The sequence below is a fragment of the Coregonus lavaretus genome, assembly GCF_964263955.1.
Source record: "Coregonus lavaretus genome assembly, chromosome: 8".
NCBI lineage: Eukaryota > Metazoa > Chordata > Actinopteri > Salmoniformes > Salmonidae > Coregonus > Coregonus lavaretus.
The window spans coordinates 29,917,335-29,989,423 of NC_139995.1; the positions used below are offsets into that span (position 1 = coordinate 29,917,335).

General features: G+C 44.6%; 2 protein-coding genes across 2 annotated transcripts; both read right to left on the bottom strand.

Moving 5' to 3' along the window:
- Window positions 1-6,283: 6,283 nt before the first annotated feature.
- On the bottom strand, window positions 6,284-18,583 carry LOC311133901 (integrin beta-7-like; the record flags this gene model as incomplete). The annotated part of the gene is made up of 15 exons (XM_084167514.1): window positions 6,284-6,747; window positions 7,082-7,242; window positions 7,905-8,098; window positions 8,272-8,479; window positions 8,610-8,836; window positions 9,924-10,126; window positions 10,340-10,486; window positions 11,606-11,695; window positions 11,844-11,939; window positions 12,029-12,184; window positions 15,047-15,288; window positions 15,425-15,595; window positions 15,794-15,989; window positions 18,181-18,260; window positions 18,520-18,583. The coding sequence occupies 15 exons, from the start codon at window positions 18,581-18,583 to the stop codon at window positions 6,679-6,681; spliced, it is 2,304 nt and encodes a 767-aa protein (XP_084023640.1). The 3' UTR covers window positions 6,284-6,678.
- Window positions 18,584-26,632: 8,049 nt separating this feature from the next.
- Window positions 26,633-47,895, bottom strand: LOC311133670 (ATP-dependent 6-phosphofructokinase, muscle type-like; the record flags this gene model as incomplete). Its single annotated transcript, XM_084167203.1, has 22 exons — window positions 26,633-26,786; window positions 28,818-28,923; window positions 29,260-29,359; window positions 34,238-34,349; window positions 34,484-34,545; window positions 34,661-34,825; window positions 35,246-35,398; window positions 35,626-35,713; window positions 35,911-35,981; window positions 37,878-38,024; window positions 38,189-38,252; window positions 38,354-38,418; window positions 38,726-38,851; window positions 39,037-39,129; window positions 39,731-39,826; window positions 39,996-40,104; window positions 40,213-40,257; window positions 40,358-40,523; window positions 40,952-41,141; window positions 43,797-43,874; window positions 44,793-44,866; window positions 47,805-47,895. 22 exons carry the CDS (start codon window positions 47,893-47,895, stop codon window positions 26,633-26,635), a joined length of 2,355 nt encoding a protein of 784 aa, XP_084023329.1.
- Window positions 47,896-72,089: the final 24,194 nt, after the last annotated feature.

Genomic DNA, 72,089 nt, shown 5'->3' on the forward strand with positions numbered 1-72,089 from the left:
AGTCAACCTGTCTCATCACCCAATTAACTTATTTTTTAAACCCTCTACTATATCTATCATACTCTACCGCTAATTTCCCTCATAACGGTACCTCAACAGATGACAAATTATTTTATATTTATAATAAAAACCAATAAAACATCCAATTCACCAATATGCAATTTCAATTACTATGTTATCCTATTCGACATGGATTGGTAGGACATCTTTCCTATAATGTTATCAATGAAACCAGTAATTCACATCAATAACATCAATGTAAAAGATTTGCTTTCTGTCCCCTACTGGATTCGAACCAGGGACCCTCTGCACACATTGACAACATTCACCATCGAAGCACTGTTACCCGTCGCTCCACCAGTGCCACACAAAGCATCTACTTCCAGTTCATAGAGCAAGTGACGTCACCCAACAAAAACCGCACTAGCTCTCACCGCTAACTAGCTAGCAATCTCCTGCCGATAACAATAATAATAATAATATGCCATTTAGCAGACGCCTTTATCCAAAGTGACCCACAGTCATAATATTCAATCTCCTATGACTTCCTACAAAATACGCGATCCTTGTACACTTAACGTAACCCATAATATCCCTTATAGCGCTCTCACGTTTCAGCAAGCCCCAATGTCCAACATCCACAGACAAAAATGGAAATTCTTCAATTTTTCCTAGCAGACCTAATAAACCACTTTCAAACAGCGTTCTGCATTTACCTCTATCATAGGGTTTAAAAACGAACTTAACAACATTAACAATCCTAAATTGCCGTAGTAACGTCATGTTTGGTTCAGTTGATCTATTACCATATAAGACATTCACTTCTCCATGCGTAGTAAACTATATCCTATTTCTCCTGTAATCAACTAAAATCATAGCCACGCAATTAAACCATCACTCCGCCATTATCAGAATGAATGAATCTATTAATATATCCTTTCTAAGTAAGCTACAAGTAACACCAAACACTTGCTGTAGTATACCATTATATATTGAAATCATCCATTTATCACAATCCAATTTATCTATAGACATATTTCACCATTGTCACTCGTTTAATCTAGCAAAACCTCATTCGATGACTAAAAATTATTACCACGTAGTCTCCTCTCCGTTAACATTTTAGTCCTTTAGCAGATGCTCTTATTCCAAGCGACTCACAATTAGTGTGCTCATACATTATTATACTTATACTAGCCCCCCTTGGGAATCGAACACCCAACCCTGGCGTTGTAAGCACCGTGCTCTACCAACTGAGCTACATAGGACCACAGATGAGCGTATAGTGCCTTTTTCTGATAATATTATAATTGTAAGCTATTGCTAATTACTGTAGGCTAAAGTAATTACTAATTACTTTAGTTTAAAATATAAGTTTGTTTACTCAACAAATCTAGAACCCACTATAGCATAATAGCCAAAGCTTCTTGCATCCCCTAATTCACATAACGAAAATACATTATCATTCTAGAATTCAACTATTCGCATACATTACTGATGTCACGCAAACCATAGAATAAAGTAATAACAATTAGAATTTTGTCAAATAAATGTTTTCCATCCAACTATTCAAACTTTCTTTAAATAACTCTTTCAGCTCGATACTGTCAAACAAGTATGACTCTCTTTTTACCGGAAACTAATTCATGGCATTAGTAAAATCTATTCACATCTCAACAATAACTAATAATATATGTATATTCATAATATTAAAATACCTTACTTTCATTCCTGTCTACCTAAACAATTCAAATTATGGCCATAACTTTATCGCAATTGACAGTACGCTTATTTAGACTATAGTCTCTCCTCACTCCTTCCCGTTGAATAAGTGAGTCCTTCAGTCTGAAAAGACGCAGGCTACTAGATCTTCCAATCTTATCCTGACTGTTCCTTCAATCTAAACAACCCACAACTATAGCTAAACTATACTTAGAAAACCTAGACTCTGTTCAGCGATGCAGAATCTATGCTTTATTGAAATGACAAGTTAATCCTCCTTTATTCCAATGATAATGGTCAGTAGTATTAGTATCTGGCACATACCACACTTTATCAGAAAATAGCTTTGAAGGACACAGATCTCACACGCTCAACGTAATCAACTTAGCAGTCAACAAGTCAAACCCCACATTCATTGATTTGGAAAAAGATCTAACGACCAACCAAATGAATTATATATCTGCTTCTGAATTATAGATAGTTTATTACAATGCTTAATTCTACCACGTCCTATGTACTCTCTCCCATTTCCACATCCGTCTACGTGTTTGAGCAAGTCAACACCTATAATTTTATCCAATCCCTCGTATTTACCACACTCACATAAAATTCATAATATTCCAATTTATTCATATCTACCAAACCATTCATGTTTCTAATTATTCTTTATTGTCACAAATCAGTTAATCACCATCTAGTCTCAGCGGAACAAACAACAAATTACCCAAATCCTTTCCCTCAGTCATAGAATCCTCCTAGAATCATATATGCTGGTCACTATACCCTAATCTTACAAAATTCTATGACAGGCATTGTTGTACGAAACTCCAAGATATAATTTACAAGAAAAACTTATTATTTCAATGTATTTATAATTATCAAACACACCTCTATATCTCATCATTCAAACTTCAGAGTGCGACTAATTTACATCATTATACCACTTTTATTCCATATTTATACAATGTTGTTCTTAAACGCCCTTAATTACTTTGTATAACCTACAGGAATATTTTATTCTATCAAAAGGCCCAAATTTGGAATGTTAACCCTATCCTAGTCATTATTTTACTGTAGTCAATTTATCATAATACTGCATCACCTCTAAAGTTTCTAAATATAATGTCAGAAACATACCCTAACAGATTTATCAAAATACAATGCATAAACGTCATATGACCACACCGATACACGTGACCTGTTCCTCCAACAGGATTTATTCTACCCCTCCTGGTAACGTGAATTTTCTACACTCAGTTGGTCAATGAATATCCACGCTCCATTCACTCTTCCTCTCTTGGTGTGAGACCGGGTGCGTCCTTCCTACCAGGTTATACTCAAACAGCGGTCCAGGACAGGTGCGCCAACCTTTCTCCACCAAACACCGACACTTCAACCGACCTCAAACACAGCTTCTCTCCTCAACACAGAAAATAAGCTGTTATCTGCAGGATTTCTTATTATTCAATCAATCAATCAATTTTATTTTATATAGCCCTTCTTACATCAGCTAATATCTCGAAGTGCTGTACAGAAACCCAGCCTAAAACCCCAAACAGCTAGTAATGCAGGTGTAGAAGCACGGTGGCTAGGAAAAACTCCCTAGAAAGGCAAAACCTAGGAAGAAACCTAGAGAGGAACCAGGCTATGAGGGGTGGCCAGTCCTCTTCTGGCTGTGCCGGGTGGAGATTATAACAGAACCATGCCAAGATGTTCAAAAATGTTCATAAGTGACAAGCATGGTCAAATAATAATCAGGAATAAATCTCAGTTGGCTTTTCATAGCCGATCATTAGAGTTTAAAACAGCAGGTCTGGGACAGGTAGGGGTTCCATAACCGCAGGCAGAACAGTTTAAACTGGAATAGCAGCAAGGCCAGGCGGACTGGGGATAGCAAGGAGTCACCACGGCCGGTAGTCCCGACGTATGGTCCTAGGGCTCAGGTCTCTCAGTTGGCTTTTCATAGCCGATCATTTAGAGTTGAAAACAGCAGGTCTGGGACAGGTAGGGGTTTCGTAGCCGCAGGCAGAACAGTTGAAACTGGAATAGCAGCAAGGCCAGGCGGACTGGGGGCAGCAGGGTGTCATCATGCCCGGTAGTCCTGACGTATGGTCCTAGGGCTCAGGTTCTCAGAGAGAAAGAGAGAACGAGAGAATTAGAGAGAGCATACTTAAATTCACACAGGACACTGGATAAGACAGGAGAAGTACTCCAGGTATAACCAACTAACCCCAGCCCCCCGACACATAAACTACTGCAGCATAAATACTGGAGGCTGAGACAGGAGCGGTCCGGAGACACTGTGGCCCCATCCGAAGAAACCCCCGGACAGGGCCAAACAGGAAGGATATAACCCCACCCACTCCGCCAAAGCACAGCCCCCGCACCACTAGAGGGATATCCCCAACCACCAACTTACAATTATTCTCATTCATATAGATGAGCAGCCACTTGTGCCCAAATGAATCAGACAGTTGAATGACTCACAGCCGCCCAAGCAACCCATTCCCCATATGAGATGAGCAGACCTACTCTTAGTTAACACTTTGTCAAAATGTTTAAGCCCTTGTGACTATTTAACCCGTTCACCTACTCAGGATGACCTAACTTTTTTACCTGATCAACCCTACCTAATATTGGCATCATCACAACCCAGGATGATTCCCTACCTACCTGTGCAGACCTCCAACAAAGAATTCCTCATCAGAGCGGTATCCGTAAGTAGCCACCTGCCCGTTCAGTCCCCTGGAATGCTAATTTTAGCTCTCCAAAGCGGTATCCACAGGATTTCTATTTATTTAGCCCCCTAGGTATTACACTTCCTCAACACACCTGGACTTCTACTACGCTTTCCTAAGCGACCTGTCAATTCTGCCCTATTTTTTCTGTTACACTTTCTCAACACAGAAAAAGAAGCGATATTACCCAGGATTTCTGCCTACCTAAGCAGTCCTCAAGACGATTCACTTCCCCCAACACGTCTAAAGCGGTATCTGCAGGACTTAACATGTTATTGTCTGATCGCTCAACCAGCTGTACAACCACCCGTGTCGAAATGACCCAGACAAAGCGATCAGCAAGATGAATCAAATGAATCAAATGAATCAAATCAATTGAACAGATGGTTCAGACAAACAACAGCGACATGTATTCTTAAATTCAAAAGTCCCTAGTCTCTAATTTTCTGGTTCTTAAATTTGGAGAGACCTACTTGGTATTTCTTTAGATGTTGCAGAGCCCCAGATCGGACCACACAAACGTTATACTATTTAAGTAAGAACTTGGCTTACCTTTTAAAAGCGGCCGCTTTTGTTTGTATGGTCCGTCCAAGCCGTTTCACAACTGCAAATGTATACCGTCACTGATCCCTATCAAGTCCCATCTGGGGTGCCAATTATGTCGTAGAAACATTGGACTAGATAATCAACTCAAAAATATCTCTCAAGACATCGGAGCCTGTGAATTCAAGAATTAGACTTTATTGCAGAACAAAGCCAGAGTTTGCTCCATGGAACAAACTATTCCTTTCTGGCTTAAAGATCTCTTATATCCACACAAATGAAAAAAACATTCGTACATTCCTAACTTTTTTAAGTTCTGTACCACCCCTCTCATTCTATCATTCTATTGGCTGCGTGCTTAGGCCCCTTCTTAAAAGCCCCTTCTTAAAAAAACTAATATAATGCATACCATATGTCTATAACAAACCCATGGCCACAGTTTAAGAGCCCCTGTGAAAGAACACATGCATTCATTTAAAACACAGCATATACTCCATGTCTATATTACTTATTTAAACATGTATCTGGATTATAAAATATCAAACATGTTCATTCTGTTTCACCATTATCATTTCATAACACATTATAAAACATTTATCATTCATCATCCTCCCCGGCCCCTGAGATTATGTGCATGTGGCCATGTGTCAGGTCATAAGGTCATAAGCATAAAGAAATGCTAACACTAGTTCCATTGTTACTTCAATCTCCACACAGCCATCACGTCATTGACATTCCCAGACCAGCTGCAGGGAGTTTTTATGAAAAACACATAAATGTCTCTGCTCTGTATTCACCCTTCAACTGGTTCTCAATCCATAAACATTTTAAGGCATATAGGTTTTTAATTTTACAACATATCCATGCTTATTACTAATATTATTATTTTACCTTTAACCTCTCCCTACATTTGCCTTAATGATACATAAAATAATACCATAATACCAGATGCATATTCGTTTTGTTTTGCCGGATGTCTAACACACATGCTTTGTTTTTCAACTAGCTAAAAGCTAGCTAGTTGGAGTCTGTGTGTGTAGGCCTACTTCCATTTGTATCGCCATACGGTAACGCAACGCACAAGTTGCAGCACCCCCGACGTAGCGTTGCTCCATTGACAATTAATTACTTCCGCCGGAATGCAAAGAGTTTGCTGCATCTGGTGTTTGCTGCATAATAATAATACAATTAAAAATCCCTTATTTTTTTGTTTCCCCTAACCCTACCACCCCTCCCCTAATTGGAGTAAACTAATGGAGAGAGAGCTAGCTATATTTCATTGTATTTTATTCACTTTCACTTACTTAGCTAGCTAATGCAGCTAGCTAATTTAGCCTACTCAAACACCTGGCTCAAACAGAGAGGGATGCTAGGTTAGCTAGCTGGCTCAGGCTATCCAACACTGGAGCTCTTCCAAGGCAAGGTAAGCTTCCAGTTTTATGAATTTATTGCCACCGGGATCTGCCAATGTAACTGCTAAACTGCTTGCTGTACACTGTACTGCATGATTGTAGCGGGTTTACTAACGCATTAGTTCTAGTAGCTATGTTGACTATGACATTAGCTAATATGGTGACAACGACGTAGGCTGTTGTCCCGCTTTCATTTATTACAGTAGATAACAGGTTTTCCTGAAGTAAAGTGTTGGTTGGCTTCAGAGTCGAATGGGTTTGGATCAGTCCTCTTGAATGTGTATGGGGTTCATAACTGTGGTCGTGGCATCCTGGAACAAGGGATTGTTGGTCTGAAACAAACACAAAAGGACCAACAAGAGATACGTTTAGTACAGAGCGAGCATCATGTTATCAACAACCAATGTCAACACTTAACATTACAAATCTTGCATAAAAGACTCATTAAGTTGATTATTTGCTTTAAAAATCAATGGCAAAACAACAATAAGAAGACCAAACACATTCACAAATAATGATAAAATCCACTATTCATACAATAAACTATGAGACTGAGAACAATAGACAGTTATTTGGTTATGAGAAGCGACCAGTTAACGCAGGGACATCTAGCCTATTTGACATGTCATGGTGATTAATTGTCGTGTGTACTGTTCTTTCTCTCACATCTTTCCAGACTTCGGTCTCCGTTGCTTTGAGGAAGCTGGCGTACTCTCTCCGGTAGTGGAGCTCCAGCATCAGCCTGCTGATGAGGATCACTGCGATGCTGATGAAGATGATGCTGGACACCGAGCTGCCAATGATCACGTAAGTCTTGTCAACAGAGCCTGCCAGGGATGTGGAGAGGAAGAGTTTGTAGTAGAACATGTGTCCTGACTGGGCCCCAGTTTTCCTGCTCAGGTCACGTGGTAAGGAAAACTAGCCCAAATGATAATACATTTACATTTTAGTAATTTAGCAGACACTCTTATCCAGAGGGACTTACAGTTAGTGAGTGCATACATTATTTGTTTTATTTGTCATACTGGCCCCCCGTGGGAATCGAACCCACAACCCTGGCGTTGCAAACGCCATGCTCTACCAACTGAGCTACATCCCTGCCGGCCATTCCCTCCCCTATCCTGGACGACGCTGGGCCAATTGTGCGCCGCCCCATGGGTCTCCCGGTCGCGGCCGGCTACGACAGAGCCTGGATTCGAACCAGGATCTCTAGTGACCACTGCGCCACTCGGGAGGTGGCTTTAAATATTTAACAAACTTTTTGTCTAATTCAAAACATCTTTGATCAAACAACTATAGCAGAATAGGTCAGAATAAGTATGTCATAGGAGTGATCTTTTTTAGGTGTGACTAAGAGCTAGCAATGTTATGAATTGCTCCAATGAGCAGTGAGAATATAAATGGTAAAAACAGTAAGCCAGTTGGATACATAGCCATGTAAAATCTTGATAATAAAGGATAATGATTAGAGATTAATTTAAGGTCTCACGGGGCAGATCTGCGTAGAGGACCAGGATGTTGCCGTCAGGGAACAGCTCCACTTTGTAGGAGATGGTGTCTTCTCTGCAGGGGAACTCCTGTGGTCCCTCCACCCAAGTCGGCTTGACTGAGCCACATGGTCGGCTGCAGTTACTCTTTAGGCCGTCACTTTCCTTAATGGCCAATTCACACGTCACACAGGCCCTGGAAATGTTACATAAAGACAGGTTAACAGGCATACTGAAGATACACAAGCACACACACAGACACTGCATTATTGTAATGTTAAGTGTTCCTGTAAGGTCACAATGGTAGTACTAAACTTTGGCAACCTGGAAACTCAATCCAAAATGACTAAGTTATTTTCTTGTACTCACAGGAATTTTGGGCATGCATTAGCAATCTTTGAGCAGTTCATGCCAAATAAGTCTTTGTTGCACTGGCACTGGTTACACAGGCATGTTCCCTGGCCATTGCACAGCTTCCCAGCAGTCCTGCACTGGTCGGTTCGGGTGGAGCAGTCACACGCAGAGCCTGTGTAGTTGGTATGACACTTACATGTTCCGCAGTCACACTGCCCATTACCTGCAGGAGACAGGCGGCAAAAGTTGTCAAACACGGCTGAAAAATGGGCTGCAATAAGGTTCAGCTTTAAGGAACACATTCTTAACCAATCAAAATGCATGGCCCGAACTAACTGTTTTAGTTTACTCACCACCGCAGAGCATGTTGTTGTGGCGGGCACAGCTGTTGTCATCACATTGGCAGAAATCACCGCGGTGGGTGCCCTGGCACACACATATGCCACACTCACAGCTCCCGTGCCTGCTGCATAGCAGCGAGGAGTTGTCTTGGCGACATGTTGCGTCCATAGAGTCGGCAGAGATCATGTCCTTAGGTTGCTCACACTCACACCTCTGACCCAGGTGACCCTCGTCACAGCTAAAGGGCACATCATTTTACAAAAACTATTAAAAAACTGGGAAAAACAAAAGGACTTATGGCCTATAATTTGGGCCAGGAGTTTTTTCTGGTCAGGTCACGTAGTCAGGGAAGTGTCGTGGAAATTCTAATCAATAATGAGGAAGGACAAGGTCAATCACCAATCAGGATATTACTTTACTCAAAACGTATTAATAAGGCAGCAGGTCACACCACCCACACACATGAATAGAGTGAGTGCTCTGTAATATTGAGGTTGGTCGACCCCACACTCTGAAGTGTGATGCCGAGAGCTCTGACATACAAAGAATACAAATATATTTTATAGCAAAGATACACCCTCTTAGTCTACATGACAAACAGCAGATGTGTTAGGTTAGGATTTGTATGAAATAAATGAATAATAATTCACAGCAGACAGTATCTGCTGTGAAGACTGTTCTCATTGTATGGAAACAAGGATTTGGCCTCCAAGACGAGGTTCCTCTCATTATTATCCATACCCGAGCCATCTCCCCCTGGTACCTTACATTACACAAACACCAACTCATTCTATGGAATGCATGCTGTAGGTTTTATCACCAAACCATTCATAAATCAATTGTCAGCTCCAGATACCCCTATCTCGAGTAAAACCCATGTCCTTGACCACACGCCTAGACTAGCTGCAGGGAGCTGGAGTAGAAACCATCCCTTTACAAAAACACAGCATTAGTAGAACAGAAATATATATACTATTTGTTAAGTATATATTTGTTAACTGTTAATATTAAACAAAGCAGGTAAACATGTTACATGTTAATTTGTCTTTCACAGAAGACTCCTAGCCCTACTCATCAGTATCTCAAAAACACTTTAATCACTGTAACAATTGATAACTATTAGCCTGAATCCCCTGAAGTTTTGATTGTGAGAACTTTAATATTTTATACATTCATTTAACTATAGAAATTAGCTTACTGCTATGTGGTAACAGTCAAACTGCAGTCTGCAGCTGTTTCCCTTACTGTTTACCATTTGTAAGCACAGTTCTCTATCTCACCAACCAGGAGGTGCTGTGAGTTCTAGTCATAATTTGAGGACTTGCCTGCAGATTCCGCAGGTGATCATTCCCTTTTCATTGCAGTGTGTGGACTGCTGTTCTCTATCATGGCAGTCACAGTCACACAGGGTTTCCACAGAGACCTTCAGGGTCTCGCTGATGCCCTGCAGTTTGAGGAAAAACTGCTTCTTCTCCTTCAGACATTCTCCGTCAGACGTTGAAATATTCAGACTCACTGTGAAGTCAACCTGGGAGCAAGGGAGAGGTTAATACACGACAAATTGGTATGTAACACAAGTCCTATACAGTATACCATTAAATAAAGCCAGTGTGTGCAGTTTTTTTGTTGTTTTCAGCCATTGATATCAAGTGAACTTCTATTACATGACAAAATCCATTAAAGACATGAGGCTCCTTGTTCACATCTTGTTTTCACCCCCCACCCCTGCTTTGTGCCAGACCTGCTGGTTGAGCTTGATGTTCATGCACTCGCCCCTCCTCTGCCACGGGGTGTTGTCCCCTTCTCCAGGGGTGCAGTGGGATCTGTAGGTCACGTCCAGACCTGAAGGAGCTCCATGGTGCTCCAGTAACATAGTGGAGGACAGGTTCTGTGAACAGATATGCATTACTATAGATAGAAGAGTTGATGATATTACATTTTTGTCCATGTGTCCAATAAATGGAATTTCATTGCAAAGCCACAGTAATACGTTTGTTTGTAAGTAATACATTTGCAAAAGTAGTTAATATTTCTCTAGGCCTAAATGTCTCTATTCCTAGAGACATTTAGGCCTATCATGTATGAAACCTTAAAGTTACCACTAGGAAGATTTTACACATAATTTGTCAGTATGTTTTTCTACCTGTGAGAGCACAGCACACACTATATTCGTCAGTAGCTAACCATGAGGCCAGGGATTCTAGTGAAAATACGTATGAGAGCTAGTTCTACATTTACATTTACGTCATTTAGCAGACGCTCTTATCCAGAGCGACTTACAAATTGGTGTATTCAACTTATGATAGCCAGTGGGACAACCCCTTTTTTTGTATGGGTGGGTGGGGGGGGGGGTAGAAGGATTACTTTTATACTATTCCAGGTATTCCTTAAAGAGGTAGGGTTTCAAGTGTCTCCGGAAGGTGGTCAGTGACTCCACTGTCCTGGCGTCGTGGGGGAGCTTGTTCCACCATTGGGGTGCCAGAGCAGCGAATAGCTTTGACTGGGCTGAGCGGGAACTGTGCTTCCGTAGAGGTAGGGGGGCTAGCAGGCCAGAGGTGGATGAACGTAGTGCCCTCGTTTGGGTGTAGGGTCTGAGCAGAGCCTGAAGGTAAGGAGGTGCCGTTCCCCTCACAGCTCCGTAGGCAAGCACCATGGTCTTGTAGGAGATGCGAGGCACCAGACGGGCTGCAGCGTTCTGGATAAGTTGTAGGGGTTTAATGGCACAGGCAGGGAGCCCAGCCAATAGCGAGTTGCAGTAATCCAGACGGGAGATGACAAGTGCCTGGATTAGGACCTGTGCCGCTTTCTGTGTAAGGTAGGGTCTACCCTTTTAGTCTGCTGTGTGACTCATGGCCATAACCACAGACATGCTTTTATGTTCTCTTTTGAATATATATATTTTTGGTCATTGCAGCCTTTTGCCATTGAACTATTTCACAATTTTGCAGTAGCTTGGCACTAATTATTGTTAACTGTGTTCTAGGCTTGAGACCGTTTAGATACTCACATTGTAGGCCTCTGAGATGAGCTGGACCACGTTGCTGGAGTCGTTCTTCAGGACTCCCAGCACTGACTGAGGGATTAGTTTACTCAATGCCTAGAGAAGTGTGTGTGTGTGTGTGTGTGTGTGTGTTTAGGTATGGGCACAACAGAGAGAGATGGGCGGAGGTAGAAATACAGAGGTTAAACATTTTGTGAACTTTTGTAATCTGCTTTTACAAACTATCTCTCCTGTCATTCCTGACCTTGTAGGCAGCAACACTGTCCTCGGTGACAGCAAAGATGAGCTGGATGTTATTGTCTGCCAGGACCCTGGTGAGCTGGCCAACCGAAGGGTAGTCCTTAGACACAACAAATGTCAGCCCCTATCACTGAAACAAGTGATCTATCACTAAGTGTTGATCATCCCATCCCTCTGTTGATAACTCACATATTTAGTGCCTTCATAAAAGCCGCTGCCATTGAGATGGCACTTCCCATCATGAGGCTCGAATATCCCAGCCAGCCTGCCGTCCCCGGCAATGTGGAAGGTGTCATCTGACGTGTAGACCAGGATCCGGGTGACATTGTTCCAACCAATCACACCCTGGAGGGAGGGAGGGAAGGAGGGAGGGAGGGAGGGAGGGAGAGAGAGAAAGAGAGAGAGATAAATAGAAATGGACGTTGTAGACATCCGTGGAGCAGACTGGTCTCCTAGACTAGACGTAACATAATAAATGTAAATCCGGGACACTCAAATTAGTAATATATTTTATGTTTTGGTATGGTTTCATAAGACAGAAGGTTACTTAAGGCAAAAACTAAAGGAGGGCGGTTGGTCGGGGTGGATGGGTGGGCGTATATAACATCCAGCAACCCAAAAGTTGCGTATTTAAACCTCATCACGGACAACTTTAGCATTTGAGCTAATTAGCAACTTTGCAACTACTTCCTACTTTTTAGCTACTTTGCAACTACTTAGCATGTTAGCTAACCCTTCCCCTAACCCTAACCTTAACCATTTAACCTAAACCCTAACCTTAACCCTAACCCCTAGCCTAGCTAACGTTAGCCAGCTAGCTAATGTTAGCGTTAGTCACCTAGCCACCCCTAGCTAACATTAGACACAACAAAATGGAATTCGTAACATATGATACAGTGCCTTGCAAAAGTATTCATCCCCCTTGGCGTTTTTCCTATTTTGTTGCATTACAACCTGTAATTTAAATGGATTTTTATTTGGATTTCATGTAATGGACATACACAAAATAGTCCAAACTGGTGAAGTGAAATGAAGAAAATAACTTGTTTCAAAAAATTCTAAATAATAAATAACGGAAAAGTGGTGTGTGCATATGTATTCACCCCCTTTGCTATGAATCCCCTAAATAAGATCTGGTGCAACCAATTACTGTCAAGGGGTGCTGAAGGTGGGTGTGGTGCATGAATCAAGCGCAGGACGCAGAAGCTCAGTCCAAAAGACTTTAGTGCAATATTCACGTAGAAAATAAGCACAATAAGCCCGAAGGCGAAAATACGGCGCACACAGGCGTCAAACAAACGGCGCACTAACATGTGCGAAAAACCTCTCCAAAACACTGGAGGGAAGTACGTAGCTCCAACACAAAACAGAAGAGCAATCACACACAAAGACAAACACACACAACGAGAACTAAATAGGACACTAACGAGGACTAACAAGACACAGGTGTACAACATCAAGACAAAACCAAACGAACATGAAACATAGATCGGTGGCAGCTAGTACTCCGGGGACGACGACCGCCGAAGCCTGCCCGAACCAGGAGGAGGAGCAGCCTCGGCCGAAACCGTGACAATTACCGTCAGAAGTCACATAATTAGTTAAATAAAGTCCACCTGTGTGCAATCTAAGTGTCACATGATCTGTCACATGATCTCAGTACATATTCACCTGTTCTGAAAGTCCCTAGAGTCTGCAACACCACTAAGCAAGGGGCACCACCATGAAGACCAAGGAGCTCTCCAAACAGGTCAGGGACAAAGTTGTGGAGAAGTACAGATCAGGGTTGGGTTATAAAAAAATATATGAAACTTTGAACATCCCATGGCGCACCATTAAATCCATTATAAAAAAATGGAAAGAATATGGCACCACAACAAACCTGCCAAGAGAGGGCCGCCCACCAAAACTCACATACCAGGCAAGGAGGGCATTAATCAGAGAGGCAACAAAGAGACCAAAGATAACCCTTAAGGAGCTGCAAAGCTTCACAGCGGAGATTGGAGTATCTGTCCATAGGACCACTTTAAGCCGTACACTACACAGAGCTGGGCTTTACGGAAGAGTGGCCAGAAAAAAGCCATTGCTTAAAGAAAAAAATATTCAAACACGTTTGGTGTTCGCCAAAAGGCATGTGGGAGACTCCCCAAACATATGGAAGAAGGTACTCTGGTCAGATGAGACAAAAATTGAGCTTTTTGTCCATCAAGGAAAACGCTATGTCTGGCGCAAACCCAACACCTCTCATCACCCCGAGAACACCATCCCCACGGTGAAGCATGGTGGTGACAGCATCATGCTGTGGGGATGTTTTTCATCGGCAGGGACTGGGAAACTGGTCAGAATTGAAGGAATGATGGATGGCGCTAAATACAGGGAAATTCTTGAGGGAAACCTATTTCAGTCTTCCAGAGATGGCCTCCAAGACGAGGTTCCTCTCATTGGGACGAAGGTTCACCTTCCAGCAGGACAATGACCCTAAGCATACTGCTAAAGCAACACTCGAGTGGTTTAAGGGGAAACATTTACATGTCTTGGAATGGCCTAGTCAAAGCCCAGACCTCAATCCAATTGAGAATCTGTGGTATGACTTACAGATTCCTGTACACCAGCAGAACCCATCCAACTTGAAGGAGCTGGAGCAGATTTGCCTTGAAGAATGGGCAAAAATCCCAGTGGCTAGATGTGCCAAGCTTATAGAGACATACCCCAAGAGACATGCAGCTGTAATTGCTGCAAAAGGTTGCTCTACAAAGTATTGACTTTGGGGGGGTGAATAATTATGCACGCTCAAGTTCAGTTTTTTTGTCTTGTTTCTTGTTTGTTTCACAAAAAAAAGTATTTTGCATCTTCAAAGTGGTAAGCATGTTGTGTAAATCAAATTATACAAACCCCCTAAAAATCAATTTTAATTCCAGGTTGTAAGGCAACAAAATAGGAAAAATGCCAAGGGGGTGAACACTTTCGCAAGCCACTGTACGTTTTCAAATTCGTAACATATTGTAAATTTTGCAAATTCGTAACATATTGTATGAATTGCAATTCGTAACATATCATACAAAATGTATGATGGACATCCACAAATTAATACATACCATACGAAAGGTAACATATCATAGCCTCTATACAGGCTATGACATCCTAGCCTCTAGACATCCTAGCCTCTATACAGAGGTAATTGTGTTTGGTCATGTATGACAGTTCTACCTGGCAGACAGCTGCCTGCACGATGGCGTCAAAGCCAGCCTCGGGGGAGTCCAGGTTTCCAGAGATTATCTGGTTGCTGACCCTGGCCTTGAACTCTGCCACATCTTGGGTTAATCCCAGAATGTTCTGGAAGCTGAAGGCAGGTTGACAGGTGTTCAAGCGGCTGGGGCAGGGGTTGTTCTTCTTGTCCTTAACCTGGCTGACGTACGGCAGAGCCACCTTGTCCACAAATGAGCCAAAGCCTGATACCGGAGAGAGGAGAGGAATAGAGATGGACAGGATGAGGAGAGATGGCATAGTCAGATGACTACACACAGTTGACTGAAATCCTAACTTGAAATCCTTACTTCTGCAAAAGTCTGTCTCCTCAGCACTCACCTATGCGGACCTTCTTGGTTACGTTTTTCAGAGTAGAGAGGATGTCCTGGCCCAGATTCTTGATGGTTTCCAGGTCGTCCCTCATGGAGAAGGACAGGTCCATCAGGTAGTACAGGTCTATGGGGTAGCCCTCGGCTCTCTTGAATGACACACTGAAGGTCTGAGGGACTCCTGAAACCAGACGGGTCAGTTAGTACAGTTATGGCAAGCATGCATCAATAGGATCCTTAATACTGTTATTTCTAGTACTTCACACTTCTCAACAAATGATCAATAAAGCACCACCATGAATTTCTGATTTGGACCTGTCCTTGCTTGTTTACTGAGAAATACTGAGCAGCTGCTGTGTAGGAGTCATATAATTCTCACCGACTCTGAGTTTGAAGAGGAGGTTTTGTGGCTTAAGCTGGACCACGTTGTCTGGGTTGCTGCTGAGCTCATTGTTCTTCAGGAAGACCAGTTCTGATTGGGGATTGATGATGTCTGTCTGCTCACAGCGCCTGGTCCTAAGAGACTCAACAGTGTCACACCTCCGCTCAGTGGACTCCCCAGACTTCAGGAAGTCCTGTCAGGAGGATAGGTATTATGGTCTTAGTTCAGTGTGTCGGACTAATGATATAGACAATAAAACTCCTACCAGTGGGGTGCCAGGTAATCATGTGGGCCTGCCTCCTGTCAGTCATACAGATTGGGGTACATCTCCGTTTAAGGCTTAGAATTCTTACACAAAAACATTGTTATTATCTTTAAATATACATAGGACATGCCATTATGATACAGGGGACCTATAGATTAGACTGTTGCTTTGGAGAAGGGGGTTAGATTGCAAGGAGAAATGACAGAGAAGTTAAAGTCAAAAGCCAACAAACATTTGAATGTAGGCTACCACCAATATCTTGACTCATGGTAGAAAGAAAAAAAGCAGTCAACAACATAAATGACACAGAGAAATAAATACAGCTAGTTTAAAGTATTCAAAGTAAAAGTCTAACACCAGTAGCATGACCCGTCACAAGAAACCACAGGGAGCTGCAGCAGCACAATACACAATTCAAATATCAACTGCAAACCGAGAGCAGGTTAGAGAATGAGCACCCAAGGTAAGACATGAGCACCCAAGCGAGACAGTGTGTTTACTGATTCTGATGAAGGCAATTGATGGCCGAAACATCATGTTTTTAACTTGAAATAATACAACCGTTTTTAATGTGAGCAAGAGTCACACCGTGTAGCGGGTGATTTGGACGGAGTCAGGCGCAGGAGGGTAAATCACAGAATAAATGGTTTATTCGGCAATACAGCGGTACGCAGCAATGCGTAAAACACTCCAGTACGGTATTACGGCGCACTGGAGAAAACAAGGCACACTGGTGAATATCCCGGCGACACACAATACAATATAGCTCCACCGAGCTGTAGTAACCTCCACAATAAACAATCACACACAAAGACATGGTGGGCAGAACACTTATACAGGTACTGATGATGGGATATGAACCAGGTGTGTGTAATAAACAAGACAAAACAAATGGAATGATGAGATGAAGAGCGGCAGTGGCTAGAAGACTGGGGACGACGAAGGAGAGGAGGCAGCTTCGGAGGATGTCGTGACACACCGATTCTCTTTAAATATCCAAGCGAGATAAGCATGAGATAAGATTTGTCCTAAAAAAAGGCTTCCAAAAGGGTTTTGGACTTTCCCCATAGGAGAACACTTTTTGGTTCCAGGTAGAACCCTTTTTGGTTCCAGGTAAAACTATCTATTTTGGGTTCCATGTAGAACCCTCTGTGGAAACGGTTCTAAACAGAACCCAAAGGGGTTTTACCTGGAACCAAAAGGGTTCTAAAGTGCCATCCCACTGGTCAAAAACTGGTTGAATGAACATTGTGCCATGTCATTTCAACCCAAGAAATCAATGTGATGACGTTGAATCAACGTGGAAAACTAATTGGATTTGCAAAGTCGTCAACGTAAGGGCATTTCATATTTTTTTCACCCAACTTTTTACCTAAATCCAATGACATGGTAAAATGTTTTGTTGATTTCACGTTGAATTCATGTTAGTTGACAACTCAACCAAATGTAAATCAAAACAATCCGTTGAACTGACGTCTGCGCCCAGTGGGATGATACGCTCAGTAATTTGATACTAGTATAAATGGCTGAGGATCTAGAGAAAGAGGATACTCTGACAGTTATAACCTTTTTCTTTAAATGTATAACAATGTGAAGGAGGAATTGAAACATTCACTTGACCTAACTGGCTAATCTCTCACACCTCTTATCACCAGGAGGTCAAGAGTTGTTAGTGTTTGACACGTCACGTGACCTCTTCCACCACTAAATATAAAAGGTCCTGTATAATTCAACCCATACCTGTAAGTAAAATGTCTGCCAAACCGTAGAAGCTGTTGAAAACATTTGATGGGAAAACGCTTGATGGGACTTCATTGTCTAAGATCTCACCAAAAATGCACAAGTATATCACCATTCAGACCGCAATGAAGACCTATAGTATGTTGGCTCCTATTGTAAGTAGCTCCTACAGTGGCCCTAATGTCGTTGTCCCTACATGTTGTCTACAGAGATGGGGCCCATCAGAGAGACATAAATCAACTCACAAAGCACTCAAAGGCCCTTGAGTCCAAGAACTAAAAGTAGAGAAAGTATAGCAACACTCAAGGATAAAACATGATACAGTTTTAAACAAATACAGGCAGCAGCAGCAAGTTAGTGGATACATGATAAGGCTGACCTTGTGTTTGCACCAGGCACATCCCGGGCTCCTCAGGCAGGCTGAACATGAGGGCTGGGACACACATACTTGGGGGACCCCTGACACACCAGACACAACAGTGACATATTTAATGACCGCTGACTCTCTCAGACACAAACACACAGCAGAGATTGAGGAGAATGTGTTTGCTCTCATAACAGACCTGCCATTACCCATGTATGCCTTGTCAATTCAGAAAGTGAATTCTAATTCACTAATTCAACAATTGCAAAATCCTAATTTGGAATTAAATGACACTTCAATTCAATTTAAATGGGATACCCCCAACCCTGACTAGTAGTTGTAGATGAGACTTACCTTGAATTTGGTTCTGTCCGACACAGTACAAGAGAAAGGTTCCTAATAGAAAGACGCCAACCATTGCCTGAGGATAGAGATCGAATGAGTAAGAGACAGACAGAGAGGATTAGGACGTTCTTCTGGATAGAAAAAGTCAAGAGAGAGTTGTGAGAAGACAGGAAGCAGGAGGCAGAGACAGAACACAGCAGACAAGTCACTTCCCCTTGAGTTCTTACAAATTGTCAACCACATACCCCACAAACTTTATTTTCTGAAGTTTCTGTAGTCGGTGCTCTTGGAAACAAGAAAAATAATCCACAACCAATTTTGAGCCACTAGTTTGAAACCAGAGGCTTTCTTCAATCTCCTTCATGTGAGAAATGAATCTCAAATGTCACGCTCTGGCTCCGGGACTTTGTTTGTTGAGCCAGGGTGTGTTCGTTTTGTTGTGTTTTGGTTGTAGTGTCTTGTTTGGTCAATGACTCCCAATCGGAGGTAACGAGTGTCAGCTGTCGGCTCGTTATCTCTGATTGGGAGCCATATTTAAACTGTGTGTTTTCACCTTGTGGTTGTGGGTTTTTGTTCCATGTTCAGTCATTGTCACTGTGGACTTCACTATCGTCATTTGTTTTGTTGTTTTCGTGGTTGCTTTAATTTAATAAAGTCAACATGTTCGCTAAACACGCTGCGCCTTGGTCCGCTTCCTTAGACGATCGTGACAGAAAAACCCACCAAAAAAGGACCAAGCAGCGTGTCCAGGAGCAAGGAGACTGGACATGGGAGGAAGCGCCGGGTAAGGAGATCGAGAGGCTGGCGATGGCCCAGGTGGGCAAATCGTGGTCCTGGGAGGACATGCTCGGGGGCAAGGGACCTTGGGGGAGGATCAAGGCCCTGGCGAGAGAGGAGCAACGGCGTCAGCAGGGCCATCGTCGGAGGGACGAGAGGCAACCCCAAAAAGTTTTTTGGGGGGGGCACATGGCTTGGGCGGCTGGGCAGCAGGAGGCTGCCACAGGGAGAAGTGGAGAGAAGGCTACCGGATTACGGGAGCCATTGGCGAGTAGAGGGAGGGAAGTAGTTGAGGCACGGCGTAAGAGACTGAGGTGTGTTACCAGTCCGGTCCGGCCCGTTCCTGATCCCCGGTTAAGGCCAGTGGTGTGTGTTCCCAGTACGGACCGGCCTGTTCCTACTCCACGCATCAAGCCCACGGTGTGCGTCGCCAGTCCAGCCCGGCCGGTTCCTGTTCCACGTACAAAGCCTACGGTGTGCGTGGCCAGCCCAGCCCGACCTGTTCCTGCTCCACGTACTAAGCCGAAGGTGTGCGTCGCCAGCCCAGCCCGGCCTGTTCCTGCTCCACGTACGAAGCCTACGGTGTGCGTGGCCAGCCCAGCCCGACCTGTTCCTGCTCCACGTACTAAGCTGAAGGTGTGCGTCGCCAGCCCAGCCCGGCCTGTTCCTGCTCCACGTACGAAGCCTACGGTGTGCGTGGCCAGCCCAGCCCGGCCTGTTCCTGCTCCACGTACGAAGCCTACGGTGTGCGTCGCCAGCCCAGCCCGGCCTGTTCCTGCCACCCGCACCAAGTCTACGGTGCGCGTCGCCAGCCCGACCCGGCCTGTTCCTGCCACTCGCACCAAACCTACGGTGCGCGTCGCCAGCCCGGTCCGGCCTGTTCCTGCCACCCGCACCAAGTGTACGGTGCGCGTCGCCAGCCCGACCCGGCCTGTTCCTGCCACTCGCACCAAACCTACGGTGCGCGTCGCCAGCCCAGTCCGGCCTGTTCCTGCCACCCGCACCAAGTCTACGGTGCGCGTCGCCAGCCCGACCCGGCCTGTTCCGGCCACTCGCACCAAACCTACGGTGCGCGTCGCCAGCCCGGTCCGGCCTGTTCCTGCCACTCGCACCAAGCCAAGGGTGCGAGTCGTCAGCCTGGTCCAGCCCGTTCCTGCTACTCGCACCAAGCCAGGGGTACGAGTCGTCGGCCTGGTCCAGCCCGTTCCTGCTACTCGCACCAAGCCAAGGGTGCGAGTCGTCAGCCTGGTTCAGCTCGTCCCTGCTACTCGCACCAAGCCAAGGGTGCGAGCCGTCAGTCTGATCCAGCCCATTCCTGCTACTCGCACCAAGCCAGGGATGCGAGTCTTCAGCCTGGTGAGGCCTGTTCCGGCTCCACGCACCAGGCAAAGGGTGCGTATCGTCTGCCAGTTCCGGTCCATTCCTACCTCACGCGCCAAGCCAGGGGTGCGCGTCGGAGGTCCTGATCCAGCAAGCTGGGTCAGATCGGACTGGGGGCACTACGGGGGGATTGAAGAGGGGTGGTGGTCAAGCCCGGAGCCGGAGCCGCCTCCGAGGAACAACACCCACCCAGCCCTCCCCTGTTTGGGGTTTTTGAGGCGCGGTCGCAGTCCGCGCCTTTAGGGGGGGGTACTGTCACGCTCTGGCTCCGGGACTTTGTTTGTTGAGCCAGGGTGTGTTCGTTTTGTTGTGTTTTGGTTGTAGTGTCTTGTTTGGTCAATGACTCCCAATCGGAGGTAACGAGTGTCAGCTGTCGGCTCGTTATCTCTGATTGGGAGCCATATTTAAACTGTGTGTTTTCACCTTGTGGTTGTGGGTTTTTGTTCCATGTTCAGTCATTGTCACTGTGGACTTCACTATCGTCATTTGTTTTGTTGTTTTCGTGGTTGCTTTAATTTAATAAAGTCAACATGTTCGCTAAACACGCTGCGCCTTGGTCCGCTTCCTTAGACGATCGTGACATCAAAGCTAAACCAAACCTTATTTATACTTCAGAAACATTCCCCTGAAGTTCCTATATTGGTATAATCACACGATAGGATGAAAGAATTATAGTGATTTGAATATCACTCTTACGTTTACAAACACATACTGAACAAAAATATAAATGCAACATGCAAAGTGTTGGTCCCATGTTTCATGAGCTGAAATAAAAGATCCCAGAAATTGTCCATACACACAAAAAGCTTATTTCTCTCAAATGTATAGCAAAAATGTGTCCATCCCTGTTCATGTGTCCATCCCTGTTCGTGAGCATTTCTCCTTTGCCAAGATAATCCATCCGCCTGACAGGTGTGGCATATCAAGAAGCTGATTAAACAGCATGATCATTACACAGGTGCACCTTGTGCTGGGGATAATAAAAGGCCACTCTAAAATGTGCAGTTTAGTCACACAACACAATGCCACAGATCTCTTGAGGGAGCATGCAATTGGCATGCTGACTGCAGGAATGTCCACCAGAGCTGTTACCAGAGAATTTAATGTCCATTGCTCTACCATAAAACGCCTCCAACGTTGTTTTAGAGAATGTGGCAATATTTCCAACCGGCTTCACAACCGCAGACCACATGTAACCATGCCAACCCAGGACCTCCACATCCATCTGTTTCCCCTGTGGGATCGTCTGAGACCAGCGACCCGGACAGCTGATAAAACTGTGGGTTTGCACAACCGAAGAACTTCTGCACAAACTGTCAGAAACTGTCTCAGGGAAGCTCATCTGCGTGCTCGTCGTCTTCACCAGAGTTTTGACCTGACTGCAGTTCGACATCGAAAACAACTTCAGTGGGCAAATGCTCACTTTCAATGGCAACTGGCATGCTGGTGAACTGTGCTCTTCATGGATGAATCCCAGTTTCAACTGTACCGGGTAGATGGCAGACAGCAGGTATGGCGTTGTGTGGGCGAGCGGTTTGCTGATGTCAACGTTGGGAACAGAGTGCCCCATGGTGGTGGTGGGGTTCTGGTATGGGCAGACATAAGCTACGGACAACGAACACAATTCGATTTTATTGATGGCAATTTGAATGCACAGAGATGCCGTGACGAGATCCTGAGACCCATTGTCGTGCCATTCATCCACCGCCATCATCTCAAGTTTGATAATGATAATGCATGGCCCCATGTCGCAAGGATCTGTACACAATTCCTGGAAGCTGAAAATGTCCCAGTTCTTCCATGGCCTGCATACTCACCAGACATGTCACCCATTGAACATGTTTGGGATGCTCTGGATCGACGTGTACGACAGCGTGTTTCAGTTCCCGCCAATATCCAGCAACTTCGAACAACATTGAAGAGGAGTGGCACAACATTCCACAGGCCACAATCAACAGCCTGATCAACTCTATGCGAAGGAGATGTGTTGCATTGCATGAGGCAAATGGTGGTCACACCAGATACTGACTGGTTTTCTGATCCACACCCCTACTCCCCCCCCACCCCCCCCTTTTTTTTCTCCCTTTTTCTCCCCAATTTCAATCTTGTCTCATCGCTGCAACTCAACCCAACGGGCTTGGGAGACAAATATCGAGTCATGCGTCCTCCGAAACGTGACCCGCCAAACCGCGCTTCTTAACACCCGCTTAACCCGGAAGCCAGCTGCACCAATGTGTCGGAGGAAACACCGTTCAACTGACGACCGAGGTCAGCCTGCAGGCGCCTGGCCTGCCACAAGGAGTCGCTAGAGCGCGATGAGCCAAGTAAAGCCCCCCGGCCAAACCCTCCCCTAACCCAGACGACGCTGGGCCAATTGTGCGCTGCCCTATGGGACTCCCGATCATGGCCGGTTTTGATACAGCCTGGGCTTGAACCCAGGTCTGTAATGATGCCTCTAGCACTGAGATGCAGTGCCTTAGAACGCTGCGCCACTCGGGAGGCCCCCTACCTTTTTTTTAAAGGTATCTGTGACCAACAGATGCATATCTGTATTCCCAGTCATGTGAAATCCATAGATTAGGGCCTAATGAATTTATTTCAATTGACTGATTTCCTTATCTGAACTGTAACTCAGTAAAATCTTTGAAATTGTTGCATGTTGCTTTTATATTTTTGTTCAGTATACTTTCTCATCCACAACTATACCCAACGTTTAAAAAAAAGCTGCTCATCCACCTACTTTACATACATTACACTTATACATTTCAAGGCCTGCTTTTGGACATTGCAGCCCCACATCTATGGGCCTCATCAAAGATATGCTCTCTCTCTCTCTCTCTCTCTCTCTCTCTCTCTCTCTCTCTCTCTCTCTCTCTCTCTCTCTCTCTCTCTCTCTCTCTCTCTCACACATGCACACATAGCAGATGTTCTGGGAAGGAAGTTGATCTGTCTGACTATGAAATGGGGCAGACATTGACTAGCACAAACCACAGACTGCAGATTACTTAGTGCAACTTTTCTGACTGGCTGACTGCCTGCAGTCACATAGAGGTCATCATATTGTGTACACACACACGCGTTTGGTACACTTTATAACATTTGTAACTGAAGGAGAAAGAGTAAAGAGGGAAATGGTCATGGTTAAGCCTTCATGACTCATAGAAACCAGGAGAACTTGCACTAGCAGGTGCCACGGTCTTCATCTCTTCCGTTAGTCTTCATCATCTCTGTGGACTCGAACCAGGATCTCTAGTTGCACAGCTAGCACTGCGATGCAGTGCCTTAGACCACTGCGCCACATATATACATATACACACATACACACCCACATACATACATACATACATACATACATACATACATACATACATACATATCCTTTAAAAATATATATATGTTCCCCTTTATTACTTTCCAACCCCGCCACCCTTACCCCACTTGGAGTAAACTAGTGAACAACAACGCCTAGGCCTCTACTTCCAGCCCATACCCACTATCTACATTTTATGGACACAGTCAATTTTACAATAATTACATTTTGTTTGTTCTTTCTCCTGATCTTCTTCTACTCTCAACCTCTCCGATCATTTTCATGATGTCCATCCGGTTTGCTTCTATATGCCACATCTTTCTAACTGTGCTCCTTCACAAAAGCTCCCAACCTACACACATACACTTATTATGGACACAGCGTGCCTACATTATTAGTTATCTTGTTATTGTTTGTTGTTAGTTGTTATTATTAGGCATCTTTTAATAACAGATTGTAGTAAAAAGACCCACAAAATGAGTCACATTTTCTTTGCAATGCATTGTTACCCTTTTATCACTAAACATTCAATATTCGATATTCATTAAACATAGTAAATTTAACATTATCTTTCATCATGTCATGCGTGTTACAAAAAATCTAAAAAAACATCCAGAAAACGAAGCAGAGCCTTTTATTACATATCCTAGTTCAGTTTCAATGCAAAAAAATAAGTCTTCATTTTGTAAACTGTTCTGCCATACAAACAGGGGAGAAAGCAGTGAGCCAGACACAGGAAACAGCCCACCGATAGTGTTTTTGTGGTACTGAGATAAAAGTGTTAGACTGACATGACTGAGAGCTCTGCACAGTATTGTTGCAGGGTTTTTGCAGAATGGTGTAGAATGACTTCTGTGATGTAGAACAGTTCAAAGCTCCACACAACAAACTGTATGTACAGTCTCTTCCTCATAACCACTAGGACTACACTGAGATGCTACACACATCTGTTGACTGAATGGTTGACTGTCACCATCCCTTTCTCTTCATAGGAGTGGGTGGGCCGAGGTGCAATACTAAGGATCGGTATGTACAGTACCAGTCAAAAGTTTGGACACACTTACTCATTCAAGGGTTTTTCTTTATTTTTACGATTTTCTACATTGTAGAATAATAGTGAAGACATCAAAACTATGAAATAACACATATGGAATCATGTAGTAACCAAAAAAGTGTTTTAATATATTCAAAAAAATATATTTTATATTTGAGATTCTTCAAATAGCCACCCTTTGCCTTGATGACAGCTTTGCACACTCTTGGCATTCTCTCAACCAGCTTCACCTGGAATGCTTTTCCAACAGGCTTGAAGGAGTTCCCACATATGCTTAGCACTTGTTGGCTGCTTTTCCTTCACTCTGCCGTCCGACTCATCCCAAACCATCTCAATTGGGTTGAGGTTGGGTGATTGTGGAGACCAGGTCATCTGATGCAGCACTCCATCACTCTCCTTCTTGGTAAAATAGCCCTTACACAGCCTGGAGGTGTGTTGGGTCATTGTCCTGTTGAAAAACAAATTATATTCCCACTAAGCCCAAACCAGATGGGATGGCGTATCACTGCAGAATGCTGTAGTAGCCATGCTGGTTAAGTGTGCCTTGAATTCTAAATAAATCACAGACAGTGTCACCAGCAAAGCACCCCCACACCATAACACCTCCTCCTCCATGCTTTACAGTGGGAACTACACATGCAGAGATCATAAGTTCACCCACACCGCATCTCACAAAGACACGGCGGTTGGAACCAAAAATCTCCAATTTGGACTTCAGACCAAAGGACACATTTCCACCTGTCTAATGTCCATTGCTCGTGTTTCTGGACCCAAGCAAGTCTCTTCTTATTATTGGTGTCCTTTAGTAGTGGTTTCTTTGCAGCAATTCGACCATGAAGGCCTGATTCAAACAGTCCCCTCTGAACAGTTGAGATGTGTCTGTGACTTGAACTCTGTGAAGCATTTATTTGAGCTGCAATTTCTGAGGCTGGTAACTCTAATGAACTTATCCTCTGCAGCAGAGGTAACTCTGGGTCTTCCATTCCTGTGGTGGTCCTCATGAGAGCCAGTTTCATCATAGCACTTGATGGTTTTTGCGACTGCACTTGAAGAAACTTTAAAAGTTCTTGAAATGTTCCGTATTGACTGACCTTCATGTCTTAAAGTAATGACGGACTGTTGTTTCTCTTTGCTAATTTGAGCTGTTCTTGCCATAATATGGAGATGGTCTTTTACCAAATAGGGCTATCTCATGTATACCACCCCTACCTTGTCACAACACAACTGATTTGCTCAAACGCATTAAGAAGGAAATAAATTCCACGAATTAACTTTTAAGAAGGCACACCTGTTAATTGAAATGAATTGCAGGTGACTACCTCATGAAGCTGGTTGAGAGAATGCCAACAGTGTGCAAAGCTGTCATCAAGGCAACGGGTGGCTATTTGAAGAATCTCAAATATAAAATATATATTTTTTGGTTACTACATGATTCCATATGTGTTATTTCATAGTTTTGATGTCTTCACTGTTATTCTACAATGTAAAAAATAGTAAAAATAAAGAAAATCCCTTGAATGAGTAGGTGTGTCCAAACATTTGACTGGTAGAGTATGTGTTTATGTGAGGTTGTGTTTATATGTGTGTGCTTATTTGTTTGTTTACATTTTGCCCCACTTGACTTGGCCTGTCTTCTTGATGACGTGCTCCATGGCAGCCATCTCAGAGGTGTCGATTTCAACAGTGTCATATTTGGCCAGGATTTTCAGGATGGGCCTTAGCCTCAGCCACCACTCCGTCTTTGGGATACGGTGCCTATGGAGGGAGGAGGGAAGGGTGGGGTAAGGGAGAAGAGGGGGAGGAGAGAGAGGACAGGGTGGTGGAAGAGGGGAGTGAGGAGGAGGAGGACAAAGGATCAGAGGAAGAAAACAGGAAATAGAGGAAAAATAATAAGGGAAATGCTAGAAGGAACATGGGCTGGCTTTCTGTGAGCAATCTGTTCAAAGAAACACTCAATGGTTCTAATTGGATTGGCACAGACTTCCAAACAACAGCACTTTCAACTTAACTACCATTGCTTGTCAGTAAAACCCAATTGAACTCAATGTGGAACATTGACGGGGATTTGGGCCTTGTCGGGTGTCTGTAGGATATCCTTTGCGGCCGCCTCGTTGAAGAAAAAATCTTCGTCCAAAACGAGGTGAGTAATCGCTGTCCTGATATCCAGAAGCTCTTTTTGGTTATAAGAGACGATGGCAGATGCATTATGTACAAAAAAAATTACAAATAACGTGGAAAAACACACATAATAGTACAATTGGTTAGAGGGCTGTAAAATGGCAGCCATCTTCTCTGGCGCCATTAGCACTCCACACTGCCCTTTCCCACCTGGACAAGAGGAACACCTACGTGAGAATGCTATTCATTGACTACAGCTCAGCATTCAACACCATAGTGCCCTCAAAGCTCATCACTAAGCTAAGGATCCTGGGACTAAACACCTCCCTCTGCAACTGGATCGTGGACTTCCTGACGGGCCGCCCCCAGGTGGTAAGGGTAGGTAACAACACATCTGCCACACTGATCCTCAACACAGGGGCCCCTCAGGGGTGCGTGCTCGGTCCCCTCCTGTACTCCCTGTTCACCCATGACTGCATGGCCAGGCACGACTCCAACACCATCATTAAGTTTGCCGACTACACAACAGTGGTAGGCCTGATCACCGACAACGATGAGACAACCTATAGGGAGGAGGTCAGAGACCTGGCCGTATGGTGCGAGGATAACAACCTCTCCCTCAACGTGACCAAGACAAAGGAGATGATTGTGGACTACAGGAAAAAAAAGAGGACTGAGCACGCCCCCATTCTCATCAACGGGGCTGTAGTGGAACAGGTTGAGAGCTTCAAGTTCCTTGGTGTCCACATCACCAACGAACTATCATGGTCCAAACACACCAAGACAGTCGTGAAGAGGGCATGACAAAGCCTATTCCCCCTCAGGAGACTGAAAAGATTTGGCATGGGTCCTCAGATCCTCAAAAAATTCTACAGCTGCACCATCGAGAGCATCCTGACTGGTTGCATCACCGCCTGGTATGGCAACTGTTCGGCCTCCGACCGCAAGGCACTACAGAGGGTAGTGCGTACGGCCCAGTACATCACTGGGGCCAAGCTTCCTGCCATCCAGGACGTCTATACCAGGCGGTGTCAGAGGAAGGCCCTCAAAATTGTCAAAGAATCCAGCCACCCTAGTCATAGACTGTTCTCTCTGCTACCGCACGGCAAGCGGTACCGGAGTGCCAAGTCTAGGTCCAAAAGACTTCTCAACAGCTTCTACCCCCAAGCCATAAGACTCCTGAACAGCTAATCATGGCTACCCGTACTATTTGCACTGCCCCCCCAACCCCACCCCCCACCCCATCTTTTTACGCTGCTGCTACTCTGTTAATTATTTATGCATAGTCACTTTAACTCTAACCACATGTACATATTACTTCAACTACCTCAACTAGCCGGTGCCCCCGCACATTGACTCTGCACCGGTACCCCCCTGTATATATAGCCTCCCTACTGTTATTTTATTTTATTTTACTTCTGCTCTTTTTTTCTCAACACTTTTTTGTTGTTGTTTTATTTTACTTTTTTATTAAAAATAAATGCACTGTTGGTTAAGGGCTGTAAGTAAGCATTTCACTGTAATGTCTGCACCTGTTGTATTCGGCGCATGTGGCCAATACAATTTGATTTGATTAGATTTTTGATTTGATGAATAGTCACAAACAGGAGGGAGAAGGAGGAGAGAAAGAGAAGGAGGTGTGGAAACAGAGGGAGGACTAGGACTTACTCAAAGTCAGTGTCGTCCTTGAGGGAAGCCAGGGGCTGGAAGACCAGGGATCTCTTTTTCATGCCCAGCACACAGGCAGAGTCTGGCATGTTGGCAAAGATACGACCTGGGACACAAAGAGAGCCAGCATCAGCGAAGGAGGGCAGTAGCCTGGCTGATCCCAGACCTGTCTGTATGGGATTTATCCAGCTCCTCTCTCATGGCAGGACAACAGTAGTCAGAGGAGTTGGATTAAACCCCTATCTAGGACCAGGCTGGGGGTAGTGGGCACAGAAGGTTATGAATCCATGTAAATGCATTATAGAGAGCAAGTTATGAAGACATTGTGCTTGTTGATGAAAAAAAAGGAAGAGTTATTTGCTCTAAGTATTGAGGTGATCGAAGAAATGAAGTGAATTCCATCTGCTTGAAGACATTTGGTCCAGTGTGTCAATATCCTCACCGTGTCTGTAGCACTCCTTCAGCTTGTCAGTCAGCCACAGGACAGACTTGGATCCCATCTTGGTACCGAAATTCCTGTCGAAGGGAGTGGGGGTTCCACCCTGGTGGTAAGACATAGAGAAAGAGAGAGAGACATTGAGAGCGAGAGAGCGAGAGAGAGCGAGAGAGAGATGGTGAGAGATAGGTATTCCCATATGAGCATATACATAAATTGATTCCAGGGATTTTTCTGACATTGTAATCCTTGGGCGGGCCGCATAAGCGTTTCTTCGGGTCGCCTAAGTACAGAAAGTGTAGAGAAAAATATATATACACTACCAGTCAAAAGTTTGGACACACCTACTCATTCAAGGGTTTTTCTTTATTTTTACAATTTTTTACATAGTAGAATAGTAGTGAAGACATCAAAACTATGAAATAACACATATGGAATCATGTAGTAAGCAAAAAAGTGTTAAACAAATCAAAATAATTTTTATATTTGAGATTCTTCAAATAGCCACCCTTTGAGGCTGGTAACTGTAATTAACTTATCCTCTGCAGCAGAGGTAACTCTGGGTCTTCCATTCCTGTGGTGGTCCTCATGAGAGCCAGTTTCATCATAGCGCTTGATGTTTTTTGCGACTGCACTTGAAGAAACTTTAAAAGTTCTTTAAATTTTCCGTACTGACTGACCTTCATGTCTTAAAGTAATGATGGACTGTCGTTTCTCTTTGCTTTTTTGAGCTGTTCTTGCCATAATATGGACTTGGTATTTTACCAAATAGGACTATCTTCTATATACCCCCCACTACCTTGTCACAACACAACTGATTGGCTCAAACGCATTAAGAAGGAAAGAAATTCCACAAATTAACTTTTAAGAAGGCACACCTGTTAATTGAAATGCATTCCAGGTGACTAACTCATGAAGCTGGTTGAGAGAATGCCAAGAGTGTGCAACGCTGTCACACCCTGGCCTTAGTTATCTTTGTTTTCATTAATATTTTAGTTAGGTCAGGGTGTGACATGGTGAAGTATGTGTTTTGGTTTGTCTAGGGGTTTGTAGGTTTATGGGGTTATGTCTTGTCTAGGTGTTTGTATGTTGATGGCTGCCTAGATTGGTTCTCAATTGGAGACAGCTGTGGTTTATTGTCTCTAATTGGGAGCCATATTTAAGGCAGCCATGGGCATCATGTGTTTGTGGGTAATTGTCTATGTTGAACGTTTGTTGCTTGTCAGTGCACTTACGTAATTTAGCTTCACGGTCGTTTGTTGTTTTGTTAGTTTTGGATAGTGTTCGGTTTCGTGTTTTTCTCTCTTCCATAATAAAGAGATGTATTTTGCAAACGCTGCGCCTTGGTCTCCTGTTCTAGACGATCGTGACAGAATTACCCACCATCAAAGGACCAAGCGGCGTGTCCAGGAGCCAAGGGTCTGGACATGGGAGGAGATTTTGGAAGGTAAAGGGTCTTGGACTTGGGAGGAAATCCTGGATGGGATGGATCGACGGCCATGGTGTGAAACAGTGGAGAGGCGACTGAGAGAGGAGCAACGGCGTCAGCAGGGCCTTCGTCGGAGGGACGAGAGGCAACCCCAAAAAGTTTTTTTGGGGGGGCACATGGCTTGGGCGGCTGGGCAGCAGGAGGCTGCCACAAGGAGACGTGGAGAGAAGGCTACCGGTTTACGGGAGCCATTGGCGAGTAGAGGGAGGGAAGCAGTTGAGGCACGGCGTAAGAGACTGAGGTGTGTTACCAGTCCGGTCCGGCCCGTTCCTGATCCCCGGTTAAGGCCAGTGGTGTGTGTTCCCAGTACGGACCGGCCTGTTCCTACTCCACGCATCAAGCCCACGGTGTGCGTCGCCAGTCCAGCCCGGCCGGTTCCTGCTCCACGTACTAAGCCCACGGTGTGCGTCGCCAGTCCAGCCCGACCTGTTCCTGCTCCACGTACCAGACCCACGGTGTGCGTCGCCAGTCCAGCCCGGCCGGTTCCTGCTCCACGTACTAAGCCTACGGTGTACGTCGCCAGCCCGACCCGGCCTGTTCCGGCCACTCGCACCAAACCTACGGTGCGCGTCGCCAGCCCGGTCCGGCCTGTTCCTGCCACCCGCACCAAGTTTACGGTGCGCGTCGCCAGCCCGACCCGGCCTGTTCCTGCCACTCGCACCAAACCTACGGTGCGCGTCGCCAGCCCGGTCCGGCCTGTTCCTGCTCCCCGCACTAGCCCTGAGATGCGTGTCCTCAGCCCGGGACCACCAGTTCCGGCACCACGCACTAGGCCTTATGTGCGTCCCCAGGGTCCAGCATGCCCTGTTCCTTCTCCCCGCACTAGACCTGAGATGCGTGTCCTCAGCCCGGTACCTCCAGTTCCGGCACCACGCACCAGGCCTCTAGGGCGTCTCGGCCGGCCAGAGTCTGCCGTCTGCCTAACGGCGCCTGAACTGCCCGTCTGCCCAACGCCGTCTGAACTGTCCGTCTGCCAAGCGCTGCATAAGCCGCCCGTCTGCCCTGAGCCTTCAGAGCCGTCCGCCAGACCGGAGCCGCTAAAGCCTTCCGCCAGACAGGAGCCGCTAGAGCCTTCCGCCAGACAGGATCAGCCAGAGCCTTCCGCCAGACAGGATCAGCCAGAGCCTTCCGCCAGACAGGATCAGCCAGAGCCTTCCGCCAGCCATGAGCAGCCAGATCCGTCAGCCAGCCATGAACAGCCAGATCCGTCAGCCAGCCATGAGCCGTCCAGCCAGGATCCGCCAGAGCCGTCCAGCCAGGATCCGCCAGAGCCGTCCAGCCAGGATCCGCCAGAGCCGTCCAGCCGGGATCCGCCAGAGCCGTCCAGCCAGGATCCGCCAGCCAGCCAGGATCCGCCAGAGCCAGCCAGCCAGGATCCGCCATTCAGTCCGGTGCTGCCCCTTAGTCCGGTGCTGCCCCTTAGCCCGGTGCTGCCCCTTAGCCCGGTGCTGCCCCTTATCCTGGTGCTGCTCCTTATCCTGGTGCTGCTCCTTATCCTGGTGCTGCCCCTTAGTCCGGTGCTGCCCCGTAGTCCGGTGCTGCCCCTTAGTCCGGTGCTGCCCCTTAGTCCGGTGCTGCCTCTTAGTCCGGTGCTGCCCCTTAATCCAGTGGGGTTAAGTTGGAGGGTGGTCATTTGGAGGAGGCTACGAAAGCGGGTAGTGACTATGGTGGGGTGGGGACCACGACCAGTGCCAGAGCCGCCACCGTGGACAGACGCCCACCCAGACCCTCCCCTAGACTTTATGCAGGTGCGCCCGGAGTTCGCACCTTAAGGGGGGGGGTTATGTCACACCCTGGCCTTAGTTATCTTTGTTTTCATTAATATTTTAGTTAGGTCAGGGTGTGACATGGTGAAGTATGTGTTTTGGTTTGTCTAGGGGTTTGTAGGTTTATGGGGTTATGTCTTGTCTAGGTGTTTGTATGTTGATGGCTGCCTAGATTGGTTCTCAATTGGAGACAGCTGTGGTTTATTGTCTCTAATTGGGAGCCATATTTAAGGCAGCCATGGGCATCATGTGTTTGTGGGTAATTGTCTATGTTGAACGTTTGTTGCTTGTCAGTGCACTTACGTAATTTAGCTTCACGGTCGTTTGTTGTTTTGTTAGTTTTGGATAGTGTTCGGTTTCGTGTTTTTCTCTCTTCCATAATAAAGAGATGTATTTTGCAAACGCTGCGCCTTGGTCTCCTGTTCTAGACGATCGTGACAAACGCTGTCATCAAGGCTATTTGAAGAATCTGTTTAACACTTTTTTAGTTACTACATGATTCCATATGTGTTATTTCATAGTTTTGATATCTTCACTATTATTCTACAATGTAGAAAATAGTAAAAATAAAGAAAAACCCTTAAATGAGTAGATGTGTCCAAACTTTTGACTGGTAGTGTATATATACACTGAGTGTACAAAACATTAGGAACACCTGAGTGTACAAAACATTAGGATTTTTAAGCCTTGACACAATTGAGACATGGATTGTGTATATGTGCCATTCAAAGGGTGAATGGGCAAGACAAAATATTTATGTGCCTTTGAACAGGGTATGGTAGTAGGTGCCAGGCGCACCGGTTTGAGTGTGTCAAGAATTGTAACGCTGCTGGGTTTTTCATGCTAAACAGTTTCCTGTGTGTATCAAGAATGGTCCACCACCCAAAGGACATCCAGCCAACTTGACATAACTGTGGGAAGCATTGGAGCCAACATGGGCCAGTATCCCTGTGGAATGCTTTCGACACCTTGTAGAGTCCATGCCCCGACGAAATGAAGCTGTTCTGAGGGCAAAAGGGGGTGCAACTCAATATTAGGAAGGCTTTCCTAGTGTACAAACCTTTTAGGGATGGAAAAACGCTTTCGGTGTAAACTTTAATGACTAAAACCAGATATAAAGTATGTAGAAAAGATAATGGACCTATATATATTTTGTTAGAATCTTTGAGAACTAACAATTACCAAAATAAAAATTTGACAGTCAGGGAGAATATAAAAAAAAAAATTAAAAAATGAATTTAGCAGTAGATATTTTGTTATTATGTTTGAGCAAAAATCTACAGCATTAGCCATGGCAAAATGCATAGAACTGCAGGAAATTAGCTTTAAAACTGTAAAATTTTCTCTCAGCTCCATATGTAGAATTACAGGAAATGTGCTTTAAAATTGCATAATTTTCTCACAGCTGCATGGCAAAATGTATAGTATTGCAGGCAATTATCTTTCTAAACTGAAAAAAATAATCTCAGCTCCATGGAGAAATTGTTATAATTGCAGGAAATTGGCTTACAAATGCAAATATTTCTCTACACCGCCAAGATGTGGGCCTCTAAAATGATCTCTAAAATGCAGCTGCGTCGACGGGCCAACCACGCTCACTGCCACACACACTACCTAAGCCCCTTTTTTGATCCAGAAAAAACTCTGGATTCCTTATATTACTTCATAAATATTAGCTACAGGTTTAGAGTTGAGTCCATGAAACAGCTAGAAGAAGTGTCCATCAGACCTGCTGCATGTGTCCCAGGACATTCATCCTGCAGTCGAAAGTGCCCTTGCCCTCCTCTGAGTACAGGTTGTAGATGAACTGTGTGGTGTAGTTCTCATTGGCATTAGAATTCCTGTGGGCAGGAGGAGGACGGTATTATTATAAGACAATCCATAATTCGTTAGTTGTAGTAACAAGAGAAACAAGAGAACAATAATGTCTGAGGGATATCAGGCAAGGATGTGTTTTTCAGGAGAGCACACCCACCTGAGAATGAGGCCTCTCTTCACTGAGGTCTTCATCTTTTCTATTAGATGCTCCACGTTCAGCTGCAATAAAACAATACAACAGTCAAACCATGATTCAACAACCCAATGTCCCCATTTTTTGGGATGTGTCTGAAATATACCATCCATCTTTGTTATTCTGCGTGTGGCCTCTGACCTCTAGGTCACGGATATGGAAAGGCTCTTCATAGATGTAGGCAGCATCAGCCCCAGACGACAAGCCAGCCATGGTTGCCAGGTAGCCACAGTATCCCCCCATGGTCTCAATGATGAACACTCTCCTCTTGGTGCCAGCAGCAGACTGCTTGATCCTGTCACAAGTCTGACCGAGAAAGACAGCAGAAAGAAGAGAAAGAGAAGGAAGGGATGAGGAGGGATGTGTGTCTGGGTATTGTCATTTGTGTATTTAAACCTTTGTGTGTATGGGGTACAGTGTGTGTGTGCCTGCATGTGTGTATCTGCATGTGTGTATCTGGGGTACAGCGTGTGTGTGTGTCAAATCAAATGTTATTTGTCACATGCACCGAATAAAACAGGTGTAGACTTTACCGTGAAATGCTTGCTTAGAAGCCCTTTCCAACGGTGCAGAGTTAATTGTAACACAACAGGAATAAAATACACAATAATGAATCTATATACAGGGAGAACAAGTACCAGATCAATGTGCAGAGGTATGAGGTATTTGAGGTAGATATGTACATAAAGGCAGGGTAAAGTGACTAAGCATCAGGATATGTCTGACCGTGGTGATGGTGTTGAGGGCGGTGTCAGCTCCGATGCTGAAGTCCGATCCGGGAACATTGTTGGAGACCGTGGCGGGAATGATCACCATGGGGATACACAGCTCCTCGTACTTCTCCCTGGCTGTCACCAGCTCCAGACCACCCAGATACGCCTGACAGGGAGACACACATTACCATGTATATCTGGACTAGGCATCAACAGACATGACAATATTCATGATACTCATATTTTGTCAACTATAGTGCTTATGTTTAATGAATATGTTAAATCAATAATATTTGTACACTTATACTTTAAGGACCGATTCTATGAAGTGTCATGACAGTGGGCCAGTGAACCATCATAACACTCTCTCTAACCCAACCCCTTGATCCTCACCTCAAAGCCTCCGATGATGATTAGAGAATGGATGTTGAACTTGGCAATGTTCAGGCTGATTTGCTCAATGTTTTTACCTGGCAGGTGTCTTCACACCAGAGAGGAGAAACAGAGAGTTAAATGTGACCATCTGGTTTATCTGTCAACAGAGGTTTCTATTCCTATAATTAGGGCCCTGGGTTCCTCCTAAACACGTGACTTTGAGCTTTTCCTGGACAGGTCACATGGTCAGGAAGACCTTGCGGCCCTACATATTGGTGTGTGTGGTCTGTGGAGATGTCTCACCTCTTAGTACCGAGATTGGACCCTCCCTTCCCAGTCCATCCACTCACTTGAGCCCAGATGATAGGCTCAATCTGGGGAAGAGGAAAGAGAGATAAGTATGGTATGTTTGTGCGAGTGCGTGTGCGCATGCGTGTGTCATTTGTGTTGAGATGTGCAGGTGGAGCTCAACACTTGTTCACTTCCCTTCACTGAATTTAAAGGAAATGATTAGTATAAAATGGTGGAAACCTCCACTAGCCCATGCCTGCACCAATCCAATGCTTTAAGGCCCCGATTCCGACCCGAGTTAAGCGTGCGTAAATGGAACATGATTCCCTTTATATGCACTTTTCTCTCTATGCGTATTCTGACCTTGAACTTAAGCATAAGAATCGCTTGCTATTCACCTGCTATTCGTTTTGGGTGGGATCAAATAAGTGAAGGTGTGGCGTAGGTGTGTCTACAGATACACCTTATTCTGACCTTGACTTAATTCCCTAATAATTCCACTACCAGGAAATCATGAATAAGGTCTAGCGAATCTTCCGGTTCCAAGTGGAAAAAGCATGTACTTTATTGTTTCCATGAGAAATAACACCATTCTCCATGCACTGTAATTTACAACTTGATAAGAGCTATTGATAAGAGCTAGGGAAATGAGTAATCCGTTTGGATAAGGGAATTGTAAATATAAATGACACTTGTTTTAGATATATTTTACCTTCTAATGGCTGGAGACAAATGTGAAACCAGTCATATGGCAGCAAACTGAAGCATATCAACATATCAACTTTCCCACAGTATAGTTTATGAAATGCTGTGCCATTATGCAGAATTGTAATTGTACGGCCTTTTAACTTGCAGAGATGGGCACTCTCAATTGTCTTAATTATAGGCTACACTGACTTTCTCTGTTTCCTATTTCTATCATGTTAAATATTAGCCACTATCAGTATCGACTGTCAGTAGACATAATAACAACACATATTCAACTGCCAATTTACTGTTAGTTCCCTTCAGTTGGTATAGCCTACATTATCATTCCATTGTTTCATGTACATTAATTTGCTTCCTCTGTAAACGCCGTCACGGCCATGTGGTTGTTGCTGAGGATCATTAGTAACAGTTGATAATATAAAAAAAGACATGCAGGCTAATTAAATCGTAATGGAGCAGAGCGCAGACCAAGCCGCAACAGTTTCAACCCAACGCATGGTGCAATACTTGGCTGTGTCATCAGGCTGTGACGAGGGTATAGCCTACTATTGTACACTATTCTCACTATTATAATTGTATGTACACTAATCTTCCAACATTACATGGGTTAAAGAACTGAATGTGGAAATTTTCAGAATGATTCTAACCACCGTTTTTTTTTTTCGTGCGTAAAGGCTCTCCAAACCTGTTTTTCATGATTCATAAATAATTTCCAAACTCTAAATAATCTACAACAATAGATTATTTAATCTACCAAGTGGTGCTGAAACGGAGACGAACATGCATATATTTAGATGGCTTTCTTTCATTGAGCCCTAATATTCTGAACCCGTTCTTTCGATATATTCTATTGAGTCTGTCCACAACATTCTAACTAAAAGGTACACCGTATTTAAAGGGATGGCTTAAGATAAATGTACTTAAAACATTATTGAATGAAAACTCTATGAGAAAATCTGTTTACCAGCAAGTGGTAGGGATTTCAGCACTTGAATTACATTTATTCAGCGTGTGCAAGGGTTCCACGCCTGCAAAGCCCGTTACTAACCTTCATAAGGTAAGTCTGAATACCAGCTACTGAGAAGTGCGTAGGAAATGTGTGTGTAAGAAAGGTGTAATTTCCTAAATCGGAATCGGGCCTACGATTTGTGGGAAGTAGTGAAGGAGGGCACCCATCAGGAGATAGGAGATATTATTAGGATGGACCCAGTGACTCCTAACAGCTTGAACAAGTTGTCCACTACAGGAAATCCTCAGGTGGAATGACCCACCTGTCCGTTAGCCAGGCCGTCAAAGCCGTCATGTACAGCCAGCATCTGGTGTCCCTGGATGATACCGACCCTGACAGCTGCGCGCACTGCTGCATTCATCCCAGCACAGGGGGCGCCCACATTTATAATAGCAATGTTGATGTTGCTCTGAGAGGGGGAGAACAGGAGAGAGAGAGGATGTATTTTGGGCGCAACATGATTATAGGAACTACACTGTAGGCAAAAAGTAATATAACGCCTTCAAATGTGCAACCAGATGCCCAAACACGTGACCAAAATAGCAAGTAAAAGAAAATGCTGCTGTTACTCACCTTCACTTTTGGGGGGGTCACGTGAGCCAGCATTTTGTATGTGTCCCAGTTATTCTGAAAGCTCCTACAAACAGACATTGAAAAAAAAATTACCAACGGTTTTCATCTCACTGTAAGAAAATAGCAAATAAAGAAAGAATAAAAGAGGCTAAATAAAAGGCTCACTTTCCCCTGAGCTTCACAGCATCTTCAAATCTCCCCTCAGCCATGGCTACGGTCACATCTTTAGTCTGAGAGAGAGAGAGAGAGAGAGAGAGAGAGAGAGAGAGAGAGAGAGAGAGAGAGAGAGAGAGAGAGAGAGAGAGAGAGAGAGAGAGAGAGAGAGAGAGAGAGAGAGAGAGAGAGAGAGAGAGAGAGAGAGAGAGAGAGAGAGAGAGAGAGAGAGAGAGAGAGAGAGAGAGAGAGAGTAATAGAGCGAGGAGGGAATTAAAATGTTAGAGTTAAAGGAAAGAGAACTCTATGTAGATAATAAAGGTGCTTTATCAACAATAAGATAGGAAATATAATAGTTTGATGTGGCATAGGTGTATAACTCGCCACTTGGACACACTCCATGAGAGGCAGCCTGATGGCCATGTTCCCAGAAAGACTGACAACACAGGCTGGGGTTTCTGGGGTGGCCTCCAACAGAGCCATCACAGCCTCCACACCCATCCTGCTACCCTGGGGGACAGAGAGAGAGAGAATGAATTCATTAACGAATTACTTACTTAATGAATTAATAAAGGATTGATTATCATTACAGGAACATTATAGGCACTATGTAATGACCCTGAAGGTCAAAATAGATTAGACAACAGATTGAAACACAGGCACAGACACAAAGTGGTGACAGACAGATGGATTACCAGGATTCTGTCAAAAGCAGAGGGGGTGCCACCTCTCTGTACGTGTCCCAGGATAGTGGAACGGGTGTCGAAGCCAAGTTTCTTGGATACCAGCTGTACAGAGTGACACAAACAGATTACGGTATCAGTCCTCTGTCAGATCATATTACCCTAGTCCCTTATAACCTTAACCATTAGGGGGATGAAACGTATCAGACTCTGTGGCTGTGTCCCAAACCTATCGGACTGTGGCTGCGTCCCAAACCTATCGGACTCTGTGGCTGCGTCCAAAATGTATCGGACTCTGTGGCTGCGTCCCAAATGTATCGGACTCTGTTCTGCGTCCCAAATGGAATCCTATTCTCTATATTGGGAATAGGATGCCATTTGGGCCATGTTTCAAGTGTTATTAGTCATACAGTATGTACGGGATGCACATGGTATCCAACGAAATGCTTACTTGCAGGTTCCTTCTCGACAATGCAACAACAATAAGAAATAATAAAAGATAAGAATACGAACATAAAGTAAATGGCTCAGTAGAATAGAATAAATGTTTTACGATAAGAATAGCAAACAAAGTAATAATTTAACAAAATGGCCCATAAAAAAGCAAAGTCGAGCAGGAACTGGCAAGACCTCCTCATCACGGCCATCTCAGCCTGTATCAGAGAATAGGGCCAGCTTCTACTGACTGTGTGATGTCATATCTCACATTTTTGACTTGGTCACAGGTTATGGGTTTCTGGTGACGGTCCTGGGCTCCCTCTGCCATGATGATAACGTTGAGACGAGAACCACGCTCCCTTTGCTGAGAGAGAGACGGAGAGAGAACGTTGTTTTGTGTGTTACTATTTGAGGAAGAGAGAGAGAAAACCAGAGAGAGAGAGACAAAGAGAGGCTCAATCAGAAGAGGTGGAGAAAGGATTGAGGGATTGAAGAACAGAGGGATAGAGAGAGAAGGAGAGGAGGTGTGGTACCGCAATCAATCTTTTGCACAAATGTTCCTCCCAGTTTTCCTCTGGCGGCATTTCTGGGATGAACACCCAGTCAGCACCACAGGCCAGAGCAGTCACCAGGGCCAGGTAGCTGTGGCAACAGAGAACAATGTTAATACACACACAAGCACGCACAGGCACGCACGCACGCACGCTGGCACACACACACACACACACACACACACAGTCAGGCACTCACCCACAGTGTCTGCCCATCACTTCCAGGATAAAGGTCCTCTGGTGACTGTCAACAGAAATAAGTCAAAGAGTCAGAATCATAAAATCCCTATGATTTACTCATGTTTACAAATGACTTAATATCGGTGTGTGTGTTGTGTGTATACCTCTGTGCAGTAGTCGTGATGGCGTCCACCACCTCTATGATGCGGTGCAGGGCAGAGTCGGTGCCGATGGTCATGTCAGTGCCACAGAAGTCGTTGTCGATAGAGCCCACCATGCCCACGATGTTGAGGTGATAGGAACGCTTAGCCTCCTCCGCTGTGATCTTACCTAGTGGTAGACACACAAACTAGCAGTCAACTCTCAGATTTAATACACTACCTGTGGTCCTGTGTGGCTCAGTTGGTAGAGCATAGCCCTTGCAACGCCCATGGGGGCCACCCATTTGAAAATGAATGCAAGTACTACTGTAAGTCACTTTGAATAAATGACAAGGAGGCATTAAAGTACAGTGTAAGGAGCCACATATTTCAAAGACCATGCTTGGGCATTCACAAATTCACAATAGTAGTAGTGCTGATCTAGGATTAGTTTAGGCTTTTAGATCATAAGGAATGATGACCTAATCCCCTCCTCTTAGGATAATCTAAAACCTGACTGGTTCTAGTAGTGGGTTACATGATGTTTTATAATAGTTGGGTGCTTTGGAGTGAAGGGTGCTGGGGAATGTAGTCTTGCTGGTGGCCCAGGTATCTCACCCCCTTTGGTCAGGTCAGCCAGCAGCTCACTCCACTCTGTACGGAACTGGTTGGCACCAGTCAAGCTACCGTCACCGCCAATCACACACAGATTGGTGATGCCCAGTTTGACCAAGTTGCAGGCGGCCTTCAGACGCCCCCACTTCTCTTTGAAGTCCATACAGCGGGCACTGCCAATCACAGTTCCACCCTGAGAAGAGACAATAGAAAGGGGCAGGATCAGTTGAATGACACAAACAGAACCCACATAGTCTGCCAACAGAACACATTCAGTTGGGCTAAAAAAGAGGGAGAGATGGAGGAGGAAGTAGAGAAGGCCAGGATGTGGGTTATAGGCAGAGAGGGATGAGATAGATTGTGGTTCATGAATAGTGTGTGTGTGCATGTGTGTGAGAGAGGGAGAGAGACTTTTGACTTTTTGTCTTACTTTAATGAGCCATCCTCATTACACTAAAAACACCACAAAAAGAGAGGGAAAGAGAGAGCGAGATAGAGGAGGGAGAGAGAGGAGGAAGGAGAGAGAGAGAGAGAGCGAGAGAGAGAGAGAAGGAAGGAAGGAAGGAAGGAAGGAAGGAAGGAAGGAAGGAAGGAAGGAAGGAAGGAAGGAAGGAAGGAAGGAAGGAAGGAAGGAAGGAAGGAAGGAAGGAAGGAAGGAAGGAAGGAAGGAAGGAAGGAAGGAAGGAAGGAAGGAAGGAAGGAAGGAAGGATGGAGAGAGAGAGACAATGAAGGAGAGAGATAAATAGAGAAAGGAGAGAGAAAGGAGAGAGACAAGGAAGGAGAGAGAGAAATAGAGAGAGAGGGAGAGAGAGAGAAGAGAGAGAGAAAGGAAAGGAGGAAGATAGAACCCCAACCTCTCCTTCTGAAGCACCATTAAATCCAGTGAACCCTGGCCTTTGACTAGATCCTCCTGGCCAGAGGGTCACTGATCTAGGACCACTTGAGTTACAGAGGACAGATTCCACGTCCTTCACTGAAAGGTTACATTTGGTCAGGAACTAAGGAGAGCTCAAGACAGTGTGAGGGTGGAGGTCATTGGAGAGTGAGTGTGAGTGTGAGTGTGAGTGTGAGTGTGTGTGTGTGTGTGTGTGTGTGTGTGTGTGTGTGTGTGTGTGTGTGCACATGTGTATGTACACTACCAGTCAAAGGTTTGGACACACATACTCATTCAAGGGTTTTTCTTTATTTTTACTATTTTTTACATTGTAGAATAATAGTGAAGACATCAAAACTATGAAATAACACATATGGAATCATGTAGTAACCAAAAAAGTGTTATTTTATATTTGAGATTCTTCAAATAGCCACCCTTAGCCTTGATGACAGCTTTGCACATTCTTGGCATTCTCTCAACCAATTTCAATTAACAGGTGTGCCTTCTTAAAAGTTAATTTATGGAATTTATTTCCTTCTTAATGCGTTTGAGCCAATCAGTTGTGTTGTGACAAGGTAGGAGGGGTACACAGAAGATAGCCCTATTTGGTAAAAGTCCAAGTCCATATTATGGCAAGAACAGTTCAAATAAGCAAATAGAAACGACAGTCGATCATTACTTTAAGACATGAAGGTCAGTCAACACGGAACATTTCAAGAACTTTGAAAGTTTCTTCAAGTGCAGTCGCAAAAACCATTAAGCGCTATGATGAAACTGGCTCTCATGAGGACAGGAATGGAAGACCCAGAGTTACCTCTGCTGCAGAGGATAAGTTCATTAGAGTTACCAGCCTCAGAAATTGCAGCCCAAATAAATGCTTCACAGAGTTCAAATCACAGACACATCTCAACATCAACTGTTCAGAGGGGACTGTGTGAATCAGGCCTTCGTGGTCGAATTGCTGCAAAGAAACCACTACTAAAGGACACCAATAAGAAGAAGAGACCTGCTTGGGCCAAGAAACACAAGCAATGGACATTAGACCGGTAGTCTGGAGTCCAAATTCCAACCCTCGTGTCTTTGTGAGACGCGGTGTGGGTGAACAGATGATCTCCGCATGTGTAGTTCCCACCGTAAAGCATGGAGGAGGAGGTGTTATGGTGTGGGGGTGCTTTGCTGGTGACACTGTCTGTGATTTATTTAGAATTCAAGGCACACTTAACCAGCATGGTTACCACAGCATTCTACAGTGATATGCCATCCCATCTGGTTTGGGCTTAGTGGGACTATCATTTGTTTTTTAACAGGACAATGACCCAGCACACCTCCAGGCTGTGTAAGGGTTATTTTACCAAGAAGGAGAGTGATGGAGTGGTGCATCAGATGACGTGGCCTCCACAATCCCCTGACCTTAACTTGATTGAGATGGTTTGGGATGAGTCGGACGGCAGAGTGAAGGAAAAGCAGCCAACAAGTGCTCAGCATATGTGGGAACTCCTTCAAGACTGTTGGTGAACATTCCAGGTGAAGCTGGTTGAGAGAATGCCAAGAGTGTGCAAAGCTGTCATCAAGGCAAAGGGTGGCTATTTGAAGAATCTCAAATATAAAATATATTTTGATTTGTTTAACACTTTTTTGGTTACTACATGATTCCATATGTGTTATTTCATAGTTTTAATGTCTTCACTATTATTCTACAATGTAGAAAATAGTAAAAATAAAGATAAACTCTTGAATGAGTAGGTGTATCCAAACTTTTGACTGGTACTGTATGTGTCATGCATGTGCTTGCATGTTTTGGGGAGTGTCTTTGTGTCTATATGCATGTGTGTCTGTGAATGTGTCTGTGTATGCATGTGCATGTGAATGTGTGTGAGTGTGTGTGTGTTTGTGCAAGTGTGCTTTTTGTCTGTGCATGTGATTTTGTGTGCGTGGGTATGTGTGTGTATACTGTATACAGTATGTGTGCTCACCAGCTGCAGCATCATAGACACACTCTCCCAGGTGGCAAGTTTGATGTTGTCACCTCCATCCACCAGACCTTGGTAACCCTGGAGACGAAGACACAAACCTGTCACGCACAGTCGTGGGAGTATCTAAGGTGAAACCCAGGGTAACTGAGGTGGCTTATCTGGCAGACCTTTATATTAAGGTAACAGGCAAGGAAAATGTAAAGTAAGATCGCCCTTTCTCAAATCCAGTTCTTGGGGGCCTTCGCACTGCTGGTTTACTTCCTATCCCCTCTAATCAGGGATTGATTCAAACCTGAGACACCAGGTAGGTGGAATCTCTGGGCAATCACTTACATTAAATCAGTCAATTAAGTACCATGGAGTAAAGAAAACCAGTAGTGCTGTGGAGTTTGAGGCTCAGGTTGAAGTACCCCCATTGTAATCTGTATTACTTAAAGGCCCAGTGCAGCCAAAAACGGGATTTTCCTGTGTTTTATATATATTTCATTTTCCACACTATGAGGTTGAACTAATAATGTGAAATTGTGAAAATTATGATAATGCCCGTTTAGTGTAAGAGCTTTTTGAAAAGACCGCCTGAAATTTCAGCCTGTTGTGTTGGGATGGAGTTTTGGCCTGCCTGGAGACATCACCAGGTGGTTCATTAGTTAATAGACCAATAAGAAAGAGAGTTCCGAACCTTTCTGCCAATAACAGCTAGTTTTCAGTTTTCCCCTCTCCACTCAGACCACTCCCAGACAGTCCCAGCAAAATTCTTGCTTGTGAAATTGCTCTTTGCTAAAAAGCTATTTTTGTTTCTTATCATCATTTTAATTGAAAACAATCACAGTAAGGTACTTAATTGTTATCCAGAAATGATTGGATATTGAGCTAAAAACGGCTGCATTGGACCTTTAATACTCAGAAAAAGGGAATAGTAACAGTTATAGACTATAACAGAGGATGAGTAACATGAAATAGTAGATGAGATGGGGGGGATACAAGTCAGGTACTAACCTCATGAACGAAGTAGACCTTGGCCCCAGTGTAGATGCCCATTCTGACTGTGGCCCTCACAGCAGCATTCATACCTGTAGCACAGAGTGGTTGTATGAACATCACTGACACAGTCAGTACAGGTGGTTTTGAACTATGACGCACAAGACAGTGTAGCTACTATGATTAAGCTTTCATGCTGTGTGCTAAAAACTTGACATATGCATAATTATACTGAACAAAAATATAAACGCAACATGCAACAATTTCAAATATTTTACTTAGTTACAGAAAATCTGTCAATTGAAATAAATTAATATATGCATCTGTTGGTCAAAGATACCTTAAAAAAAGGCGTGGATCAGAAAACCAGTCAGTATCTGGTGTGACCACCATTTGCCTCATGCAGCACGACACATCTCCTTCGCATATATTTGATCAGGCTGTTGATTGTGGCCTGTGGAATGTTGCTGGATATTGGCGGGAACTGGAATACGCTGTCGTATACGTCAATCCAGAGCATCCCAAACATGTTCAATGGGTGACATGTTTGGTGAGTATGCAGGCCATTTTCAGCTCCCAGGAATTGTGTACAGATCCTTGCGACATGGGGCTGTGCATTATCATGCTGAAACATGAGGTGATGGCGGCGGATGAATGGCATGAAAATGGGCCTCAGGATCTTGTCACGGTATCTCTGTGCATTCAAATTGCCATTGATAAAATGCATTTGTGTTCGTTTACTGTAGCTTATGCCCGCCCATACCATACTGTAACCCCACCGCCACCATATATAGTGTATATAGGGAACACCAGGGGCCAGCCACATTAGTCCCAGAGTGACTGGTTTATATGGAAGCTAAATGGGCTGAATAGTTAGACTGCATCATAACAGGTCAGGACCTCAGATAAGGGTAAACCATCACAATGGCTGGTATGCCTGTTAGAAACTCTGTCTGTGTCAGTGAACTGGCAGGGCAGACAAGGCAGACAGGGAGAGTAAGGCAGACAGGGCAGACAGGAGAGACAGGGCAGACAGGGAGAGTAAGGCAGACAGGGGAGACAGTGAGAGTAAGGCAGACAGGACAGACAGGGGAGACAGGGCAGACAGGGAGAGTAAGGCAGACAGGACAGACAGGGGAGACAGGGCAGACAGGGAGAGTAAGGCAGACAGGGCAGACAGGGGAGACAGGGCAGACAGGGAGAGTAAGGCAGACAGGACAGACAGGGGAGACAGGGCAGACAGGGAGAGTAAGGCAGACAGGGCAGACAGGAGAGACAGGGCAGACAGAAGGGACAGGGAAGACAGGGAGAGTAAGGCAGACAGGGCAGACAGGGAGAGTAAGGCAGACAGGGGAGACAGTGAGAGTAAGGCAGACAGGACAGACAGTGGAGACAGGGCAGACAGGGAGAGTAAGGCAGACAGGACAGACAGGGGAGACAGGGCAGACAGGGAGAGTAAGGCAGACAGGGCAGACAGGAGAGACAGGGCAGACAGGAGGGACAGGGAAGACAGGGAGACAGGGAAGACAGGGGAGACAGGGCAGACAGGGGAGACATTTTAACAGCTCACTGTCTCAATACACCAGCTCCAGTCTAAAGGGCAACACTTGTGGATATTGTGTCTGTTGAGGTGCCAAGAGTGTCTTCCCTTTCAACATGGGGGGAGTAAAATGACCGGTGGAAGAGGAGGGAGAGGATAGAGGAGGTATAGGGTGGCACACTTCACTATTCCTCCTCCTCCACCTCTCCACGTCATATGACAGAAAGGTCACCCCTCTAAAATTAGCCCCCCTCCAACAGATACTGAGAGATTGAGAGGGAACGAGAGATGAGGGAAAGAGAGGTAAATAGAGGGAAAGATAATGATACGGGTGAAGATTTAAAGAACAGAGTAACCAGGGTGTATAGAGATAGAGGGGAAAAATACAATAAAAAACTGAACGAGAGCGAGAGAACCCTGGATAAACGTCTAGCCGACTAGAGACACCCAGCTCCATAACGATGTAAAGTTCAGACAGGCAGACAGCTCCCTGACATATGGTCATATGCGGTCAGCGGCAGACATCCCAAAGGTCAAAGGGGAGGTATTTATCATCCAGCTAAAGGTCAAGGGGTAGACTCCTTTCCTTTCTCCCGAATTGTGTACTTGTTCTTGCATTGATCGATTTAAAACAAAATGACTGGTTTATGGAAACTCCCTCCAGCCATGCCTACACCAATCCAATCATTTTACATTTGTGGGGAGTAGTGAACGAGTGCAAATGCTCCGGTGACCCTGGCAACCTTGGATGGAAGACGTTGCCCTTTCCATGTGATAAGATATCTTTGTGACAACCGAGAGGAGGGGTCTTTACGTGCAGCTAGAGTGCCATATAATACATCTCATATGTTCAACAATGTGATAACATATCATATGACATTATTATATGAACTTTTAATATCAGAACTCCTCAATCCACAATCATTACAGTTTATTTGGCTTTGGTAGTGGGTGTGGCAAACTGTGTGACTGTAAGTGTGACTGAAAACACCAGTCAACAGTTGGATTTCAAACCACAAGAATAAGAGGCATGTTTTCTATTAGTTGACTTTGAACAAAAATCTTTGCATTTATGTAGTACAGTCTATAGACCATGCATTTCTGTAGTACAGTCAGTCTATGCATCACCCCTGAAGTACAGCCATGACTTTGAACAACACAAATTATATTTACAAATCACTTGTTACTTTACTTCCCTATACTCTAGCGTTTCCCTACTCCAAATTACATGAGAGCCTCTGAGAGCTGAGCGTGAATTATGGGAATTGTTGACTTAAAGTAAAACGTCTCACAGTTTGCTGCTGCCACGTATGAATGGGAACTGTTCCCAAATACTTATATTACTCTGGCCCGACTCAGCCACCTGCAGATTACCAACAAGCCTCTGGGCTATCTGCCCTCCCTCAGATTTTCCATGTACCTGGAGCTGGAGCCGTAGCTTCCCCCTACCAGTCCCCTGGGACCCCCCTGCCCTGGACCACCCCACTCACCCTGGGCATCGCCTCCGGAGGTCAGCACGGCGATGGAGCGGCCGATGCCCATCTTTCTGGGGTCTTTATGGGGTGCTTCATGGTGTGCCATGGTCCTGGATCTGCCTGTGACTGGAGAAGAGAAAGAAAGAAAAGATGGCAGAGAAGGATTAGCCTAGCCCTGCCGCTATAGTGTGTGGTTTAGTGCAGTAGAGTGTCTCTCTCCTCTCACTCTCTCTGCCTGCCTGACTGGGAATGGGACTGAATGGGACAGGGGAGACGCAGTTTAACCACCCCTCTGCTTGACAGGAATCTGAGGCACGCCAGTTGTGTAAAGTACTTAAGTAAAAATACTCAATAATGTTTTTGGCGGTTTCTGTACTTTACTATTTATATTTTTGACTACTTGTACTTTTACTTCACTACATTCTTTAAGAAAATATTGTACTTTTTACTCCATACATTTTCCCTGACACATTTCTTTTCAAATCAAATCAAATGTTATTAGTCACATGCGCCGAATACAACAGGTGTAGACCTTACCGTGAAATGCTTACTTACAAGCCCTTAACCAACAATGCAGTTTTAAGAAAATAGAGTTAAGAAAATATTTACTAAATAAACTAAAGTTAAAAAATATATATATATATATTTAAAGTAACACAATAAAATAACAATAATGAGGCTATATACAGGGGGTACCGGTACCGAGTCAATTTGTACATGTAGGTAGGGGTAAAGTGACTATGCATAGATAATAAACAGCGTGTAGCAACAGTGTAAAAACAAAGGGGGGTGGGTGTCAAAACATGGATTGTAAAATGTCATGGTCAAAACATATTGATACAACAGCAGCTAGGATGGGGAGAAGTCTGTCTATAATAAAGCGTTGCTCTGCATTCTTAACAGCACTATCAACAAGGCAGGTCCTACAGGCCATAGTTTTGTCGCACCTGGACTACTGTTCAGTCATGTGGTCAGGTACCACAAAGAGTAAAATTGCAATTGACTCAGAACAGGGCAGCACGGCTAGCCCTTGGATGTACACAGAGAGCTAACATTAATAATAAGCATGTCAATCTCTCCTGGCTCAAAGTGGAGGAGAGATTGACCTCATCACTACTTGTATTTGTGAGAGGTATTGACATGTTGAATGCACCGAGCTGTCTGTTTGAACAACTGGCACACAGCTCGGACACCCATGCACACCCCACAAGACATGCCACCAGAGGTCTCTTCACAGTCCCCAAGTCAAGAACAGATTATGGGAGGCGCACAGTACTACATAGAACCATGACTACATGGAACTCTATTCCACATCAAGTAACTCATGCAAGCAGTAAAATTAGATTAAAAAAACAGATACAAATACACCTTACGGAACAGTGGGGACTGTGAAGCAACACAAACATAGACACATGAATACAAACACACGATAACATACGCACTATACACACACGTACACATGTATTTTGTGTTATAGATATGTGGTAGTTGTCACGCCCTGGCTCTGGGGACTCTAATATGTTGAGCCAGGGTGTGTAAAGTCTATGTGTTTTGTTCTAGGTTTCACATTCTAGTATTGTTGTTCTATGTTGGCCAGTGTGGTTCTCAATCAGAGGCAACGTGATTCAGCTGTTGCTTGTTGTCTCTGATTGAGAACCATACTTTAGCAGCCTGTTTCCCCACAGAGTTTGTGGGATCTTGTTTCTAGTCTGTTGTGTTAGACCGTGAACTGTCACGTTATCGTTTTGTTGTTTTTGATCGTGTCTCTAATAAAGAGTATGTTTGCCTGTAACGCTGCGCCTTGGTCCTCATCTCTGTTAGACGATCGTGACAGAAGATCCCACCAAGACTGGACCAAGCAGCAAGTCCAGGAGCCAGCGCCTGAGAGATCTCTAGCAGATCTCCTTCGCCTCCTCAACTGGGTCAAGCCATGTGAGGAAGAGAGGGGCTTGACCTGGAGGCAGAAGGGTGAAAGGCTGGAGAGAAGCATGGAGACCTGGTCCACGGGTAGGAGTGAAGCCCATACATTTTTTAGGGGGGGGGCTAACGCCGTGGACGACGGGGCAGCAGGAGGCCGCCAGGTTACGGGAGTCACTGGTCACCAGGGGGAAGGAGGATGTAGAGGCACGGCGAGAGGTACTGGCGTGTGTTGCCAGTCCGGTCCGGCCTGTTCCTGATCCCCACGTAGGGCCAGTGGTGTGTGTTCCCAGTACGGCTCGGCCCGTTCCTGCTCCCCGCACCAAGTCAGTGGTGCGCTTCGTCAGCCCGGCACGGCCCGTTCCTGCTCCCCGCACCAAGTCAGTGGTGCGCTTCGTCAGCCCGGCACGGCCCGTTCCTGCTCCCCGCACCAAGTCAGTGGTGCGTTTCGTCAGCCCTGTCCGGCCCGTTCCTGCTCCCCGCACCAAGTCAGTGGTGCGCGTCGTCAGCCCGGTCCGGCCCATTCCTGCTCCCCGCACCAAGTCAGTGGTGCGTTTCGTCAGCCCGGCACGGCCCGTTCCTGCTCCCCGCACCAAGTCAGTGGTGCGCTTCGTCAGCCCGGTCCGGCCCGCTCCTGCTCCCCGCACCAAGTCAGTGGTGCGTTTCGTCAGCCCGGCTCGGCCCGCTCCTGCTCCCCACACCAAGCCAGTGGTGTGCGTCGTCAGTCCGGCACGGCCCGTGCCTGTTCCACCGGTGGCTGGTCCGGCACCGGTCAGATGCTTCACGCCGGAGCTAGAGCAATCCGCTCCACCAGTGTGCAGTCCAGCTCCGGCCAGCCGGGCCAGACCGGACCAGGGGTACTTTGGGGGATTGGAGAGGGAGCGGGGATCAGGCCCGGAGCCGGATCCGCCGCCTAAGCGGAGTGCCCACTCGGTCCCTCCCCTGTGGTATTTGGTGGGCGCGGTCGGAGTCCGCGCCTTTAGGTGGGGGTACTGTCACGCCCTGGCTCTGGGGACTCTAATATGTTGAGCCAGGGTGTGTAAAGTCTATGTGTTTTGTTCTAGGTTTCACATTCTAGTATTGTTGTTCTATGTTGGCCAGTGTGGTTCTCAATCAGAGGCAACGTGATTCAGCTGTTGCTTGTTGTCTCTGATTGAGAACCATACTTTAGCAGCCTGTTTCCCCACAGAGTTTGTGGGATCTTGTTTCTAGTCTGTTGTGTTAGACCGTGAACTGTCACGTTATCGTTTTGTTGTTTTTGATCGTGTCTCTAATAAAGAGTATGTTTGCCTGCAACGCTGCGCCTTGGTCCTCATCTCTGTTAGACGATCGTGACAGTAGTAGAGTAGGGGCCTGAGGGCACACAGTTAATATGTTGTGAAATCTGTTATGAATGTATTGTAATGTATTAAAATGTATAACTGCCTTAATTCTGCTGGACCCCAGGAAGAGTAGCTGCTGCCTTGGCAGCAGCTAATGGGGATCCATAATAAATACAAATACAAATGCAAATAGTCCAGGTGACCATTTGATTAATTGTTCAGCAGTAATATGGCTTGGGGGTAGAAGCTGTTAAGGAGCCTTTTGGACCTAGACTTGGCGCTCCGGTACTTGTTACATTTTGAATGCTTAGCAGGACAGGAAAATAGTCAAATTCATGCACTTATCAACCGAACATCCCTGGTCATCCCTACTGCCTCTGATCTGGCGAACTCACTAAAACACACATGCTTTGTTTGTAAATGATGAATGTTGGAGTTTGCCCCTGGCTTTCCGTAAATTAAAAAAGCAAGAAAATGGTGCCATCTGGTTTGCTTAATATAAGGAATTTGAAAGGATTTATACTTTAACTTTGATACTTAACTATATTTTAGCAATTACATTTACTTTTGATACTTAAGTACAGTTGAAGTCGTAAGTTTGCGTACACCTTAGCCAAATACATTTAAACTCAGTTTTTCACAATTCCTGACATTTAATCCTAGTACAAATTCCCTGTCTTAGGTCAGTTAGGATCACCACTTAATTTTAAGAATGTGAAATGTCAGAATAATAGTAGAGAGAATGATTTATTTATTTCATCACATTCCCAGTGGGTCAGAAGTTTACATACACTCAATTCGTATTTGGTAGCATTGCCTTTAAATTGTTTAACTTGGGTCAAACGTTTCGGGTAGCCTTCCACAAGCTTCCCACAATAAATTGGGTGAATTTTGGCCCATTCCTCCTGACAGAGCTGGTGTAACGGAGTCAGGTTTGTAGGCCTCCTTGCTCGCACATGCTTTTTCAGTTCTGCCCACAAATTTTCTATAGGATTGAGGTCAGGGCTTTGTGATGGCCACTCCAATACCTTGACTTTGTTGTCCTTAAGCCATTTTGCCACAACTTTGGAAGTATGCTTGGGGTCACTGTCCATTTGGAAGACCCATTTGCGACCAAGCTTTAACTTCCTGACTGATGTCTTGAGATGTTGCTTCAATATATACACATAATCTTCGTTCCTCATGATGCCATCTATTTTGTGAAGTGCACCAGTCCCTCCTGCAGTAAAGCACCCCCACAGTATGATGCTGCCACCCCCGTTTAGCCAAATAAATAACAATATGGGGATGAGGTAGTTGGGTGGGCTAATTTCAGAATGGCTGTGTACAGGTGCAGTGATCGGTAAGCTGCTCTGACAACTGACGCTTAAAGTTAGTGAGGGAGATAAGAGTCTCCAGCTTCAGAGATTTTTGCAGTTCTGTCGTATCGAGTAAATGCTGGCAATTATTGCTGATAAACAAAGGAGTCCGCTCATACTGAACCTTTGATCATAAGTTTTATTCATATCACAAGCTTTCAGCATGAGTTACAGGAGTCAAGATCCCCCGGAGAGCAGTGTTCTCGAATTGTGATGGCTGCTCTGCTTTCCTGTGCCTCCAGCATATACTTATAAACAATGTAAAAATATGGGTTGCTCCCTCTGCGGTCCAATCACCAGTCTCCCCTGGGGCGTCACCCTACAAACGGCTACTTTTGAACTAAGATAAACATCCCCTCTGGTTCCATTAAGAAAGTCATAATCTTTAATACACTACATTTCCCACCTTCGAGACTAACTAAAAGTCTCGAAAACAAACAGAATAGGATTATGACTAGTAACAATTTATCTTATTGAGTATTTTTAACCTTAAACCAAAAAACATTCTTCTCTAGAGTGTATATACCTTTCTATGAAATATGAATAACTGTTTATGAAGTGTGAATACATTACTATGAAATATGAACAAATCTTTATGAAGTGTGAATACATTACTATGAAATATGAACAAATCTTTATGGAGTGTGAATACATTACTATGAAATATGAACAAATCTTTATGGAGTGTGAGAGCGAAAAACTGTCTGGCAACTTCGTTCCAAATATCCATCCATCAATCAAGACAGTAAAATTCTCTCACGGTCCCTCTGCCCCAGGCAACCACCTAGGTACTCCCGATGAATTCATAACTCTTTATAAATGCATTTGAAACTATGATGCAATTAAATACACATGAAAGCCCCTGCAAACAAAATACTATCCAAAAAATGTCCACACCAAGAGGCTGGTCAACCCATCGGACCCTATAGTGGACCTCTCCCTGCCTAGACTCCCTGTCCCTAAGCATTCACGAAATAAACAAAAACATCTAAGATCCCCACATGTATCCAATAACATCAAATATCATTCTACAACAATTAATACCTAAGACTATGACACAAATTATGTATTACACATGCAAATATGTCTATATTTCATTGCAGACACTGGAATGTAGTCCACTACACTTCATCTCCTCCGTAGTCTCGTCTCCCAATGCATTGTTGATGATGGAATCGGAATCTTTCCACACCTTCTTTGTTCCATCTCCTCCAGTCATTGTCCTTTCATATTGTCCCTTCATATTGTCCTTGTTTGAGTATTTCAATCTCCACATATTCCCCCAAATGCTTCTGGAAGAAAAGAAAAGACCAAACAGTATCTTTTGCAAAACAACACTTTCAAATTAAACATCAATATCAACTAAGAATATAAAAATTATATATAAATGATGTATGAATCAATATAAATGATAGAATAATGAAATAGGATAATTATTCATTCATACACTTCCCCCCTTTGATTCATAACATCATACTAAAATCACACTAATATCGATTTTTTTTTTGTTGAAAAATGATCAAAAAATCAAAAAGGATATTTATCCATTAATACTCCATCCAGACCCCCTTGTCCATCTTCATCTAGATCAGGAACAGTCAACAACGGCATCTGAGTGTTGTCTCCAGGCATCACTACTCCAACCTAGCTCAATATCATAGCTTTCTCAAAGGTCAGTAATAAATTACAAACATCACACACAGTGCTATCAAAGCTGCCATTAAAATCTAATCCATCACTGCTCCTACTGGGCCTAACTGATCTTGCAACCAAGTCTTCGCTGACCATCCAGCTCCTTCAGATCTACCAAACGCATCCCTTATATTCTTCAACGCATAGTGATACTATCTGAACTATCTGGAATCAAAGTATAGCTAATATTATCAATATGATCTGCCAAAAATGTTACACCATACCATGGAAAAAGTCCCCCCTTCTCTCTTAGAATTATCCTCCAATTCAACGTTGACATGTAACAACATCCTGTCCATCCATAGGGTAAGAATATATATGCTTTATCACCACAAACCCTCCAAATATCTCTAAAATTCCCACTAGTCACATTGCCAGTCAAAAGCTAATCTTTTAACCATCAAAGTCTTGCTGTTCTTACTACCTGGAACATAAAAAGTAACATTATATTTCTCATTACTACCCTTAAGGTCATGCTTACCCAAAGTTATCATATAATCATCACAATCTGATATTCCCATAAACATACCTTACATCATATGTTTTATTAGAACAAAAACAACTTTTAGCCCTCACTGCTTTCACCTCCAATGCTTCAGGGTTCGCTGTTACCTGATTTTCCTTACCGTCTAATAAATTCACATAGGGTAATTCATTTAACCAAGAACACCTAAATCTAGGCCTAAACAAATGTTTTGACAACGACATTATTTTATCTGTTACTGATTGTTGTTGCTGATACAGTCATGACAAAACATAAGACTGACACATACTTGATAGAGGTCGAGCGACCGTCTCTAAAATGTTTGGTGCTGGAATTCTCAACAGACATGGACCCTCAAGATTCCTCACTGATCTCACAGAATGAGCTAGCTGCTGGAACCAAAGATTCCTACCTGCCCATCCACTACTATCCTGTACCTCCATGATAGTATCCTTCACTATTTCAGATGAATCTATATTCTTCTCTACCACTATCTTCTCTCCTATTTTAACCCTATCCTTATTTTATTTTATTTTTTTATTTCACCTTTATTTAACCAGGTAAACCAGTTGAGAACAGGTTCTCATTTACAACTGCGACCTGGCCAAGATAAAGCAAAGCAGTGCAATAAAAACAACACAGAGTTACATATGGGGTAAAAAAACATAAAGTCAAAAATACAACAGAAAATATATATACAGTGTGTGCAAATGTAGCAAGTTATGGAGGTAAGGCAATAAATAGGCTATAGTGCAGAATAATTACAATAGTATTAACACTGGAATGCTAGATGTGCAAGAGATTATGTGCAAATAGAGATACTGGGGTGCAAAAGAGCAAAATAAATAACAATATAGGGATGAGGTAGTTGGGTGGGCTAATTTCAGATGGGCTGTGTACAGGTGCAGTGATCGGTAAGGTGCTCTGACAACTGATGCTTAAAGTTATTGAGGGTTATAAGAGTCTCCAGCTTCAGAGATTTTTGCAATTCGTTCCAGTCATTGGCAGCAGAGAACTGGAAGGAATGGCGGCCAAAGGAGGTGTTGGCTTTGGGAATGACCAGTGAGATATACCTGCTGGAGCGCAGACTACGGGTGGGTGCTGCTATGGTGACCAATGAGCTAAGATAAGGCGGGGATTTGCCTAGCAGTGATTTATAGATGGCCTGGAGCCAGTGGGTTTGACGACGAACATGTAGTGAGGACCAGCCAACAAGAGCGTACAGGTCACAGTGGTGGGTAGTGTATGGGGCTTTGGAGACAAAACGGATGGCACTGTGATAGACTACATCCAATTTGCTGAGTAGAGTGTTGGAGGCTATTTTGTAAATGACATCGCCGAAGTCAAGGATCGGTAGGATAGTCAGTTTTACGAGGGCATGTTTGGCAGCATGAGTGAAGGAGGCTTTGTTGCGAAATAGGAAGCCGATTCTAGATTTAACTTTGGATTGGAGATTCTTTATGTGAGTCTGGAAGTTGAGTTTACAGTCTAACCAGACACCTAGGTATTTGTAGTTGTCCACATACTCTAGGTCAGACCCGTCGAGAGTGGTGATTCTAGTCGGGTGGGCGGGTGCCAGCAGCGTTCGATTGAAAAGCATGCATTTAGTTTTACTAGTGTTTAAGAGCAGTTGGAGGCTACTGAAGGATTGTTGTATGGCATTGAAGCTCGTTTGGAGGTTTGTTAACACAGTGTCCAATGAAGGGCCAGATGTATACAAAATGGTGTCGTCTGCGTAGAGGTGGATCTGAGAGTCACCAGCAGCAAGAGCGACATCATTGATATACACGGAGAAAAGTGTCGGCCCAAGAATTGAACCCTGTGGCACCCCCATAGAGACTGCCATAGGTCCAGACAACAGGCCCTCCGATTTGACACACTGAACTCTATCTGAGAAGTAGTTGGTGAACCAGGCGAGGCAGTCATTTGAGAAACCAAGGCTATTTAGTCTGCCAATAAGAATGCGGTGGTTGACAGAGTCGAAAGCCTTGGCCAGGTCGATGAAGACGGCTGCACAGTACTGTCTATTATCAATCGCGGTTATAATATCGTTTATGACCTTGAGCGTGGCTGAAGTGCACCCGTGACCAGCTCGGAAACCGGATTGCATAGCGGAGAAGGTACGGTGGTATTCGAAATGGTCGGTGATCTGTTTGTTAACTTGGCTTTCAAATACTTTCGAAAGGCAGGGCAGGATGGATATAGGTCTGTAGCAGTTTGGATCTAGAGTGTCACCCCCTTTGAAGAGGGGGATGACCGCGGCAGCTTTCCAATCTCTGGGGATCTCAGACGTTATGAAAGAGAGGTTGAACAGACTAGTAATAGGGGTAGCGACAATTTCGGCGGCTAGTTTTAGAAAGAAAGGGTCCAGATTGTCTAGCCCAGCTGATTTGTAGGGGTCCAGATTTTGCAGCGCTTTCAAAACATCAGCTGTCTGAATTTGTGTGAAGGAGAAGCGGGGGGGGGCATGGGCAAGTTGCAGCAGAGGGTGCAGAGTTGGTGGCCGGGTTAGTGGTAGCCAGATGGAAAGCATGGCCAGCTGTAGCAAAATGCTTGTTGAAATTCTCGATTATTGTAGATTTATCGGTGGTGATAGTGTTTCCTAGCCTCAGTGCAGTGGGCAGCTGGGAGGAAGTGCTCTTATTCTCCATGGACTTTACAGTGTCCCAAAACTTTTTGGAGTTAGTGCTACAGGATGCAAATTTCTGTTTGAAAAAGTTAGCCTTTGCTTTCCTGACTGCTTGTGTATATTGGTTCCTAACTTCCCTGAAAAGTTGCATATCGCGGGGGCTATTTGATGCTAATGCTGTACGCCACAGGATGTTTTTGTGCTGGTCAAGGGCAGTCAAGTCTGAGGAGAACCAGGGGCTATATCGGTTCTTAGTTCTGTATTTTTTGAATGGGGCATGTTTATTTAAGATTGAGAGGAAATTACTTTTAAGGAACAACCAGGCATCCTCTACTGACGGAATGAGATCTATATCCATCCAGGATACCTGGGCCAGGTCAATTAGGAAGGCCTGCTCGCTAAAGTGTTTTAGGGAGCGTTTGACAGTGATGAGGGGTGGTCGTTTGACCGCGGACCCATTACGGACGCAGGCAATAAGGCAGTGATCGCTGAGATCCTGGTTGAAGACAGCTGAGGTGTATTTAGAGGGTATGTTAGTCAGGATGATATCTATGAGGGTACCCATGTTTACGGATTTAGGGTTGTACCTGGTAGGTACCATTGACAGCACTCTCTATCCGTACCATTTCAGAAAAGTCATTGTCGGTGTCTGTGTCATACTTCCTACATTTGTTATCGCCATCGTATCATTAATCCCTTTCCAAAGTTACCATTAAAGTAGTTGATTTAGTTGATGTATTAACACCCTTAACTACTTCTAGTGGGAAAGCTACCGATATCCTATGTGTATTATTTATTGTTGGAGTGACTACTGTAACATATTCTTCCTGAACTCCTTTGGTGACTGTGGAAACTTCAACAGACTTCAAATCTTCCATTATAAGCGTCACTTTACGAACTACATAGCCTTTTAACCAATAATTCTTAACCGGAACAAATTTTAATGCTTGCACTAGATAAGTACGCATATATTCTCCCTGATCTTTCTCTGTAACATTACGCAAAATAAATGAACAATCACTCATAACCCTCTTCCACTTCATATCGTTGTACAAACTATACCTCCTTTGACTAGCTGCAACAGCTTCTACTCCTGGTCCTGATAACAATACTTCTTCTCCCTAATTATCTCTCCATGTGGGAGGAACATCCCCTCTCCACTCCATCTCTCACATCTACAATGAAGATGAGCTGGATCACTCATCCTAACCCTAATAACAGTCTTTTCCTCTAAAATTGGTGCTGGAGCTATTGGTTCCCTTATAATCAAATGCGATATATTTATGGCTTTAATAACTATCAATGTTGCAAGAGTTAAATTGCTTCTCACTGTTGTTTTAATAGACTGACGTGTTAATGTCCTTATTGTTACTTCATCTAGTTTCCCCAAAGCTTTGAACTCCTTGCTTGTACTTCCATCTATTACCACTAGTGTCAAATGACGTAAATGTAACTTACATTCACTCTCTCTTCCTACTCTAAACCCTAACTTTTAAACTTTTGATTATAAAAAATACACCTACAATTACCTTGATCTTCCTGCTGGGAATTGTAAATATAGATACTCAATCACCCTCAATCTTCTCTTATCATTCAGCAACGCATACTTTCTCAATGCATCTGCTCCTAACAGATCCAAACTCCTACCATATCTATCTTCCCACTAAACTCTAAAATGTCCTTCACCACTGTTCTCTCTCTCTTACTACTAACTTTGAAACTTAGCTTACTGTCTTAGAGTTCCTTCAACCCTAGTTCTCCTAACTTTTTTAATCTAATCTTTTCTCCTAACCTTTAAAAACCTTTTCCACTGATTTATTCACAAAATCCCTTTACCACCAAATTTTTAGAATATGTGATTGGGAAGTCCCCACCTGCTTCTGACTTCTTTACACACAGACTTGGCAAACGACTAAACACCTTTTAGCCTAGCCTGAAATCTCTTGGTGTAAGAATGTAACCCAGAATAACAGTCACCCCTTTTAACTTTATTTTCCAGACAGATTGTCTAATAGGCAGTCTAATAGATTATCATCCTTCCTATGATATTATCTTTTTAAGCAAATATGATTCCCAAAAACCCTATTCTTTTAAAATCTTCTACCAGACAGCCGTCTAGTGTACATCTTATTGTACAGTTCAATTTACACAATGCATCTCTTCCCAACAATGCAATAGGTATATGTTCTAATATTAGTATGTCTATTTTAATTTCTCTTTGAGTTTTATAGCAGAGCTCAAGTGGTTCCTTAAGAGTAATTAGCTGTTTTACTACCTCAAATCCCTATCCTAATTAGTTAATTTTACATAGTGAGATGTTTAACCTCTTTAGGCTGAACACAGATAAAAGTTTTTCCACTATTCACCTCTCCTAGTCCTTTGTTTTTACTTCAATTGTTAGATATTTTCTCTTCTTCTCTAATCGATGCTACCAGCTGACACCCCCCTTCGTATCTTCTAGGCACCTCTAGAATCCTTGCTCCGGACCCCTGTAGGGGTTCACCTGGAGAACAGGTGATTTTGACTTGCCCCTGTATCTTCCTCTGAAATTCCCTCTAATGTTTCCTCCTGACTTATTGCACTCACAGGTAAAGTGACCAATCTGTCCACAATTATAACACTCTTCTGAAAGTTGCTGGAAGTGTAGCTGAAATCTTCCTCCTCTTCTAAGCCTTCTCGTCTTCTTCCTCTCCAATTCTGTGTCTGTCCCGAAACTGGCTGTGGATATGAAACACCTGGTACCGCCCTTGGTGGCTGGTACAATTGCGGTTGGCCTTGTTCAGTTGAAGCTGTAGCAGTGATTGTTGATTTGGTTCCCTCTGATTCTTCATAACCAAAGCTTCTCTTCTCCACCAGTTGTATGATTGAGTGTTCTGAGAGTTTCTTGATCCTGTTCTTTCTTGCTGTTGACATATCAGGATTCTTCAAAAGCTTATATTCTAAGTTCTGTCCTCGAAATATCATCTTCCATCATCTTCTTACTAGTGGCCTTTTCTTGACCTCAATGTATTCTTCTCCTCCAATTCTTGGGATTCTTTTCTCAGCAGTTTCTCCTTCTGTATCTTCTCTTCTTGAGTTGTTCATCCAGTTGTGTTACTTCTTCTAAACTATTCGCTTTATCCAGGCATGATAAGCATCGGTCTATATCTCCTTCTATTTCTTCTGTGCCAATCATTGTTGAATAAAATCCTCTTGAACATAAAGCACCTTTAATCTCTAAGTCTTCATCTTCCCGAACCTCATTCTTCTCTTAGTTTCCAGACATCTCGGTTTTTCCTTACTTCTGGAGTTTTGGATTCATTTTTATTGTCGTTTCTGCTTGTCCTCTATCTATTATTCGTTCATCTTCATCTCTGATGCAATAATCACCCTCCTGGATGATCACTGGAAGCTGAGGATAAACATCCCTAAGCTCTACTTCCTTCTCGTAAGGTGGGGGTCTTTTTGCTGAATCCGTATGTGAGAAAGGTGTACTAACTTCTGCCATTAGTTTTCCTGTCGCCTTCTCTTCCTTTAGCCTTTTCTCTATACCTTTGTTTATCTTATCACCTGGAATCTTTTATCAGTTTTTGTTTGAGAATGAAGGGCAACTTTTGTTTCATTTGCCGGATAACCTAGCACTACTTTAGTTAAAGGATTACTATTTTCAACTATATCAACCGGTGTAATGACTTTCATAGCCTTGCTGTCCTTTCTCCCCATTGTAACTACTCTTTATATTCCTTTATTGTGAATTATTTTATTTTAGACTAGTGAATTATTTTATTTTAGACTATATAGCCTATGGCTTCCCCCCTTTAATTATTAATCAACAAAAATATGAATATTAAAATATTCAATTAAAATTTTTATTCATAAAATTATTTAATTAAAATAAAAAATCTATTACAAATTATGAATAATTAAAACCAATTTTTTATTTCTATATCCTATCTTACCAATTAGTGGCTATCTTACCAATCCTAAAAACAAAGCCCTCTAACCTTACAACACTACAATTCCCATAAACCCCCTTGCTCTATAAGCACCTAATTATCTTAATTTTACAGAATAATGTCAGTACTTGATTTCCAACACAACTGCAATCAAACCCAAGTGATGCCAGAGACTCTAAAATGCAAATTTTATTCAAATGATCAGTCTGTTGCCAAGCCTCTGCGAAATTGTCATAACATCAAATATCCTGTAGGGGAAGATTTTGCAAGACCAGTACCAAAACCTTTTTGACTCGATCCTCCCCCTGTCACGTGATGTCACATCAGCACCTCTCTTTCTTTCTCCCTCTCTCTCCTCTCCTCTCGTCCTATCGTTCCTCTCATATGACAAAAGAGCATAGAAACAGAAAAAGAATTTAGCAGTCATGCAATCACTGAGTTATCCACATTCAATATTCCCCCACTCATATTCGCTCTAAGATTTAACTCAGGACTAAATAGCTCAATAACATTTTTATTTATTTTAATCCGTCATTTAATTCAATTTATTATAATCCATCAACATATATCTAATTTATAAATTCACTACATCCCAACAAATAGTTTCATTTTCAAACAGCCGCTTTAAACCTAGAAGATTCGTGTTAAAATCTCTCCTCTTTGTTCCCTCGTCTGTGTCTCTGTCTCCCCCTGCAGTGTAACAGATGTGTTGTAGTTTAGTGAAATCCCACGCATGCGCGATACATTCAAAAATACTTTTTCACCGTGGAAGGGAGTTTAACAGTCCTGCTGTACCTCCGTTTTCCCCTCATAGTCAACAACATTTAACAGCGCTCACAAAACATAGAACCTGAATTCCACACACACACAAACATAATTTAAGAGGCTTTATCCCATCGCAGTGGACCTCTACGGTCACATGTTATCATGCAGCATATTAGCATTTAGCATTAGCCTTTAGCATTAGCCTGTATGCACCATGTAGCATAAAAACAATGTACCCGACATTGCGTCTTTAATTACTTTTTCCTTTTTCCTAACTTTAGGCTGCCGTGAGTACGGATATTTTATGAGCGGTCCCCCCAAGCAGCTACCCCGTCGGATAGAAGATGAGCAGCAACTTACAATAAATCTATAACCCAACCCCAGTCCAAGACTGACCTGACAACACCTAGCGCGTTACCAGGATTTATGGCCCACCATAGGGGTCGCCTCGTTTGTTCCGAGGGCTTATCAAATCCTGCAATGTCCTAACTTGTATACATATCCTGGCCCCGATTGTTCTTGACTTCCTATTCAAGCAACACATCTCTATAGCCAATATATAGGCTCTACCCACTTTTGCGATGTTTTAAAAATTGTATAATGATTAGCCAGACCCCCCGTTCTCAGCAATAACACCACACGAGGCACATTTCGGTCCTAATGGTACATTCCTCCAGTGTACAATCACATAGCATCCAAACTAACAACCTCCAAAGCGGTAAGAAAAACTCACCCTTGTCTGGCCATGACTTCAGAACGAGTTAGCTTGGCGGCAACGAATGAAGCAAAGGAGAGATGCAGACCAGCCCCACGTTGGGCGCCATTTGTCGTATCGAGTAAATGCTGGCAATTATTGCTGATAAACAAAGGAGTCCGCTCATACTGAACCTTTGATCATAAGTTTTATTCATATCACAAGCTTTCAGCATGAGTTACAGGAGTCAAGATCCCCCGGAGAGCAGTGTTCTCGAATTGTGATGGCTGCTCTGCTTTCCTGTGCCTCCAGCATATACTTATAAACAATGTAAAAATATGGGTTGCTCCCTCTGCGGTCCAATCACCAGTCTCCCCTGGGGCGTCACCCTACAAACGGCTACTTTTGAACTAAGATAAACATCCCCTCTGGTTCCATTAAGAAAGTCATAATCTTTAATACACTACAGTTCGTTCCAGTCATTGGCAGCAGAGAACTGGAAGGAATGGCGGCCAAAGGAGGTGTTGGCTTTGGGGATGACCAGTGAGATATACCTGCTGGAGCGCAGACTATGGGTGGGTGTGGCTATGGTGACCAGTGAGCTAAGGTAAGACGGGGATTTGCCTAGCAGTGATTTATAGATGACCTGGAGCCAGTGGGTTTGGCGACGAATATGTAGTGAGGGCCAGCCAACAAGAGCGTACAGGTCACAATGGTGGGTAGTATATGGGGCTTTGGTGACAAAATGGGTACACCTCCAATTGACTCAAATTATGTCAATTAGCCTATCAGAACCTTCTAAAGCCATGACATCATTTTCTGGAATTTTCCAAGCTGTTTAAAGGCACAGTCAACTTAGTGTATGTAAACTTCTGACCCACTGGAATTGTGATACAGTGAATTATAAGTGAAATAATCTGTCTGTAAACAATTGTTGGAAACATTACTTGTATCATGCACAAAGTAGATGTCCTAACCGACTTGCCAAAACTATAGTTTGTTAACAAGAAATTTGTGGAGTGGTTGAAAAACAAGTTTTAATGACTCCAACCTAAGTGTATGTAAACTTCCGACTTCAACTGTATATGTTAAACCAAATACTTTTAGACATTTACTCAAGTAGAATTTTACTGGGTGACTTTCACTTTTACTTAAGTCATTTTCTATGAAGGTATCTTTACTTTTACTCAAGTATGACAGTTGGGTACTTTTTCCACCACTGATGAGAGCGTGTGAACACACACACAACCTCTCACGCCCACTTGTGCGTTCACACACCACACACACATACAGTTCATTTGGAAAGTATTCAGACCCCTTGACTTTTTCCACATTTTGTTACATTATAGCCTTATTCTAAAATGGATTAAAAAAAATTGTTGTACTTTGCTCCGTTCATCTTTGCCTCGATCCTGACTCAACTTCCAGTCCCTGCCGCTGAAAAACATCCCCACAGCATGATGCTGCCACCACTATGCTTCACCGTAGGGATGGTAGCAGGTTTCCTCCATACGTGACGCTTGGCATTCAGGCCAGAGTTTAATCTTGGTTTCATCAGACCAGATAATCTTGTTTCACATGGTCTGAGAGTCTTTAGGTGCCTTTTGGCAAACTCAAAGCTTCCGTCTGGCCACTCTACCATAAAGGCCTGATTGGTGGAGTGCTGCAGAGATGGTTGTCCTTCTGGAAGGTTCTCCCATCTCCACAGAGGAACTCTACAGCTCTGTCAGAGTGACCATCGGGTTCTTGGTCACCTTCCTGAAGAGGAAGAGTCTTGGTGGTTCCAAACTTCTTCCATTTAAGAATGATGGAGGCCACTGTATTCTTGGGGACCTTCAATGCTGCAGACATTTTTGGTACCCTTCCCCAGATCTGTGCCTCGACACAATCCTGTCTCGGAGCTCTACGGACAATTTCGTCGACCTCATGGCTTGGTTTATGCACTGTCAACTGTGGGACCTTATATTGACAGGCGTGTGCCTTTCTAAATAATGTCCAATCAATAGAATTTAGCACAGGTGGACTCCAATCAAGTCGTAGAAACATCTCAAGGATGATCAATGGAAACAGGATGCACCTGAGCTCAATTTTGATTCTCATAGCAAAGGGTCTGAATACTTATGTAAATAAGGTATTTCTGTTTTTATTTTTAATAAATGTGCAAAAATGTCTAAACACCTGTTTTCGCTTTGTCATTATGGGGTACTTTGTGTAGATTGTTGAGGATTTTATTTTATTTTATCCATTTTAGATTAAGGCTGTAACGTAACAAAATGTGGAAAAATTCAAGGTGTCTGAATACTTTCCAAAGGCACTGTATATATTTCCTGAGCTTTCTTATATCCCCTGTTTCTTATGATTTCTATTTTTCCATTTATGAATGTGTTGTTCAATGCGTTCAACTGGGCTATAGTAGTCAAATCATTTTTTAATTTTAATTTTGTATACCTAAAGGGGTCCTAAAATTCCAAATCAAATAGCTAAATGATCCATAGTATGACCATCTTAAAACAATTCCATGTGTCTGCTTAGAACAGCTAGGCTGCTCACGACAGCTGAAACAGAGCAGTACCCAGCCAACTGCTTTGCCCTAGTTTTTGTCAGGACCGCAATCTGGAGGCCACACACTGCAAGCCTGTGTACGTGGCAGAAACTGCCGAATATCAGCGCCACCAGCTTGCACCTACACCCGAGGCTGTCCAAGCGTGCCATGAGGGGCTGGTACTTAAACAGCTTCAAGGCCTGCTCCATGTAGCCGTCAAATGAGCAGCCCACTTCTAAAATGAGCACCTCCCCCTGGCCTCCCCCACAACAATATCTGGCGTATTTGGAACACAGGAAAACACATCATCATCAACATCAAACCTGCTTACCCTTACACAAGAATGTTAATGCATGTGTGCTGTTGGTGAGACCACTTGTCTCTGGCTATCAGTTCAACAAGGCGGTCATGTCTAGCAATGTACAAATCCTTGTATGAACAGCAGCCATTCACAACAGGGGCAATGGACTCCATTACATTTGACTAATGTAGAATACAAAATGGGTCATGGTTTGCAGGGTACCAGAGTGTTAGATTATATTTTGTTGGTAGAGTAAAGGTGAGTGTCACACCCTGGCTCTGGGGACTCTATATGTTAAGCCAGGGTGTGTAGATTCTATGTGTTTGTGTTCTGTGTTGTAGTTTCTAGTTGTTTCATTTCTATGTTGGCCAGAGTGGTTCTCAATCAGAGGCAACGAGTGTCAGCTGTTGCTGGTTGTCTCTGATTGGGAACCACATTTAGACAGGCTGTTTTCCCACAGTAGTTGTGGGATCTTGTTCCGTGTTGGTTGTGTTTAGACCTTGGACGTCACGTTATCGTTTGTTGTTTTGTTGTTCGTGTGATACTTAATAAAATAAGTATGTTTGCATTTCACGCTGCGCCTTGGTCCTCCTCCTTCGACGATCGAGACAGAAGATCCCACCATACCAGGACCAAGCAGCGTGTCCAGGACCAGGCAGCCTGGACATGGGAGGAGATATTGGACGGGAAAGGGTCCTGGACTTGGGAGGAGATACAGGCCGGGATGGATCGGCGTCCGTGGGAAGAGACGGTGGAGGCGCGCCGTAGAGAGGAGAAGCGGCGCCAACCGGGCCGTGGTCGGACAGGCGAGAGGCACCCCCACATTTTTTTTAGGGGGGGGCACATGGCATGGACGACGGGGCTGCTGGAGGCAGATAAGGGGCGAGTAGGTGGACGAGGAGAGAAGGCCACCGGGTTACGGGAGCCATTGGTGAGAGGAGGGAAGGAAGATGTAGAGGCACGGCGAGAGGTACTGAGGTGTATTGCCAGTCCGGTCCGGCCCGTTCCTGATCCCCGTTTAAGGCCAGTGGTGTGTGTTCCCAGTACGGTCAAGCCTGTTCCTGTCCCTCGCACCAAGCCTACGGTGCGCGTCGCCAGCCCGGCCCGGCCTGTTCCTGCTCTCCGCACCAAGCTAATGGTGCGCGTCGCCAGCCCGGCCCGGCCTGTTCCTGCTTCCCGCACCAAGCTAATGGTGCGCGTTGCCAGCCCGGCCCGGCCTGTTCCTGCTCCCCGCACCTAGCTAATGGTGCGCGTCGCCAGCCCGGCACGGCCTGTTCCTGCTTCCCGCACCAAGCCAATGGTGCACGTCGCCAGCCCGGCCCGGCCTGTTCCTGCCCCTCGCACCAAGCCTACGGTGCGCGTCGCCAGCCCGGCCCGGCGGAGATACAGGCCGGGATGGATCGGCGTCCGTGGGAAGAGACGGTGGAGGCGCGCCGTAGAGAGGAGAAGCGGCGCCAACCGGGCCGTGGTCGGACAGGCGAGAGGCACCCCCCAAATTTTTTTAGGGGGGGGCACATGGCATGGACGACGGGGCTGCTGGAGGCAGATAAGGGGCGAGTAGGTGGACGAGGAGAGAAGGCCACCGGGTTAAGGGAGCCATTGGTGAGAGGAGGGAAGGAAGATGTAGAGGCACGGCGAGAGGTACTGAGGTGTATTGCCAGTCCGGTCCGGCCCGTTCCTGATCCCCGCACCAAGCCAATGGTGCGCGTCGCCAGCCCGGCCCGGCCTGTTCCTGCTCCCCGCACCAAGCTAATGGTGCGCGTCGCCAGCCCGGCTCGGCCTGTTCCTGCTCCCCGCACCAAGCTAATGATGCGCGTCGCCAGCCCGGCCCGGCCTGTTCCTGCTCCCCGCACCAAGCTAATGGTGCGCGTCGCCAGCCCGGCCTGTTCCTGCTCCCCGCACCAAGCCTATGGTGCGCGTCGCCAGCCCGGCCCGGCCTGTTCCTGCTCCCCGCACCAAGCTAATGGTGCGCGTCGCCAGCCCGGCCCGGCCTGTTCCTGCTCCCCGCACCAAGCTAATGGTGCGCGTCGCCAGCCCGGCCCGGCCTGTTCCTGCTCCCCGCACCAAGCTAATGGTGCGCGTCGCCAGCCCGGCCCGGCCTGTTCCTGCTTCCCGCACCAAGCCAATGGTGCGCGTCGCCAGCCCGGCCCGGCCTGTTCCTGCCACTCGCACTAAGCCAGGGGTGCGAGTCGTCAGCCCGGTACGGCCCGTTCCTGCGCCACGCACCAAGCCAGGGGTGCGCATCGTCAGCCCGGTCCGGCCCGTTCCTGCTCCACGCACCAAGCCAGGGGTGCACATCGTCAGCCCGGTCCGGCCCGTTGCTGCTCCACGCACCAAGCCAGGGGTGCGCATCGTCAGCCCGGTCCGGCCCGTTGCTGCTCCACGCACCAAGCCAGGGGTGCGCATCGTCAGCCCGGTCCGGCCCGTTCCTGCTCCACGCACCAAGCCAGGGGTGCGCGTCGTCAGTCCGGCACAACCCGTGCCTGGGTCACCGGTGCCTGGTCAGGTACCGGTCAGCTGCTCCACACCGGAGCCTAAGCAATCCGCTCCTACGATGTCCAGTCCAGCTCCAGCCAGCGGGGCCAGACCGGACCAGGGGCGCTACGGGGGAATTGTTGGAGGGTGGTGGTCAAGCCCGGAGCCGGAACCGCCTCCGAGGAGGAATGCCCACCCAGCCCTCCCCTGTTTGGTTTATGTTTAGGCGCGGTCGCAGTCCGCGCCTTTGGGGGGGGGTACTGTCACACCCTGGCTCTGGGGACTCTATATGTTGAGCCAGGGTGTGTAGATTCTATGTGTTTGTGTTCTGTGTTGTAGTTTCTAGTTGTTTCATTTCTATGTTGGCCAGAGTGGTTCTCAATCAGAGGCAACGAGTGTCAGCTGTTGCTGGTTGTCTCTGATTGGGAACCACATTTAGACAGGCTGTTTTCCCACAGTAGTTGTGGGATCTTGTTCCGTGTTGGTTGTGTTTAGACCTTGGACGTCACGTTATCGTTTTGTTTTTCGTGTGATACTTAATAAAATAAGTATGTTTGCATTTCACGCTGCGCCTTGGTCCTCCTCCTTCGACGATCGTGACAGTGAGAATGTCCTCGCCAATGGCAGCATTCTGGTACATGGAATGGGAGACAGTGAGGTCAGCACAGTCCAGAGCAGTGAGTTTCCCCTGCAGCCTCAGGCCAGTCAAGTGTTGCAGTAGCTGCATCCGTCTGATACCAAGCCTGGATGCTGGTTGTCCTGGATGTAGGATGAGATGTTCCATCATGGATGACAGAAGCCTCCACACACACACACACACACACACACACGTGAGTGGAAATAAATACATTAATATATTTTTTATATATTACAACCCATCACAAGAAATGGGGTTGTTTATTTTAGTATTACAAGTAGCCATCATCTTGAAATTCCCTCTTGCTGAAGGCCTCGTCTCTCCTGTGAGAATATGTGCCTGTAACCTTTCTTGGACATGTCTTTAATGTACTTTAAAAATAAGCATGTTTGGTCTTGTTTGAATCAGCCCAATTCTCTGGTTATATAAATAAAATAACCATGATTGTCATAATTTTAAATTCCCATCTTTGTCTAATAAATTAAATATTGTGGAAATAGGAAAACACACCCAGCCCACAGTTCCACCCCAGACTCTGGGGCACCATATTGTCTTGCTGCTGTTACACCCATCAATCTTGACCAAGAGCAGGACACCCTTTCAAATGGATACATCCTCTCAGCCTTGATTGCCTAAACTAATCAAAGACTAACAACCCACACACACACACTCACCACTCCTTCCAGATCAAAGTAATCAGATCATGGTGACCCCACAGTTTTAACATTTTATAACACACCAAGACCCTTCATAAATCACGAGGTGAAATGTACCTATTATAAACTTAATAACCCCAGACACACCTACCTCATAAATCACGAGATGTGAGTTACCTTTTGACAGATTAAACCCTACATCAACTATTTCGTGTTTTTTGGGAGGATAATACTTATGTATTTACTTTAGTATTCTACAGTATACTACAACATTCTATAGTATGTACTACACATGACCGAGGGATACTACAGTGTATAGTATAGTATTCTACAGTATACTACAGTTTACTATATTATTCTATAGTAAGTACTGTAGTATTCTATAGTAAACTGCAGTATTTTTTCAGGTTGGGCAGACTAAGACAGAGTTCACATTGTTTAGTCCGCTCACCCCCAGCAGAGTGCAGTATAACAACAGCCAGCCAGCCAGTCAACCAGGCTGTCAGTCTACCAGGGTTTCCAACCCCCACAGAAACTGGGTTGTATTCATTAGGGCACACAACAGAAAATGTTTTAAAATATTTAAAAGTGCTTCTTATTGAACAAGTCTATGTAATCCCTCCCTGTTTCGGTCCATTTCTTCCATTTGTTTGGATTGATTACGATCCTGGTGTCCACCATGTGCTGGTTCTGGCACCGTCCTCCTCTCACTGCTCATTGACCTTCTACAAGTGTCACATCATGTTAGAAAGATCATGTTGCACATATGTGACATTCTGTCTTGATGTGTTATACAGCATGCTGATTTGGTTTCTGTCTTTCTAGACACATTGTATGCTGTCAGGTATTACTTCACCATGTGCAATATAAAGGCCCTAACTTAATTACAAAATGTATGACAATATGTTAAGACATGCCATGATGAAACAGGCCATTTGACTTATGGTAATTGGCACAGCGGCACTTGTTATGGCAACTAATGAGCCAATAGATCACATCATGGTGTCTGAATAGTAAATACAGTAGGTCAATGATGCAGACATGACATGACTGGATCTTCTTCTCCACTCTGAGGGTGCGTCCCGAATGGCACCCCTGTTCAAAAGTAGTGCACTATGTAGGGAATAACGTACCATATGGGACATAAGCTGAGACGCCACAAAGTCATCCTTTTCCTAAAAAAACTAACATAACATACTATATGTTCCTTTGGACCCCCAAAAAAACAACACCTGACAGACGTCAACAAATGTGTGGTGTGTCCTGTGCTCAACACTGCTCGCTGTTTGTATATCTTCACGATCCCGCATATCCCAGGAGGATGTTCCATCGTAGAACCCTTTACCGTGGCAGCAAGGCAGCGAGCCGGGATCGATAGCGCGATTTCCAGATAATATCCCCCTCCCATCTTCCTGGACAGTGTTATCGCTCCCGGTGTAGGGTAATAAAGCATGTGGATCATTAGTCCCCAAGCTCTGTACACAACTCTCCTAACAACAGAGAACTAATGCTGGGAAATATGGACTTATAGGCTCGGCATCAGACCTTCCTCAACCATCAACTAGGTGAAATATGACAGTAATTATAACTTATTACACAACAATTCTCTTGATTGCATATTAATATGTGCTAATACTTCATCATTGGTACCGGGTTTTGACCTGGGTGCGCACGCACACACACACACACACACATGCACACACAGAGTGACAGAGAGAGAGAGAGAGAGACCATTATTGTTTGGAGCCAATTACTATGATATATACAGCACCTCACAATTGAACCTGCTTCCTCACAATACTGTATGTAAATGAATCCATATATTAATATATGGCACACCTAATCCTACACTCTTAGAAAAAAGGGTTCCAAAAGGGTTCTTCGGCTGTCTCCATAGAATAAACCTTTTTGGTTCCAGGGAGAACCCTTTTGGGTTCCATGTAGAGCCCTCTGTGGAAAGGATCCTATATGGAACCCAAAAGGGTTCTACCTTGAACCAAAAAGGGTTCCTCAAAGGGTTCTCCTATGGAGACAGCCGTAGAACCCTTTTAGGTTCTAGATAGCTCCTTATTTTTAAACGAGTGTAGTGGTTGCATTAGAGACCTTTTAGACAAGGCTAAGTGGGATGAATTGAATGGACTTGGTGAGTATTTGGGCTTACAGTGACCATGAATGTGACAAGCTCTGTAGCTTGTTCTACCATAGCATGTGATTACATTTCTAGACATTAGTAGGGGTTGCACTCAAAAAATGTATTGTGTTACTTTTTATTTTATTTTGTACTTTATTTTATTTAGTAAATATTTTCTTAACTCCATTTCTTGAACTGCATTGTTGGTTAAGGGCTTGTAAGTATGTATTCGGCGCATGTGACAAAAATGTTTTTATTTTATTTGATCTGGTCTCGCCTCCTTCCGCCTGCCTTCCATCTTTGAGGACATGTATTTCCATTGTTAGAGCGGTCACTTGACCATCTTGTCAATATAATATACAATCTTTGGTTACAGGCAAGACTATGGGCCAAATGTCTCCTCCCCTTCCGAAATTTGAAAGATACGAACACCTGCAAAATCCGGATTTGTCCAAATAATCAGTGACGGAAATCTGCACACCGGAAAACAAAGTTCCTTTTGAGTCATTGAATCCTACAGTTTGTTGACAGATGCTACGATATGTATAAGATCTCCTAAGCCTGTGTTTACCACAGACCTTATTTTCGGCATTTATCCCCAAGAAACATTAATTTCCCCATAGGCTTTGGCCAACGAGCCATGGCGGAGTTAGCCTCTGTTAGTGCCTACAAGAAGACACCATTATTACTATTGCTCTTTTGGGTTCCAATGTACACAGCTGCAGCACTGTAAAGTTACCAATCCTCAGTCTGTCTGGTCTC